General features: G+C 35.1%; 3 protein-coding genes across 4 annotated transcripts; 2 read left to right on the top strand and 1 right to left on the bottom strand.

The window, feature by feature from the left end:
- The first annotated feature begins 21,007 nt into the window (after positions 1-21,007).
- Positions 21,008-21,938, top strand: LOC18609085 (uncharacterized). The gene has a single exon (XM_007044060.3). It carries the CDS (start codon positions 21,095-21,097, stop codon positions 21,854-21,856), a length of 762 nt encoding a protein of 253 aa, XP_007044122.3. The 5' UTR covers positions 21,008-21,094; the 3' UTR covers positions 21,857-21,938.
- An 823-nt stretch (positions 21,939-22,761) lies between these two features.
- Positions 22,762-25,510, top strand: LOC18609086 (uncharacterized). 2 transcript variants are annotated; one of them, XM_018115891.2, is made up of 4 exons: positions 22,762-22,962; positions 23,049-23,142; positions 23,715-23,924; positions 24,677-25,510. In XM_018115891.2, the coding sequence occupies exons 1-4, from the start codon at positions 22,888-22,890 to the stop codon at positions 25,399-25,401; spliced, it is 1,104 nt and encodes a 367-aa protein (XP_017971380.2). In that variant the 5' UTR covers positions 22,762-22,887; the 3' UTR covers positions 25,402-25,510. The 2 variants fall into 2 exon arrangements, with proteins under 2 accessions (XP_017971380.2, XP_007044123.3); XM_007044061.3 differs by having other exon boundaries at positions 22,763-22,962; positions 24,680-25,510.
- A 13-nt stretch (positions 25,511-25,523) lies between these two features.
- On the bottom strand, positions 25,524-32,204 carry APG2 (Sec-independent periplasmic protein translocase). The gene is made up of 4 exons (XM_018115892.2): positions 31,766-32,204; positions 27,659-27,966; positions 26,219-26,509; positions 25,524-25,920 (listed from the first exon to the last, which is right to left on the bottom strand). The coding sequence occupies exons 1-4, from the start codon at positions 32,037-32,039 to the stop codon at positions 25,711-25,713; spliced, it is 1,083 nt and encodes a 360-aa protein (XP_017971381.2). The 5' UTR covers positions 32,040-32,204; the 3' UTR covers positions 25,524-25,710.
- Between the last annotated feature and the right edge of the window lie 39,885 nt (positions 32,205-72,089).

Below are 72,089 nucleotides of genomic sequence, written 5' to 3' on the forward strand. Positions count from 1 at the left end.
TTGACTTGTGAAGTCTCTTCATGAATAATTCTAAGTTTATCCCACACTTGTTTAGCTGTGATACAGCTTGACTCTTTATTACATTTAGTGTGAGTTAAAGCACAATGCAGTGTATTGATTGCCTTAAGTTTGTTTGGACTCTTTTAGTTTCAGCTTCGGTCCATTCAAACCTTGGCTTCGGAATCATCTCGTTGGTTACAACATTTAAGGTTGAAGGAATAAAGAGACCATTAGTTATGACATCCCATATCTCATAATCTATTGCTCTAATATATATTGACATTCTAGTACTGCAATATTGGTAGTTTGAGCCATCAAATAGAAGTGGTCTGTGTGCATCCCCCTCGAGGCCCACCCATGTGGACTCCCCATTCGGGGCCCACTCCAAGGTATTGTTCCGTCTCCCGTTCCCTGCAGTACATCCCAACTGCAGCTGCGTACCCAGGATTCGAACCCGAGACCTTTTGTTTCTCTAGAAAGGAACGCCTTTAACCATTTCAGTCTGTTTGTGGATTGTCCTTCAGCAACTATTGATTTTTGAAGAGCCATTTGGATCTTTCAAAAGGGTGTTAGACCTTAAGAACAGGGAACTTACTCTGATACCACTTGTTGGTCCCAAATAAATATGCTAAGGGGGGGTGAATAGCACTTTTTGACTCTTCCTAAAGTTAACTTCTAATTAGGGGCAAATGCAGGATAAAAGAAAGATTTAAAGATTAATGACAAACTAAAAGCAAAGCAAACAATCACACAAGAATTTATAGTGGTTCGGTCCAAGACCTACATCCACTACCTTGATTTTTCAACCAAGAATTTTCTAAACAAATCCACTATGAACGGTGAAATTCACAAGCTTTCATTAGGCTTTTATAATGGCTTTTACCAGGCTCAGCCAAAACCTTTTACAATGGTTTTTACCAGGATCAACCAAAACCCAACATCTAACTTTTATAGGCTAAGTTAGAACTTATACACTTAATCAAGCAATCCAAGCTTGAATAAATTCCCTTAGAGTGTCTCGTACACTCTAAGCATACAAGGAGAAGAGAAATAAATGTGTACCTATGATCACTGACTTGATTTAAATAGTACAAAGTGAAGTGCTTGAATCTTTTACAAGAATAAGCGTGAAGTGCAGAAAGTATGCTAAAGGTTTTTACAATTTTTGAGCCCTTTTTTTCTATTCTTGGAAGCCTTAATTGCTTTTCTAGCGGTTGAAAGCCTCTTAAATACTTGAAAAATCAACTCTGATAGGTGTTAGACGGTTTTTGACCGTTGAAAATAGTTTGGTGGCAGTTCTGGCTGTTAATCTGTCTTCTAGTGCTCAATTCAAATTTTCTGATAGAATGATCTTAGTTGACTAACTACGCTCTTAGTCCACTAAGTCATTTCTGTTTTCTGATCCCAGTTTCTGGCAGTGAGCACTTACTCGACTAGCTTCCTTTTTAGTCGATTAAGTTGTTTTTGTCTTGAAGTTCAGATTTCTAACAGTAGGCTCTTAGTCGACTAACTTACTTCTTGGTCGATTAAGTTGGTTCTGTCTTGAAGTCTAGATTTTTGGCAGTAGACTCTTAGTCGACTGACCCATTTCTTGGTCGACTAAGTCTTTTCTGTTTTTCAATACTCTTGAGCCCGTCAACTTCTTATTTGAATTTTAGCTTACTAATCCTTTATTATTCCACTAAGAAGCTTCAGTTTTGTTGATCAATTGTGGCTTCTTATGCATATAACTTTTGATATGTCCCTTGGAATAATTTATTTATCATTGGCATACAATTCTTGTCCTGCACACTCAAGTAGAAATATTAAACACAAATGAATGAGAATGTTTTATTATCATCAAAAACTAATGGAGCCAACAACTAGATTAAATATCAAATTTGTTAAGATTTCTTAATTTTTTGGTAGATTGTATATATTCATTGGTATTTATCAATCCATTGGTTTTAAATTTCATTTTTATTGTCCATATGATTTTAAATTATACAAAGCAAAGTAGATTTTCTTATATTGCAAAAACTTTTACTTATCTTATCATAAACTCAAAATTAAAATCTTAATTTCTAATCTGTAAAACCCGACCCTATAAATACATGTCATAACATACATGCAATGAGTAGCATGTTATTATGCTAGGAAAGTCCCTAAGAATAGACAAAACCTAGTGTTGTACCTAACGGTACACTTGAATTGATTTAACCTTGAACTAGTTCAAATAGGAATTGTAGGATGAAATTTAACATTTTATAGTCAAGGAATGACTAAAAATGATTGTTCGGAGTTCGAGGGTTCATTTGGGAAAAAAATGAAAATTTTGATGTTTAGGGGCAAAATCATAATTTTTCCACCCGTAGACAAAATTTGAGATTTTGAGAGAATTTAGATCACATTTGACAAATTGGAGAATGGTATGAGCATAAGGGATGAAAAATATGTCTATGGGCAATTTTTTAGTTTTTGGGGCAAAAAAGTAATTTTTGACTTTTACGAGGGCAAAAGTGTAAATTTCAAAAATTACTCCACCAAGACTTTGGATAAGTCTGAGAATTTTATCTAAGCTATGAATATGTGGGACAAGTATATGGTGAAAATTTGGAAACAAATGGATGGCTAGAATTTAAGCAATTAATAAAACAAAAAAAATGAATAAAATAATATTATAATATTTTAAAGGAAAAGTCAGCCATTTAAACCCCATTTTAAGTGATGGCCGGCCATAAGGAAGAACAAGAGAGGAAATAGAGAGGAAAGGAAGAAAAAAAGAAAAACCAAAGAGAAACAAGAAAATTTAAAGGGAAATTTGCGTTTTTCGCCCGTTTACGCGTGTAACAGTAAGATTTTTCGATTTTAGCTTGATTTCTACCTTTCCTATGCCTTTATCTCCATTAAGCATGCTTGAGGAGAGAGATCAAAAAGTGATATCAAGGGCTGGACGAAATTCTAGGGGAGAGATTTTGGAATTTTTAGATTTTGATTTTTAGTTAAATTGATAGTTTTAGTTAGTTAAATGTGTATAGAAATTAAATTGGGCAAGAAAGTATGAAATTTTCACAATACCCACCCTTGGCTGAATATGCATTGATGTACAATGATGATGAACTGATTTTTATTCTAAGAGAAATTAAGAGAAAATGGTGAAAAATGGTTAAATGTGATAGAAAAACAAAGTGGAAAATTAACCGAGTTAATGTCCCATTTTTGGCCAAATTTTCCAAGGAAGAGAGTGAGCTGGTTTTGGTGATTTTAGAGGAATATTGGCTGATAATTAATGGTTAGAAATGTTGGAGAGAGAATGGGACAATTTAGAGCTAAAATGGAGCGCGTTAGCAATTTATCGAGTAAAGTGCAAAAAATAGGTTAATACCACGTTTAAGCCGTTTTTGGCTATTGCATTTCATATCATGCATTAGTATAGGATTTAAGTCAAATATATAGTGATTTAGCATTAATGTGATGAATTGAATAAATTTTTGCAATGTGTCAAGGAGGAGAGCCTTCTGGTCAAGGCAAGGAAATCGTACCCGACGAGTAGTTATCGGGGCACCTAGAAAGCTTTTAGTTTGTACAAACGGTGAGTAAGCTTATTATTATTGTAAATTATCTAGAGTTGATTTTTAAATGCTCTTTATGTATTTTATGAAATGAAAAGGAGATTAAAACGGGATTTTTGATGTTTTACAAATAAATGTGACAAATAAAGATATATTGTGTTGATTATGAAATTGAGTAATTGGAGGCTGCCAATTATTTTGAAATATATATTTTCCTATGAATGGCTTATGAAATATGAGTATATGTGGCTATATTTGATAAATTGCATTGGGAATTTATGTAAGCTGTTTTTACTATGCAGGCTGGGTAAATAAATAAAAGCCACGTTATACTGTCGAAATTTTATTAAAAGTGGTGGGTTTAGTCATTGCAGTGACGGGTTTTCGTGGACTGCCTATTAGAGGGGCACGGTAAACCCGGTTATATAGTTACTCATGTAGTAGAGGCGAGGAGGATAACTCCCGGGGTAGTATTAGAGCTCACTTCACGTCGAACCCCCACGTGAATGTGTAACTCGGCCAACGCCAAGGAACGGCTTGTTTTAAAAATAAAAATGTGTTTCACATGTAATGTTATAACAACCTTGGCGGACTCGGTTAGATGCCTCGACCAAGGTATCTCCGAGGATTAGTTTTGGCTTGAGCCTTGTTTTTAATAAAAGACATAAGCCTTAACAACTGTTTTGGTAAATTACAAATATTTTATAGTTTAAGAAATAAATTGAAAACATTATGAAATGGTTCGTAATTTGTTGTTTAAACTTGCCTCCATTTTACTCGCCTTTAGATATTTATGATAATGTCTGTTTACTCATAGGGATTACAAAATCTCACCCACCTCCTTTCCAAACATTTCAGGTCTGTGGTAGCTTGTAGATATCCTATTTTGTCGAGGATTCCAGTTGACATCTCTACCACATAGACAGTAGGTTTCTAGCACCAACACTGGGTGTATTTTGGCCCACTTGTCATTGTAACCATTATTGTACATTATAACTTAGTAAATTTTTGTATGTATGAATTTATTTTACTTACACATTACAAAAGATTTCTTACACGTGTTTCTATAAATATTGTTTTATATAAAATGCTATATTTTAATCAATATTTTGAATAGTGATATTTGTCTACAAATCCTTTTTAAAAAAAATTTCTTTGGATTTATTTGAGCCAGAAACGACCGGTAATTGTTTTAAATGGAATGTTTAACAACGATTGCTCACAGAAAAGGAAAGAAATTGATATGTAAGCCTTGCGGGGTTCCTATTGGCATTCCGGGTAATGAGTGTCAATCGGGATGTCGCGGCGGTTGTCATGGGTCCGAGGGAGGTTTCGGGTCGTGACATAATCACTGCAATATCCCATTAATAACTCATTCATTCATAATTCATATAATTGTTTTTAATTAAAAACTTCTTGAATTTGATTTAAATAGATTAAATCTCAAATTTACATTTGTTAAGAATTACTTTCACATATCAATAATTAATTAGTCTTAGGGTTTATATTTGATGCATTGTATAGCTTTTATACACTATAAGCTCATTGTCACGACCCAATTTTTGAGCCATGAGCGACGCATGGGCCCAATGGGCATAGCCCACCAAGCCCAAGCAAGCCTATTATATAATCTTGCTTAACAATCCATCAACTATTCTCAAGTCACCTTTCATAAGTCCAACTTATAATCACTTTAATAATAGGCTATAGAAATCAAGAATTTCATTAATATAAACCCAAAATGATGTCAACATTTCAACTCATGGTGGCATTAACAGTTAAAATATAAATATTTTGTCTAAGACACGTATCTTAATACTTTACATCACATGAACGTATTCATAAAACAAAATGACTCTTGACTTCCAGCGGAGCGACGATAGTGAAGGTGCGGCTACTGAATGCCAAAATACCTACCAAGGAGACGAAACTACGTGGACACCTCGACCTGGGTTCCAACTGCCTCCTGATATGAAAACATAAAATTGAAACAGTGAGTACAAACTCAGTGAGTGAATATAAGAAGGGAACAAGCAATCGATAAGAAGAATTTGGAAATCATGATGCATTTGTTTCAAAAACAATACAATTGATTTAATTTCTTACTCAAAACCCCTCCTTTCAAACTTTGATTAATAACCTCATAGTGTTGAAAAAACCCATGATCAATCCATGCAGTTAAATGGGTGAAAAATATGTAAAAATCAAGAAATGTAGCAAGCATGGCAGGAAGTTTCTCGCTGCAGAGAGAAATAGTGTTAATTTGCATATGTTTTAGTTTTTCTAGAATATCTCCCACTACAGAAGTCCAATTGAACTGATTTTTTCATCATTAGAAATATAAGAGGTAGGGCTACAACTTTTATGTTTACTACATTTCCCAGTTCGAACGGGAAAGTGGTCAAAATCTTCATCGAAGTGAAATCATTGCACCAGAACCTGAGAGTTTCTCGTTGCAGCGAGATTTATTCTCGCTGCAGTGAGTTGCTGACGGCCAAAACAAAATGCTTTCTCGCTGCAGCAAGAATGCTTTCTTGCTGCAGCGAGAATCAAGGCATCTAAATGTAAAAAAGACCTCTTTTCCACTAAAAATCCATTTGGTGCTGCAATAAAATCAATTTGCAAGAAAATGGAAAATTCTCAAGGTTCATCATGCCAATTTCAACATGCCATACAATCACATTTTACAATCACACACATTCTATCACATATCTATAGATATAATCATATATAACACCTACACCACCCCGCCTTCCTCAGCTCTTGTGCACTCCGTACACACCCAAGGCAATACCACCATATGTGCACTCCCTACTCGCACATTTCATTGTCATCATGTGTGCACTCTCTACTCGCACATCTCATTATCATCATACAATATTATTTATCATTGTACAACATACATTCAAATATGTATACCAACACAATATAGGAGCACATGAATTCATCCTCTTTACACATTTCACACTTTTTACAACATCAAAGCATTTATCAAGGGCATTTTTAATGAAAAGTTGGATAAAATCATGCAAATAATTCATCTCAACACAATTCTATTTTCCAAAACAATTTTGAAATGCAAGTTCACTCACCGGTATTGTTGAACCTTTAATTAACTCTAACCTCCACTAATGGTTCAAATGGGGCTGTGGGGCCTTGTTGGAACCTATCACGCACAAAAACATCACAACCAATCCAATTTACATTAATATCACTCCAAAAGCTAGTTTCTAATTCAAGTTCTACAAGTCATTCCTAATTGGCTTCCAATTATATCAAATGGCTATTCCTTGCACTACTCTAATCACATTAAAAATGAATAAACAACCTCAACAATAAAACAGCTCATAATCCCAATTACTAGCCATTATCAACAACTTAAAACCAAGCCTAGTTCATCACTCACCTTAGGGTTTCTTTGGAGCTGAATTCTCTTCCAATAGCTTCCAAACAAATGTGGAAAGTCTCTCTCTCTCTCTCTCTCTCTCTCTAAAATGTCCAGTTAGTGAGAGAGTGTAATAAGGAAAGGTTTTTGAGGATTTTATGGTGAAAAAGTAAAAGAGCACAAAGAACTTTGTGAAAAGGTGCGTAAAAACATGAAAATCGAGGTTAACTCGAGGAAATATATGGAAGTTTCAAAGCAAGCTTCCATGGGGGGTGCAAAAAAGTGAGAAAGGAAGAAGAAGAAGAAGAAGAAGTGCTGGAAATTTAAAGAACCTCTTAGAAACTTAGATATTTATGCTTTATGTTTATCCATTTTTCTCATAAAATTACCAAAATGCCCTTAACAAGGTCATTTTGTCTTTCCATTGCCTTTATACAATCTTTTTACTTCTTTGACATTGAGACAAGATCCATAAGGGTCTAGAAATTCTCAAGTTCATGAAAAATTAAAAATTTCAACTCGAGATTCAAAATCACCGTTTTACCCTTATTGTGAAAATTATCATTATTTCTATCTTTTTCATTATCTTACCCTCATTCATTCATTCCTTAGGCCTACTTGGACCTTAATAACATTAGAAAACTACTTTCAGGGGCTCACCAGAAGAAATGACGAAAGTACCCCTGATCTGTGTTATCACATCTACTTCTAGTTATAGGTCTCTAGAGGTCGAGATCTCACATTCTCCCCCACTAAAAGAAATTTGGTCCCCGAATTTAAATCCAACTATAAGGTAGCTTACCTCTATACATTAAAGAGGTGTGGATACTTTGTCCGCATCTCGCCCTCGGTTTCCCACTTTACCTCCTCACTGGTGTGGTTTCGCCATAACACTTTCACTGAGGCTACATCCTTTGAACGGAGCTTTTTAACTTGCCGATCAAGGATAGCTACCGGTTGTTCCTCATAGGTCAAATCATCTTTCAGTTGGATGGTCTCATACTGTATTACATTAGATGGATCCGGGTTATACTTCCTAAGCATTGACACATGAAACACGGGGTGAATATTCGAAAGGTCTGGCGATAATGCCAATCGATATGCTACTGCTCCAACCCTTTCTAAGATCTCGAAGGGTCCTATAAATCGAGGGCTCAATTTTCCTTTCTTGCCAAACCTCATTACCCCTTTTGTTGGTGAGACCTTCAAAAATACATGATCCCCTACCTGAAACTCCAAGTCTCTCCGTCTGTTATCAGCATATGATTTCTGTCTACTTTGTGCTGACAACATCCTTTGTCGAATCATATGTATATTCTCGGTGGTGTCCTGCACCAACTCAGGCCTCAAGAGTTTCCTTTCTCCCACCTCTAGCCATCCAATGGGTGACCTACATCTCCGTCCATATAATTCTTCAAATGGTGCCATTTGGATACTATTTTGGAAACTGTTGTTGTAGGCAAACTCCATTAAGGGTAGATATCGATCTCACCTGACCCCAAGGTTGTCACGACCCAAATTCTGGGCCATGATCGGCGCATGGGCCTAATTGACGTAGTCCATTAAGCCCAAGCAAGCCTATTAATCTGACATGTTCATCATTCCATCATAAACTGCTAAGTCATATTTCATAACTTAGAATCAAAATAATATTAAATATTACCACCTCATATTGGCATACCAAACAAGTGTATATACATTATCTACAATATGTATCTTAATAATTTACATTAGGTTTGTCTATACACAACAAAAGAATACTCGACTTCCAGCGGAAGGACTCAGACGAATGTACAGTTACTGAATGTCGAGACACCCACCAAAAGTTAGATACAAGTCTATAAGGACACCTTATCCTAGTTACCGGCTACCTCGTGATCTGAAAACATGAAGTTGAAAAACGGTGAGTATAAACCCAGTGACTGAACAAGAAAGGGAACAAGTATACCATAAAGAATGTTTAACGAAATCATGATGCATTCTTTTTCAAAACAATGCAATTTGTTTTTGAACTTATTAAACCCCTCATGTAAACCCCAAATGAGAAAAATCACTTATTGAAAGAAGTCCATGCTTAACAAAGGATTTGGAGAGTGAAAACTTTAATAGCATTCATGCGAATTAAGTTAATAAACGATGGGTCCTCACTGTAGCATAAAGGCATTCTCGCTATAGCTACGCTGCAACGAGAATGAATTTTTGCTACAGTGACACTTGATTTAAATTATCAACTAACAGAGGGTTTTTTGACTGGTCGAGGGTTGCTCACCAAACCTCCTCATATTAAGCTTAATTCATTTATTCCTTAATGTTGGAAATCCATGCTCAAATATGGTAGCAAAAAAGTGGAAAATATGGCAACAATTGATCAAAATGAGGTGAAAAACAAAAGGCTTTTCGCTGCAGCGAGATTTTGATCATAAAACAGAAAGTTTTTCGCTGCAACGAGAAGCTACTGTACCTTCCTCGCTACAGCGAAAATGGATTCTAGCTGCAGGGAGTTTTCGGCCAGCCTACCCTTTCAAAACCCGAGAGTTTCTCGATGAATCTCGTTGCAGCGAGAATCAGAACATCAAGAAAAAGTTTCCCTTTTCCCTTAAAACAAAGCCATCCTGCTAAATAACAAAAACAACATGTAACACATGTAAACTCCCAAATTTCAACAAATCAAATGCTCACATTTTTGCATTTACAACCATATACCATATATGTATATATATATAGATATCAATCATCATATACACCCTCTCATCATCATCATCTCATATGCAACGGCTTATGCGCACTCCCACTCGCACATAGCCGAGTCGCAACGGCTTATGTGCACTCCCACTCGCACATAGCCGGGTCAGCAACGGCTTATGTGCACTCCTAATTGCACATAGCCGGGTCCACATCAACATACAAAGAAGCACCCAATGCATATCATGCATACTATCATATTTTGATAACACAAAGCACATTGTATAGCACATTTCCACAATATAAAATCACTTCACCAAAGGCTTATTCCCAAGGCACATTTTCAAAGTCAAGTTAGATAAAATCATTCACATTCCCCAAAACAAGTTTGAAATGCAAGTCCACTCATCGGTATATTATTGAGCCTTTCGCTAACTCTAACTCCCCTAATTGTCTAAATGGAATGATAAGGCTTCCTTGGAACCTACCATCGCATTAATATCACCATTATGTTAATTCACATATTATAAACCCTAAAAGCTATCTCTTGACTAGCTTTCAATTGTCACTTTAAATGGCTATCTATGTTCACTATCTTAATCACTATAAAAGGAATAAACATACTCAACAATAAAATAGCTCATATTCTAAATTACTAGCCATTATTCACAGCTAAAAATCAAGCTTAGTTCATCACTCTCCCTAGGGTTCCTTTGTAGTCAAATTCTCTTCCAATAGCTTCCACACAAATGGGGTAATTCTCTCTTTCTCTCTCTAGAATGCCCAACTAGTGAGAGAAAGTATGGAAATAAGATTTTATCAAGGGTTTTAAGGAGAGAGAGTGGAAGAATACAAGAGTTCTAGTCAAAAGGGCTCAAAGGTATGAAAATTAGAGCTAGAAAGAGAAAATCATGCAAGCTCCATATCAAGCTTCCATGGAGGTTTTAAAGAAACGGGAGAGGGAAGAAGGAAGAAGAAGACAAGCTACTGGAAAATGGGAGAAGAAGCTGTTGGAAGAAGGATATTTATAGGCTAAACTTATCCATTCCCTTAAAATTACGAAAATACCCTTGACTAGATAGCTTATTCTCATGCAACCCTTTGTGAAATCTTTTTACTCCTTTGACACCGGGACAAGGTCCATAATGGTCTAGACATACTCAGGTTCATGAAAACTTAAAATTTTAATCCGAGGTGAAAAATGACCATTTTGCCCATACCGTGAAAATCACCAAAATTTTTGTTCCCTTTTCATTTAACCCCTAATTTCATCATCCATTTATGCCTTAGGCCTACTTAGGCCATAATATTGTTTAAAATCTTACTTTTATGGGTTTGGTAAGGAAATGACGAAATTACCCTTGATTAAGGATATCGCGTATACTTCCCTTTACGAGTCTATAAAGGTCAAGGTCTCACAAAGGTCCATTACACAAACCCTCAACATATCTTCCAATATCTGTATTGTCTGTTCATACTGCCTATCTATTTAAGGGTGGAAAGCCGTGCTAAAATCCAACTTAGTGCCCAATGCTTCCTATAGCTTTTCCTTGAACCTACTGGTAAATTATGCCCCCCTATCGAATACTAAAGAAACAGGAATGCCATGTAGTCGTATTATCTCATATACATAAAGCTGGGCGTATTGGGCGACCCCATATGTAGTTTTAACTAGAAAGAAATGAGCTGATTTTGTTAACCGATCTACTATGACCCAGATCGAGTCGTAACCCCCACTAGTCCGAGGCAAACCCGTTACAAAGTCCATTGCAATATGTTCCCACTTCCATTCAGGCACTGGTAATGGTTGTAGTAGCCTTGCAAGCCTTTAATGCTCGACCTTAACCTGCTGACAAACCAGGCACTTGGAGATGAACTCAGCTACATCTTTCTTGAGTCCTTCCCACTAATATACCTCCTTCAAATCTTGATACATCTTTGTAGCCCTTGGATGTACCACATAGGCTGCCATGTGTGCTTCCTCCAATATTTCTTTCCTTAATCCATCACTAGTGGGCACATAAAGTCTAGTTCCATACCTCAACACTCTATCTGTGCCTTTAGTAAACATTTTCCCTTTCTTTCCTTGAGGGTCTTCCAAGTCCTTAGCTACGAACTCATCTTTACTTTGTGCTTCTTTAATCTGGTCCATTAAAATAGGCCTCACTCTAAAATATCCTAGCAATGCATCTGCCTCTGAAACTTCCAAATGCACCCTCATGTCTCCCAAACTATGGATCTCCCTAATCAAAGATCTCCTATCTGTAGAGATATGTGCCAGACTCCCCATAGATTTTCGACTCAAGGCATCCACCACTACATTTACCTTGTTGAGATGGTAAAGAATAGTACAATCATAATCCTTTAGCAACTCCATCCATCTACATTGCCACAAGTTAAGATCCCTCTACTAAAATATATACTTTAAACTTTTGTGGTACGTATATATCTCGCAAGTCTCACCATACAAGTAATGCCTCCAAATCTTTAAGGCAAACACAATTGCTGCCATCTCTAAATCATGTGCGGGGTAATTCTGCTCATGCCTTTTAAGTTGCCTTGATGCATACGCAATCACCTTCCCATGCTGCATTAATACACACCATAAACCAACCTGCGATGCATCACAAAATACCGTATAAGCCCTTGTGCCTTGCGATAGGCTTAATACTGAAGTTGTGGTGAGACATGCCTTAAGCTTCTCAAAGCTATCCTCACAAGCATCAGACCACTCAAATTTTGTATCTTTACGTGTCAGCTTAGTCAGAGGGGTGACAATTTTAGAGAAGTCCTTCACAAAACGACGATAATAACCAGCCAAACCCAAAAACCTTCTAATCTTCATAACTGATGTTGGCCTCGACCACTTTTCCACTGCTTCTACTTTCTTTGGATCGACTTGTACCTCATCTTTGGATACCACATGTCCCAAGAACACAACGCTTTCAAGCCAAAACTCACACTTGGAAAACTTGGCATACAATCGATGTTCTCTCAAAGTTTGGAGCACTATCTTAAGATGCTGCTCGTGTTCCTTTCTACTCCTCAAGTAGATCAAGATGTCATCAATAAACACCACCATGAACTTGTCTAAATAGGATTTGAACACTCGATTCATCAAATCCATAAAGGTCGCAGGTGCATTCGTAAGCCCAAATGACATCACCAAGAACTCATAGTGCCCATATCTTGTTTGAAATGCGGTCTTGGGTATATTGTCATTCTAGATCCTCAACTGATGGTACCTAGATCGCAGATCTATCTTAGAAAAACATTGTGCTCCTTGTAGTTGATCAAATAAATCATCTATTCTTGGAATGGGGCACTTATTCTTCACTGTTACCTTATTAAGTTGTTGGTAGTCAATACATAATCTAAGTGACCCATTTTTCTTCTTTACAAATAGCATCGGTGCTCCTCATGGTGAGACAATGGGGCAAATGAAGCCTTTATCTAACAAATCCTCCAACTGATCCTTAAGTTCCTTAAGCTCCACCGGTGCCATTTTATATGGGAATATGGATATAGGTCTAATGTCGAGAATCAAATCTATGCAAAATTCAATCTCTCATTCGGGAGGCAAACCTGGTAGTTCCTTAGGAAATACATCCATGAACTCATTCACCACTGACACTTGGCTTATATCTCTAACCTTCGCCTAAGTATCCCTTACCACAACCAAGTAACCTAAACAACCCTGTCTTAACAACCTTCTGGTAGACATGACCGATATCAAATTGGTTGGAGCATTACTCATATCCCCATGAAAACTAAATGATGGTTCACCGAAAAAATCAAATCTAACCAATTTATGATAACAATCCACACTGGCATGGCAGGGTGATAGCCAATCCATTCCCAAGATCACATCAAAGTCTAAGGTGTCTAACACCACTAGATTCACCAAAGTGTCCTTGTCTTTGACTCGAACTACACAAGACTCATATTCCCATTCGGTCATAAATACCTCCTTTAAAGGAGTAGACACCACTAATTGTTCTTCTCTCCTAACATAATCCTTACCCAAATGAGATGGAAAGCATGGAGAAATAAAAGAGTGGGTAGCACAAGGATCAAACAATACTCGAGCATTCATATTACAAATGGAAAGAGTACCTGAGACCACTGCATTGGATGTTTGGGCCTCTTGGGGTGTTAAAGCATATACCCTTGCTTAACCTCTACCGGCGAAATTTTGACGTCCAAACCCAAAAGGCTTGCCCTGAGAGGAAGTGACAACACCTCTACCTCTTGATCCACTAGCCTTCCGATTAGATGGGGCGACAACTGAATGAACAGATGAAGTTGGTTAGGTGGAACCGTGAGTAAAACCTTGTGATTGATGAGTCATTGGGCAATTTCTCCTAATATGTCCAGGTTGACCACACCCGAAACAAACTTTTGTAGTAAGAAAACATCGTCCCTTATGTCATACCCCACAAGTATTGCAAGGGTTGATAACTTGACTACTCTGCCTTGAATCTTGCTACCTTCCCCCACCAAAGGTTTTCTGCCCTGATCCTACGTTGGCACTAGCCATATCACTCCCCTGTTGGGATAACCGTGATTCCTTCTGTGGGTCTTGACGGCTAGAAGATGAAATACCACTGCTGAAATCCCTGCGACCTTGATAGCCCTCTGTCTTGGCCCTTTTTGCTCTATCCTTCATAGCCCTACTCTCACTGGTCCTCATCTCAATCCGTTGAGCGCAATCCACTACTGCAGAGTAAGTATTGAAATCTCGAGATGCCACAACCCTAAACAATGGCTCCACTAGCCCATCCACAAACCTTTGTATCTTCATCTCTTCTGTAGAAACTAAATAAGGCGCATACCGAGACAACTGTGTGAATTTTATGTCGTAATCAGACACTGTCATACTCGAGGTCTGTACCAAAGCCTTAAACTCCCTAGCTTTGGCATTAAGTGCACTGAGTGGTAAAAATTGATCCAAAAAGGTTGTACTGAACTCACTCCAAGTCAACGGTGCTGCATCCGTTGGTCTGCCTCTACATAAGGAACTATACCACTCTTGCACTACGTCCTCTAATCAAAAGGCGACTAGCTCGATTGATCGGACACTAGAACATCCCAAGGCTAGACAAATCTTCTCCATTTTATCTAAGAAAATCTGAGGTTTTTCCGATGCATCAGACCCTAAAAATGACGGAGGCTTAAGCTTGAGAAAATCAGGAAAAGAAATCTCTAAATGACCCCTCTTGACCTCAAGATGTTGGCATTCGGCTTGCCCTTGGGAACTAGGGGATTCTTGTACTGTAGGTCTCCCCTCCACTACTCTTTGTATATCGTCCATACGGGCTGCCATCATCTCTACAACTTGATTAACTCTCTGCAGGCCTGTCGCCAAGTCCACAATGGTAATGCCCCCAGTTGGTTGTTTATCCACATCACTCGATGACTGTCCCTCCTCTCGTCTACTCACATGCGTATCCGCCTTCACCGACCTAGTGGCCCTGCCAAGTCTACCTCACCCCTTTATGGTGGATGCCCATGGCCAATCTGTCATCTCATTAGGAGCATCTTGTTCCTCCATCCGTCTTGAGGCGACTCGTGTCTTAGGCGGCATTCTTACCCAGTTAAAAGCAAACACCTATTATTAAACACATTTTTCTATAATCATACATAAAGGAGAATGTGGCTTCTAAGATAGGGAATCTATGCGGTCCCTTGGTTGTAAAATGTGTCGTGGTTCACACTTCACAACCGAAGTTTCTACATAAAGACCTGACACTCCGCTGGACCAACAAAAGGAAAGTCCTAGGACCTAAACAAGCTAAGGCTTTGATACTAAGTCTGTCACGACCCAATTTTCGGGCCATGAACGGCGCATGTGCCCAATGGGCATAGCCTACCAAGCCCAAGCAAATCTATTATATAATCTTGCTCAACATTCCATCAACTATTCTCAAGTCACCTTTCATAAGTCCAACTTATAATCACTTTAATAATGGGCTATAGCAACCAAGAATTTCATTAATATAAACCCAAAATGATGTTAACATTTCAACTCATAATGGCATTAACAGTTAAAATATACATATTTTGTCTAAGACATGTATCTTAGTGCTTTACATCAAATGAACGTATTCATAAAACAAAATGACTCTTGACTTCCAGCGGAGCGACCACAGTGAAGGTGCGGCTACTGAATGCCAAAATACCTACCAAGAAGACAAAACTACGTGGACACCTTGACTTGGGTTCCAACTGCCTCCTGATTTGAAAACATGAAATTGAAAACAATGAGTACAAACTCAGTGAGTGAACATAAGAAGGGAATAAGCAATAGATAGGAAGAATTTGAAAATCATGATGCACTTGTTTCAATAACAATGCAATTGATTTAATTTCTTTCTAAAAACCCCTCCTTTCAAACTTTGATTAATAACCTCAAAATGTTGCAAAAACCCATGATCAATCCATGAAGTTAAATGGGTGAAAAATATATCAAAATCAAGCAAGGTAGCAAGCATGGCAGCAAGTTTCTCGCTGCAGCAAGAAATAGTGTCAATTTGCATGTGTTTTAGTTTTTCTAGCATATCTCCCACTATAGAAGTCCAATTGACCTGATTTTTTTACCATTAGAAATATAAGAGGTAGGGCTACAACTTTTATGTTTACCACTTTTCCCAGTTCAGACGGGAAGGTGGTCAAAATTTTCATCGAAGTGAAATCACTGCACTAGAACCCGAGAGTTTCTTGTTGCAGCGAGATTTATTCTCGCTGCAACGAGTTGCTAGCGGCCAAAACAGAATGTTTCTCACTACAGCAAGAATGCTTTCTTGCTGCAGCGAGAACTAGGGCACCTAAATGTAAAAGGACTCCTTTGCACTAAAAATCCGTTTAGTGCTGCAATAAACTCAATTTGCAAGAAAATGGGAAATTCTCAAGGTTCATCGTAAAATTTCAACATGCCATACAATCACATTTTACAATCACACACATTCTATCACATATCTATAGATATAATCATATATAACACCTACACCACCCCGCCTTCCTCAGCTCTTGTGCACTCCCTACACGCACAAGGCAATACCACCATATGTGCACTCCCTACTCGCACATTTCAATGTCATCATGTGTGCACTCCTTACTCGCACACCTCATTATCATCATACAACATTATTTATCATTGCACAACATACATTCAAATATGTATACCAACACAATATAGGAGCACACGAATTCATCCTCTTTACACATTTCACACCTTTTACAACATCAAAGCATTTATCAAGGGCTTGTTCCCAAGCACCCATTTTTAATGAAAAGTTGGATAAAATCATGCAAATAATTCATCTCAACACAATTCTATTTTCCAAAATAATTTTGAAATACAAGTTCACTCACCGGTATTGTTGAACCTCTAATCGACTCTAACCTCCACTAATGTTTCAAATGGGGCTGTGGGGCCTCGTTGGAACCTATCACACACAAAAACATCACAACAAATCCAATTTACATTAATATCACTCCAAAGGCTAGTTTCTAATTCAAGTTCTACTAGTCATTCCTAATTGGCTTCCAATTATATCAAATGGCTATTCCTTGCATTACTCTAATCACACTAAAAATGAATAAACAACCTCAACAATAAAACAGCTCATAATCCCAATTACTAGTCATTATTAACAACTTAAAACCAAGCCTAGTTCATCACTCACTCTAGGGTTTCTTTGTAGCTGAATTCTCTTCCAATAGCTTCCAAACAAGTAAAAAGTCTCTCTCTCTCTCTCTCTCTCTAGAACGTCCAGCTAGTGAAAGAGTGTAATAAGGAAAGGTTTTTGAGGGTTTTATGGTAAAAAAGTAAAAGAGCACAAAGAACTTTGTGAAAGGGTGCACAAAAACATGAAAATCGAGGTTAACTCGAGGAAATATATAGAAGTTTCAAAGCAAGCTTCCATGGGGGGTGCAAAAAAGTGGGAAAGGAAGAAGAAGAAGAAGAAGAAGAAAAAGTGCTAGAAATTTGAAGAACCTCCTAAAAACTTAGATATTTATGCTTTATGTTTATCCATTTTCTCATGAAATTACCAAAATGCCCTTAACAAGGTCATTTTGTCTTTCTATTGCTTTTATACAATATTTTTACTTTTTTGACACTGAGACAAGGTTCATAAAGGTCTAGAAATGCTCGGGTTCATGAAAAATTAAAAATTTCAACTCTAGATACAAAATGACCATTTTACCCATACCGTGAAAATTATCGTTATTTCTATCTTCTTCATTATCTTACCCTCATTCATTCATTCCTTAGGCCTACTTGGACCTTAATAACATTAGAAAACTACTTTCAAGGGCTCACCAGAAGAAATGATGAAATTACCCTTAGTCCATGTTTTCGCATCTACTTCTAGTTACGGGTCTCTAGAGGTCGAGATCTCACACTCATCACATGCTGTTAGCTTATTAATAAGGTTAATATTTGATGCACTGATAGTATATAGCTTTTATACACTATCAGCTCACCAAAATATGACACCTCATTAATGAGGTAAAATAAAAAATTTATAAGGATTAAAAATTAAATATTAAAAAATTTGTAATAATTAATTAAACAAAAACAATATTTTCATTTTGTTATTTCTCTCAGATATTCTTTTTCTTGTTCTCATCTTTTATCTCTCTCCAACACCATCATCTTCTTCTCCTTTTCTTCCATTAAAATTAAGTTTTGCAAAATTCTACAACTTCAAAGATTAATTTTTAGATTTTTTTCTTATATTTTTTAGATTCATTTCTTATTCTTTTTAAAAAGATTGAGAAAATATATCTTAAAAAAAATGAGAAAATAAGATTTAAATATATAAATCTTATAAGCAAAATTTTATTAAGTTAACAATTTTGCTACTAATTAACAGGATTAAGCAAAAAATTGTTCTTTTCTTAGAAGCCATATCACACCTTCCTTGTGGTACTGCAAAGGAAAATTCACTTTCACTTACGTAATTGATTTTGAAACCCTTGTAAAATGGTTAGAACATCCCAACAAATATGATTGATTTTCATTTAAAAGTTAAAAATTAAAATGTTTATATAACATATCATATGAACAATGATTTTGGTTTAAATACCAAAAAACATGTGACTTAGTTTAACATCTCAAGTTTAAATTTATTAGCATTTTGGGTTTTAGTAAAATGGTAAAGTAATACCTAAAAAGAATTTTGGTTTTGATAGTGATTTGGAGTTTTATGAGTGCATTCTAAGGAAAAAAAACCTAACGCCTGCGGAAAAAGAACAATTTTGGACTTAATGTGTTATTTATAAGTAAAATTGTTGACTAAATAAATTTATACTAATAGGATTTATTTATTTGAATCTTGTTATCTCAATCTCTAAAGAATAAAAAACAAATCTAAAAATTACTTTTGAAGTTACAAAATTTTGCAAAACATAATTTTAATAAAAGAATAAGAGAAAAAGAAAATGATGGAGTAAAAGAGAAATAGAAAAGAGGAGAACAAGAAAAAGAACGATTGAAAGAGATTGAAAGTAAAAATATTTTATTATTTAATTAATCATTATAAATTTTTAATATTTAATTTTAAGTTTTTAAAAGTTTTTTATTTTACCTCATTAATGAGGTGACACATTTTGGTGAGCTGATAGTGTACGAAAATTATACACTGTCAGTGTATTAAATATAAATCCTATTAATAAGGTAAAATTAAAAAATATTATATTTGATGCACTAACAATATATATAGGTTTAGGCTATCAAAATGTAACACCTCTTTAATGAGGTAAGATTAAATATTTCTAAAGATTTAATAATAAATATATTAAATTTTTAATGTTTAATATTATTGGGCATTATATTAAGTGAATTCTAGCCCTTCTTCTTCCTCTCCACTTTCTTTTCTTCACGCTGTGGGCTTGGCAATGGCTCCCTTATTATCATATTGATTTTGCAGCTTCCTTACTTCCTGTTCTTCTTTACTGCCAAACCATTTCCTACTTCAACTTTAAAGCCCTTTTTTCCTTTTTTTATCAATTAACCCATATGATATCTTTCAAAATTCTCATTTTCTATAGGTTTTAACTATCGAATCAATTTGGGTTGCGTATTAAAAAAAAATCAATTTGGGTCATCTTCAAAATGAATAACTTCTAATACCCAAAATTCCTTTTCATAGTCTCTTAGAAAATTTCAATTCAAAATGTTGAGATTTTATGGGTCTTTGAAATTTCAAAGTAACCAAACTCAAATTTTTTTTCATTTCCCTAAGAGAACAATGACAAGAACGGTTTCTTTATCAAGTTCATTGAGGTTATTTTCAGCAGTAACATCAAGTAAAAATTGTGATTTGAGTACAAAGAAAAAAGCAAATATATTGTTGGTTTAATAGGGAGAGGATGAAGAAAAACATAAAATAACCGATTGAAACAAAAAAGAAAGGAAATATTGAGCTAGCAATTAGAACTTAACGAACTCAATTAAATGGAAAAACTAAAAAAAATTCATCAAAACAAAACCCTACCTTTAATTAGGATTCTTTTTTTGAGTTCTCTCCTTTTGCCTCTAATTTCAGCATGGGATAAAATGCCATTCTCATATAACAAATTTCTCAGGCTATTCCTGGAAATTGTCGTAGTAAACTAGTAATGACCCGCAAATAAAAAGCAAAATAGAAAGATCCAATATTAGCAATGAAGTGGAATAGCTTGGTTCAACTGAGACTTTTCTGGGTATGTGTAGTCGAATCTTTGCATGATGACATTTGATGCATAGCAGCCAGTTTTTACGCAAACTTCAATGGGAAAGAAAGCCTCCGACAAATGCATCCCCTGCTGAGGAGAAGAGAGGGGAAGCGTGACCCAAAAGCAAGAATGCTAAGTCCCTTTTACATAATGATTAGAAAGAGCAATGTGAGAAGAAAATAAAAAGAATTTGATTTTTTATTTAAAAATTTTATATTTAACATTTTGATAATACGACAGTATATAGAAAAGTTTAAACTAAAAAGCTTTAAGAACTTGAAACTAAATATTACAAGCAATGCTTTGACGTATGAGGTAATTGTTTGTACTTTTCTCTTGCAATGAGTTTGTGTTACTAATTGAACTGCGATGTATAGTATCTTCTTAATATGTAGTCTGAATGCCAATGGGATTGGGGATCATTGTTTGGAGTACTTCATGCAAGCATGAATGTTATTCCTGTGCATCTCTTCCCTGTACATTTGTATGTAGCAATAAGTATCCTGTTAAAAACCACAATAACAGTCTCCTTTTATAGTTTTAATAGTTTATTAGGGAAAATGATTGACGTTGCACACAAGAAGGAAATTAAATCGAAAACTAATCAATGTATAATTTCTTCTGCAAGAGTGCATGCTAACAGGGGGACCTATTTTTAGATTTGACTATTCTTTATGGTCAAAACTGAATATGTCCATCCAAACAATTGGTTTTGTTCTTCCTTCAAGACACTCAACAACACTGATGTTCAATGCTAGCAGGATCTCACAATAGGGACAAGAAACTTTTAATGCCTCGGTTTGTTGGAGCAGTATGGGAGGCATGTGATGCTCTTAAGAAGGTCCCTGCCACAAATGTGATAGCAATTGGGCGGTCAATGACGCAGGTAGCAGTTTCTGTGAAGGATGTTCTTCGTGAGATGAAAGAGCTCAAGCCTGCTTCCTCTGACCTGAGAGATGAAGCTTCTGATGGCAGTTCTAGCAAAGTAGAAAGCAGGCCTCAAGATGATGATGGTGATGATTTAAGCGAGGATGATATAGGCAGTGACTTGTCACCTGAAGAAATGAAAGTTGCTCAACTAGCTCAAGGGGTTGTATCTGAGACACTTGTGACAATAAAGGAACTTATACGCACCATCACTGGTTTGCTTAAGCAAGAAACTCCAGACGACAATAGTAAATTTGCGGATTCTTTGGAGAAATTATTGAAGCTATGTCAAGGAGTAGGAGTACTGGCTGATGAAATTGGAGCCTGTCTTTACCCCCCTCAGGAGATTGCTGCAATAAAGGTGGCTTTGGGGAAAATATCAAGTAGCATTAATGAAGTGCAACAAGAGGTGGAAAGTTTTCAAACATCTTCCAAGTCCGTGGGTGAGGCCTGCAATGGGTTGAGGACTTTGTTAAAACAAATGGAGGCCGAACTGGATTGCTCCAGCACAACAGACTTGGCAAATAAATTGCAGAACGTTGCTGTGATCAATAAGGGAGAGAGATTTGAAACTTTTGCCAACTGAGCCAACTTGTCAAGAGAAAATTTGTTCTGAAAAGTTGTTGTTTCTTTAATATTTATACTTTCTCATTCGATGTTTAAAGTCTTACTCAGCATTCTAGTCGCATAATAAATCAATTGTGCTATCTATCAGTAGAAGATTTGGTGGCTGATTTTTTCTGCTTGTCACTATGACTCATTGTTTAATAATAATAATACATAACGAGCCCACTGAATTGTTGCATAGTTAAGTCAGCTTCCAGTAAGCTTAACAACCCATGCACCTCCTAAGCAAAGACCCAAAAGTGACGTTGCCAGAATTATCTGAGTCAGAGGAACCGTTAGTTAACAGTACCTTGGGTCACGGAATTGTTAACATCGACTTCTATTTTATTCTCTTTGTTTAAAAGTGTTCAAAATTTTCTTTTTATTAATCCAATAAGAGATTGCAAATATTAAAAAAAAAAAAGAAAATGGATAAATTAAAAAAATGAAATAAATATTATTTTCAAAAATCAAAATCTAAAATTTGTTTATAAATGTTTAAAATTCTCTTTTGTTAATCAAATAAAAGATTATAAATATTAAAGGAAAAAAAGAAAATGGGTTAAGTAAAAAAAGAGTAAAATAAATATTCTTTTCAAAAAATTAAGATTAAAAAGTTAATGTTTTGGATTTCTTGTTGATAAGGGAAAAAGAACTAGAGAAGAAGAATAAGAGATTGGATGAGATCGAGTTAAAGATAGAAAGAAAATTGGTTTTATTTTTTTTAAAAAAAAAATAGTAATATTTATTTTTAAGTTTCTTAAAAATTTAAATTTATTTCTTTGTGAAACGACATCATTAGATACCCGGTATATCCTATATAAATCCTAATAAGGAATAAATAAGAAATAAAATTATTAACAAAGCAAAGTAAAAATAAAATCATAGTGGCACCGTTTTTGACCTTTATCAGGCTACAGCGGCCACTTCAAGGCGTAGTCATGCTAAGAAACCCCAAAAGCAAAGACACCGAACAAAAGAAAAAAAAACATTGAGGAGAGCAGAGAGGAGATGGGAAAAGCAGAGAAAACAGAGCTGAATCGATCACTCACGGCCCACCTCAATACCATCCAGGAAACCTTGCAGGTTTTTTTTCAGTTTTTTTTCTTTTACATGTTTGCATGAGTTTAGCTTTTCGTGTTTATGGGATTGTTTTTGGTTATTGTAAGCAGGTGTTGGATCAAACTGCTTCTTCTTCTTTGGAGAAAGTAACCTGGACTCAAGTTATCCTGATTGCTGAACAACTCTCCAAGCAAGCTACTATTGGTATCTCTATTTTCATTTTCTTTCTTGGATAGTTAACTTCTTTTTCCTATTGAGATTTTTTTTTTCTTTTTCCTATTGAGATATGAAAATTATTTGGATTTATATGTGAGCTTTGGATAGCTTCCCTTCTTCTTCTTGTTAGGTGCAAAAACTTTACCTTCATATGTGAATTGAAATTGCATTACACCCAATTTGATGCCTGAACTAGGTGCTCTTTTAATGAAAGCATTTGGGTAATTCTTTTATGGAGTCATTACTAGTGATTGAATAGGCTTTAGGTTCAAACTCGATATTGATATTCTGTTGTTCTTACATCTTACTAGTCCCACATGCCAAAATTGGTAGCCGTAAAGTATATAAAATAAAGCTTAAGAAGAACTCTCATTTTATGACAAAATAGTAGTTTTTTTTCATCTGTTTATTATTTATTTCGAAGATTCTGTTTTGTTTCATACAAAAAAGAATGGGACACAAACAAATTTTTATTGGTTGCTTTCCTTTTCTCCCCATAATTCTGTGTGGCATTTTGGATTTGTTGAGTTTAATGATTGCTTCTTCTGTTTGTTTAACAGCTGGAATGCTTTGGAATGGGGAAGCACCTGAAGCTAAACAACTTGAGGAGAACATGACATCGTATTTCAATGTGCTACAGGGCTTCCTTTTGCTCTCCCATGGAAGCAATGTTGGTGCTGGCCCAACTCTCTCTTCAAGCATCCATGAATCGGTGAAGCAAGTTGTTGATTGCAGTTTTAGGTTAATGAAGGAATCTGTCTCATTATATGGTAAATAGCTTCCCTCTTTCTCTCGGAACTGCATGTTAATGCACCCATGCAACCATGAAAATGATTTGCCATTCAAGTGTGCTTTAAAATCTAGGGTGAAGAAGTAAAGGGTTAGTTTAGTTAAGATATGTAACCCTTAGTCTGATGGTTGATTCCTTATTTTTAAAAGAACTTTGAGAATGTAATGGAACAGTAGTGATAATTAGGTAGTGTTTTCTAAAGCAATGTTAACATGTGGGACAGAACACTTAAGAATCACGACTGGAATGATCCAATTAAATAGTTTCAAGCAATGCTTTGACGTATGAGGTAATTGTTTGTACTTTTCTCTTGTAATGAGTTTGTGTTATTAATTGAACTGCGATGTATAGTATCTTATCAATATGTAGTCTGAATGTCAATGGGATTGGTGATCATTGTTTGGGGTACTTCATGCAAGCATGAATGTTATTCCTGTGCATCTCTTCCCTGTACATTTGTATGAATCAATAAGTTTCCTGTTAAAAACCACAATAACAGTCTCCTTTTATAGTTTTAATAGTTTATTAGGGAAAAATGATTGAAGTTGCACACAAGAAGGAAATTAAATCGAGAACTAATTAATGTATAATTTCTTCTGCAATAATGCATGCGAACAGGTGGACCTATTTTAGATTTGACTATTCTTTATGGTCAAAACTGATTATGTCCATCCAAACAATTGGTTTTGTTCTTCCTTCAAGACACTCAACAACACTGATGTTCAATGCTAGCAGGATCTCACAATAGGGACAAGAAACTTTTAATGCCTCGGTTTGTTGGAGCAGTATGGGAGGCATGTGATGCTCTTAAGAAGGTCCCTGCCACAAATGTGATAGCAATTGGGCGGGCAATGACGCAGGTAGCAGTTTCTGTGAAGGATGTTCTTCGTGAGATGAAAGAGCTCAAGCCTGCTTCCCCTGACCTGAGAGATGAAGCTTCTGATGGCAGTTCTAGCAAAGTAGAAAGCAGGCCTCAAGATGATGATGGTGATGATTTAAGCGAGGATGATATAGGCAGTGACTTGTCACCTGAAGAAATGAAAGTTGCTCAACTAGCTCAAGGGGTTGTATCTGAGACACTTGTGACAATAAAGGAACTTATACGCACCATCACTGGTTTGCTTAAGCAAGAAACTCCAGACGACAATAGTAAATTTGTGGATTCTTTGGAGAAATTATTGAAGCTATGTCAAGGAGTAGGAGCACAGGTTGATGAAATTGGAGCCTGTCTTTACCCCCCTCAGGAGATTGCTGCAATAAAGGTGGCTTTGGAGAAAATGTCAAGTGGCATTAATGAAGTAGAACAAGAGGTGGAAAGTTTTCAAACATCTTCCGAGTGCTTGGGTGAGGCTTGCAATGGGTTGAGGACTTTGTTAAAACAAATGTTGTCCGAACTGGATTGCTCCAGCACAACAGACTTGGCAAATAAATTGCAGAACGTTGCTGTGATCAATTAGGGAGAGAGATTTGAAACTTTTGTTAACTGAAGCCAACTAGTCAAGAGAAAATTTGTTCTCAAGAGTGGTTGTTTCTCTAATATTAATACTTTCTCATTCCATGTTTAAAGTCTTATTCCGCATTCTAGTCGCATAATCAATCAATTGTGCTATCTAGCAAAAGTTTACAATACACGTAAAAACAAAAACAATTCTACAATGATGATTCGAAATCAGCAGAAGATTTGGTGGCTGATTTTTCTACTTGTCACTATGACTCATTGTTTAATAATATACAAAACGAGCCCACTGAATTGTTGCACTGTCAAGTCAGCGTCCCGTAAGCTTAACAATCCATGCACCTCCTAGGTAAAGACCCAAAAGTGGTGTCGCCAGAAGCATCTGAGTAAGAGGATCTGTTGAAGGCGTGAGCACAGCTGCAGCAATAACTGCACCCACCACAACATACCTCCATATTGAGAGCATCTGGTCCCCTGAGACGAGACCAAGTTGTCCGAGAAGAAATTGTATAACAGGAACCTGTCGAATAAATCAAATGGAAACCATCTAAGCTTTCAGTTAAGCGTCTGTGCAGAGCATGAGCATGAGACAGTCTCCGTTTAGTTTCCCCGAAAATGTCGTTGCAGAAATCTAAATATTTGACTTTAAAAGTTTATCAAAAACATTGCTAAGAGAATCATCTGGTTGCAGTCTTACAAAGTTAAAAAAGAAGATGCTCAATCTAGTTTTCAAATTTCATATAGATGTGAAATTCAGAACTTACAATTATGGTGGCTAATCTACGTTCAAGTCTTAACGCAATAGAATTAGGAAATACCTGGAAAGACAAGCCTGTGCTGAACATGAGCACTAGTACAAACTCAAAGTACTGATCAATGGACCACAAAGATTCCACAACCCCTTCAGCATAGGTAACAAAGAAATTCAAGGCCGCTGGAGCCAGAACTGAGTACGAGAAGGCAATACCAGCATAGAAAAGAACTGAGGAGCCCAAAACAATAGGCCCCAGAAACCTTCTTTCTGCTCTTGTTAATCCTGGAAGAACAAAGGCTATGATCTCATACAGAATTATAGGGCTTCCTAAAAGAAGGCCACAATATCCTGACACCTGCATGACACCACTCACAAATCAATTGTTATCAAGTGTATTTCATTTTTCTTTTTCTTTTTTTTGTTTCTTTCTTTGAACTTAGGCCTTCTTTTGTTTTTCATTTTTTATCAAAGTTGAATCCATTTATATTTAGTGTGCAGGCTGCAGTATGAAGCTAATCAAGTTTGATAGTATCAAAAAATTAATTACAATATGACATACTTCCAGATATTACAGTATGCAACAACAACAACTATGATGTAATTTAATCAAAAACTTTTAAAGCTTTCTTTAATATGGATAGCACATCATTCCAGAGGTATCATATGGTGCTGTACTTGTTGGTATAAAAAATAAATAAATAAACCAATAAAATAAACATGAAATAGAGCAAGAGAGAAAAGTTAGTACTCAGTCCACATAGTCACACAATTACATACACACGTGTTATGATTTCAATTTCAATTAGAATTATAGGAAATACAAATCATGACATTCCCAAGCTATCTAACACTTTCAAGAACTTCAGCAATATAGTGCACCCAATTCATGTGGCTGCATTAGTAGCCAAATAAGCTAGCATCTACATTTCCATATTAAGTCTATTACTATAAAGATAGATATCGGGCCTGTTTGGCCCATTGGAGCTTCTGTAGGAAGTATTATTTGAGTAGAACTGCTCTGAAAGTGCTGTAAAGAAAAGCTAAGAGTGTTTGGCAAACATAATAAAAAAGTGCTGTAGGAAGTAGAAAACTATTTATTATTTTTATGTATTTTTAATAAAAAAAAATTCAACATTATTAAAACAAATCAGAAGTTTTGAGTTAAGAGATATAAATAAAATAGAATAATTTGTTAATTAGAAAAAAATAAATGAAATCAAGAGAAAGAATTCGACAAAATGATTGTAGTGAAACAAATATACTTCTTATAATTTTATGAATTACTAAAGGGTAAAGTGAAAATGTAAACGATCTCATTAAATATTGTTACCAAATGAGCTTCCCGCATAAGTCAAGAATTTAAAAACTTTTAGAACAAGACACCTTACTTTTGCTTTTGCGGTAAAAAAGCTCTTCTATAAATTGGGCAAAATACCCACATTATGTTGCAGCCAACAACTGGTGTTTAAATTCCTAAAGACAAAACAATTTCATTCAATCTCACCTTTAAAGTTGTGAAGAAAAACTCGCCAGGAGCTAGTTGCAGAAATCGTACACCCTGTGTTTTAACTGGGGCCTCGAGAAACATTATCAGTTCTTTTGAAAATGCAAAGCATCCCAACATAGCACCTCCAATAGCCAACACTGACACAAATATTCTTTGGCGTAGCTCTTCAAGATGATCAAATATAGTCATTTCTTTATCATCTGGGAGGAGCTCTTTATCAGGATAAAGAAAATTATAAAGCCCACTTCCTTCTTTATTCTGCTCAAACCTTTGTGGTGTTTCTTCACTTAAGATATTAGCCACATCTATATCATACGTCATAGAAGATGTCAGCATTTTCCTGAAGCATGTAAATCTATTTAACTCCTAATATTACAATAATCAAGAACTTAATTAAGAAAAATATATAATTCTAGAATGTACAACAAACGCAAATCATTCCTTCCTTGAGATGCAAAATTAAACATATCAAGAATGATGGTATCCGATTAGAAGAAATGGCAAAGCCTAGAGCTTTGGAAGAATTTGCTAATATCTTTGATCCTAAAATAAAACTACTAAAGTTCTTCCTTCTTTTGTGTTCGCACAGCCATTACTTATTTTGACAAAACTCTTACTCAGATATAAACTGAAGCACAATGTGCACATCAATTTATCAGTCCAAGGAAAGTTAGTAAACAAGCCATTTTTGAGAATGGTAAATTTGGTTGGGTTTTCTGCAGGGCCATTACTCCAATAATACTGCCAAAAAGAAACATGAGCTCTCATGGCGCAAACATTTGATCTACATATTTCCCTTGGAAACAAAACACTATCTTGAAGAAACCATCAATCACTTTTATATCTCACATCATTTAAGTATGGAGTTTGTAGTACCATATATTCTGATCGGGCATCTCCAGCTATTACCAACTGGCTTTTCAGTAGCCTTGGTTGGTTGTTGTCCTGTCTGTGAAGCCCACACAGCAGGACCATTTTCTTTAGTTGTTCCACTTGACCTACATATATGTAAGAGCATTAAGTGGTTGTATATCCCATTATTGCCTTTGGAGCTTTCCCCTATCTAGCCACTTGGTTATAATTAGGATGCCTTAACAGAAAACTTTGATGTGAGTAAAGCATTGTGTCCAAGATGATGAAAAACTACAGTACCAGCAGTATTTTCTTTAAGTTTAAAGCATTTTTTAAGGAAGAAATGAAGCACGATATTAGAAAATCCCAAGTTATAATTATTCATTCATCCTCTCTTGCAATCTATTTAAAATATTCTCTGATCATTCATCATATGGGTGGCTTTTGATATTACTAAAGAGTCACCAAACCATGCTCCTCACTATCGCCACCTCCTATGCTTAAAACATCCAATATTATTTGATATCATAAGAAAAGCTCATGGAAAAGGACTGTGAAAATGATTCGAATTATTTTTGCCACAAAAATAATCCAAATTCTGACTCCTAATGCCCGGTATCAATTGTAAGTACCTTGGGACCTAAAGATATTCACAAGATTAAAGAAGTCATATGCAATCTTCAAATTGCTTTGCTGAAACTCATCATCATCCCAATAACACCAGAAACCTTCAGTTTGTGCTCCCTACTTTTCGATAGAATTGACCACTTAAGCAGCTAGAAGAAAAATAGCTCATTAGGTTTTTAGCAAAGAAATTTGCAGAAGAAAGTCTTTAAGGGTCAAAATATCCTTTTTCGAAAGGTAATGTTACCAAATAACTCAAGCAAAAGCAAGTTTGTTCTTGTTTACTCAGAATGGTTAATGATGCTATTTGGTCCCTCTAAGCCTTTAAACACATGCATGCAAGTTATGACTAAGGCACTAAAGCTTTTCTTGAACTTGTTGGTGGATGTTTATTTGATGTCATCTTGATTTATAGTAAATCTAAGGAAGAACGCTCAACTCAGTTTTTGCAAGCTTTAGAAGCTGCCCTTATAGAGAAACTCTTTATAAACTTGAAGGTGTGCTCTTTCTTGTGTTATGAAATTGTGTTTTAGGGATTTATTGTCTTGCTAAATGGACTATAACCAGATCCAGAAAAGGGGTGTTTCATTAGACAGTTGCCAGCACCTAAATCAACAAAATAAGTATGAAGTTTTAATGGGTGAGCTTTGTTCTATAGGAGATTAGTAAAGAACTTCAGTTCCATTATGAGCTCTATCACTAAATGCTTGAAAAGTGACAGGTATGAGAGACCAAATTTGCACATAGAGCTATTGAACAAATTAAGGTTTTGATGAAAGCTGTATTGGTTCTTGTACTTCCAGATTTTGAGAAGTTATTTATCATGGAGTGTGAGGCATTACATGTTGGTTGGAGCTGTAGGGAGACCAGTGGAAATAGTAAGGAGCAATCAAGTTTCTGGTTTTGAAGAACTAAAACATAATTAGTCAAGTGATCCTTCTTTTAACCTTATTATGGAGGAGTTGAGTAAACCAGCTATTAAGAGTACTTAGATTGCAGAAGATGAACTGAAAAGGGCTGACCCAGAAATCTATGCTAAAGCTACCAAAGTTTTCAGTAGGAAGGCCTTTTCTCTACCTGAGAAGATTGATGTGAGAGCATTCCAAGAGTTATCAAATTAGTTATTTTGGTATGCTCTTTTATTTTTGCTGTTTTACTTTAGTTACTGGTTAGTTATCACATTTTTATTTGATCAAGTGGCCATGTATCTAGCATGTGATACTTTAATGAGTTTGAATGGCTAGGATTAAATGAGATTTACGTATATCCAAGGGCCACAACCAAAAGCTGCTGTAACTCTAGCATAAATGGTCTTTTCAACCCATTAAGTGTATTATAGTTGAAAATTATCTGTTGAGAGGTTTTACAACCCTAAACCCTCAACTGTTGTATGTTCCTACTTGTGTTTACATCTTTAGCCTCTATTCTGTTTACTTTCACTGTTTTTGTTTTGCTCTTATCGTTTTTACTTCCACACTCCATCACATCCGCCAGAAACATTCAGTTTGTGCTTCCTTTTGCTTTTTGATAAAATTGACCACTTAAGCAGCTTGAAGAAAAATATCTCTTTAAGCTTTTAGCAAAGAACTCAAGCAAAAGCAAGTTTGTTCTGGTTTACTCGGTCAGGGACGAAAACATCCCGTTGCAATAAGGCAATGTACTTTTCAATCCAGCTTTCCTCACCACTTGCTATAAGGCAATGTACACTGTGATGTAAATGCTAATAACATCATATTATAAAGAATAATACTTGTGAACAGGAAAAGATCACTGACCAAATTAGTTAGGCCATTAAAAGTCAAAACCTTATATCAGTATCACAGGAATCTGCCTGAATTAAGAATGACATTCAATTTTTCTGGAGCATTCTCTTATGCATGGCCTAAGTTGGTCATTTCACCATACTAGAATGACGAAACTCTCAACCAAGCAGATAATTTTGAATGAAGTCTTTCTCTCCACCTTACAGCACCTATGCTCAAAAAGATTTGATCATCCAAATGTTATGGATCAATAATCTGATACATGGGGCAGTTAATGTTCATCCTGAAGCGGTTAATTAGACACAAAACTATTTCAATGAACAACAGAATACACTCCTCTGTTATGCTGACCACACTAAGATGAGGACACATGAGATCATGACTTCAGCGGATATTTTCCCATAACAACAACCTTCCCTGCCAACATATATTCGTTTAAAATTTCCCATTCATGAATAAGCACAGATTTAAGCTCCATTAGTGCGATTGTTTAAGCCAACAATCCATTACGTTAGGCCCTCGGAAATGATCCCTCAACAAGCAACCCAAACCTTCTAGCAATTCCAATCCAAAAACTTAATCATATCAACTTCATAGAAGGAGGCAATGAGCAAAGCAGGAAAGCTGCCCATGTGTGAGTAGGAAATCTAACTTGAGCCCAAATATTCAACCTCATTTAAACAATAATTAAGCTGATTCATAAAATCTCAATGAAAAAACATTTTCTAGCAACTTTATAAGAATTAAAAACAAAAAATCTAACAAAAGCAACAATGAAAGGAAGGCCTTAAATCACCGCAAGCAAGCAGTTAGGGAAAAATTAAAAAGATTTTGATTTTGGTTTTAGTTCGTTGTTAATTGTTACCAGGTCTGTCTTCGATGGCTGAGGCGCTGCTGGTTTTAGTAAGGTCTTGTTGTCGATTTTCTTTGACATCATCGTCAACGGCGGCGAAACAAACGGCTCTACCGAAACCTTTCTTGCTCCGCGAGGCACCGAATTCCAGCCTCCCCCTCCTTGAATCGCCCAGTTTAATAGAGTTGAGCTTCAGCTCAGTCCTGGTTGACTTGACGAGCTTGAAGGAGCTTTTGTTGAGCTGCAAATGGGAGATTAGAGCAGCGCTGGTGCTCGTACTTCCCATTTCTCTCTCTCTCTGTGTTAGATTTTGCTAATACTTATTTGATTTTGCTGTGTTTTTTTCTAAAGTTTCGAAAATGGAAAATGGGATTTGTTAATAAAGAATAAATAGAAAACAGTATTTGTGTTTTCTCCTTGTGCACGCTGAACGGTTGGCCCTTGTTTCGGACATCCCCGATATTTTTTTAACAGGAAGAAGGCCCGGCGCATTTTAGCGGATATGCATGCAGAGATTCTATTGAGCGCCGTGGCACTTATACCGGATAAGATGTGATTTCACGATTTTCGTTTCACACGTGTTTACGGCTATATCTATCTGCATAGGTCATAATTATTTCAATATAATAAAAAAAATAAATAGATCAAAAAATTAAATAAATATATTTTTATTTATTTTTGACGTCGAGGCGTTGTAAAGATATCTACGCGTTGTAAAAAACACCAATCGTGACGAAGTTAGAAACCTCACTAAGGTGATCTTGGCAAGGTTAGAAAACCTTACTAAGGTGAAAAATAGTTAAAATCCTACTTTGGTTGGCTAGACCAAAGATACTAAAACCTCTTACTCTTTAAAAAGAGCCTAGAGAAATAAGCACTCTTACTTAAAAAAATATTATTTATTAACTCTCAACTTGAATGTGGATAACAACTAAGCCTAAGGGTTCTATTTATAGTATCATAGGCTCACATCTTAATAAAACTCTACTTCTAGTTGTCTAATATAATTAGAATAATTAACAAGAAATTTAAATAGGTGTTCTATTACTAAATAGAACATGACTATCTTAATTAAATATTAATTCTTAACAATATTAAAATAAAATAAGAAAAGAATCTCAATCTAAATAGAATAAAGAAAATAAATACTAAATCAACTAAATTAGTAAAAACTGAATTTAATAAAATACAATCTTAAATGCTTCTGCATCATTCTCCTCGAGTTAGAAAAACTCGACTCCAACAAGTAGGCATTGACAAACTTCTCGTAGATGTCTAGATCCACATACTGTCATAGTCCATACCAACCATTTGAACAATTTATCCATTGTTTTGAAGGTTGTTTTCCATTTATCTCTAAGTCGCATTCGAATTTGATAATATCCTTTCTTTAAATCTATCTTCAAAAACATCTTAGAACCAATGAGTTGATCAAGCATGTTATCCAATCGACGAATAGGAAGATCATACTTAACTGTAGTCTTGTTAATGACATGGTTGTCCATAAAGCTTCTCAATAAGTTTCCCAAACTTTTGTTGACCAATTCTGTCTAATCATGCTTGGATAAGGGTGAAGATATTTCTTTCTCTTTAGAGACTAATAAAAGACATAAATGGTTTGACTCACAATAAGCTTTGTTTAAGCTAGACATAGTGATGAGTGTTTTATCTTCCTCTTGTCTCTTTGGTCGGTCTTCTGGTTTTAAAGGAGTCAACATAATTTTTACTCCATCCTTAATGAAGGAATAAGTATTCTTGTATCCATCATGGTGAGCTCGATGATCATATTGCTATGGGCGTCCTAACAACAAGTGGCATGTGTCCATTGGAATAACATCCACCAGACTTCATCTTCATACTTATTTCTAATAAAGAATTGGAACACAACAACGCTTTGTTACCTTAACTTCGTTTCCTTTTATCAGCCATTGTAACTTGTAAGGATGAAGATGTACTTCAGTTGGAAGTTTCAACTTTTCCACCATGTAGTTGGCAACAACATTCTCACAACTTCCACTATCAATAATGACATTACAAACCTTCCCTTGGAATGTGCACCTTGTATGGAATATGTTATGACGAAGCCAAATTTCATCTTCTGTCATCATAGTAGTGTTAAGGTTACGACGAACAACAAGAGCTTCTCCATGGTCAGTAGAAACTTCTTCTATCTTTTTGTTGTTGAATATTTCTAGCTTATCATCTACTTCTTCTAGGCTAGGTTCTTCCATGACTTCTTCTTCAACTAAAGAGATAATTCTTCGATTTGGACAATCAGAAGTAATATGCCCAAATCCTTGGCATTTGAAGCACTTTTTGTTGACATTAGAAGAACGAGTAAAAGTAGTCTCTTTATTGTTTGGAGTTTTAGAAGAGTTTACCCTTGGAGATGGAATGGTTGTTGAACTCTGTCTCCCACGGTTTGAGGTGGAATCTTTCTGTCTAGATGAACTCATTGAGATTTTTCGTAATTGTTGTTTCTCAACCTTTAATGCTAATCTGATGACATCATTTAGGTTCCAATATGGTTGTAGTTGAACAACATATGCAATTTCAACATTGAGACTCCCAAGATAACGAGCTACAGTTTGTTCTTCAGGTTCATGGACATCGCACTTCATGTGAAGTTGTTCGAACTCCATTGTATATTCTTCTACCGACATTGTTTTTTACCTCAAGTTATGAAATTTGATAAAAATTTCTTGTCGATAATACTCAGGAAGGAATTTACGCTTGAGTTCTTGACGCATCTTATCCCATGTTCTGATTTTGTTATGGCCTTCTCTTTCTCGTTGCGTTTTGAGATTTTTCCACCAAATAGAAGCGTGCTTCTTCAATTTAATTGCCACAAGTGTCACACATTTTTCATCGAGAATATCTTTGAGCTCGAAAACTCTTTCTGCTGTGTATAGTAAGTCAAGGAAGTCATCAAGATGAAGTCTTCCTTCAAACTCAGGAATGTCGACTTTGATTCCCAAATCTCTGGCAACAGTAATTCTCAAGCGACGAATAGGTACTTCTTCATCAGAGGATGAATTTTGATGACACGGGTTGGTGTCATTCTCTTCATCACTAGAGCTGCTATTGTTGATTTGAGCATCACGTCTTGCGAGTTGCTCTTATAGTTCTTGAATTTGTTGACGTAGTTTTGCAATCTCAATCTTGTGATCATCTCTTTGACGACTTTGATGTCTTGGCTGCATTTTATTGTATGGTGATGATGATGTGGTAATGTAGAAAAAAAAAGATGATGATATAACTATAAAGCAATAAATAAAATTATCCGAACAGGGAGTATCGAAACTTGACAACGAACTTGAACTTATGCAACAAATAATGATCCTCTTGCTTTGCTATCAAACTGACGCCGGGGCGTTGTAAAGACACCTAGGCATTGTGAAAAACACCAATTGTGGCGAGGTTAGAAACCCCACTAAGGTGAACCACCAATCTTGGCAAGGTTAGAAAACCCCACTAAGGTGAAAAATAGCCAAAATCCCACTTTGGTTGGTTAGGTCAAAGATATTAAAACCTCTTACTCTTTAGAAAGAGTCTAGACAAATAAGCATTCTTACTTAAGAAAATATTATTTATTAACTCTCAACTTGAATGTGAATAACAACTAAGCTTAAAGGTTCGATTTATAGTATTATAGGCCCATATCCTAATAAAACTCTACTTCTAGTTGTCTAATACAATTAGAATAATTAAAAAGAGATTTAAATAGGTGTTCTATTCCTAAATAGAACATGACTATCCTAATTAAATACTAATTCTTAAAAGTATTAAAATAAAATAAGAAAAGAATCCCAATCTAAATAGAATAAAGAAAATAAATACTAAATCAACTAAATTAGCAAAAACTAAATTTAATAAAATGCAATCCTAAATGCTTCTGTGTCAATTTTATTCATTTAATATATAAGATAAATACTTAACTTTACTTATTTTATATAAATAAATATATTATAATTAAAAATTCAACATAACTACGTCATAGCTTACTAATTATATAGTAAATATATTTTGTTAATTTCATATGATTTATTTTTTACATATCGAATTATATAGTACAACAATTATAGTAATTAAGATTATCATTAATTATTATATTTTATAGCACGATTTATTTTAAATAATAAAGATTGACTTGAACAAAATAATAATAAAAAATATAGGTGAATGTAAATTATAAATATTTTAACAAAAGTAAGTAAATGGTAATCATTTTGATGTAAGAAATTAATATTTGTGTGAGTTTTAGAAGTTGAATTATATTGGAATATTATTAAGTTGATTTGTTCATGTACAAAAAAGTTTTATCAATATATAATAATATCATATCTTTCCATCAAACAAAATTGACATGGACTTAAAATTTGTATGTAAGATGAAATGTCTTAATTTATGACACATATTATATATTTTTATAATCATGATAATTTATTTCAAATTTATTATAAATTTTTTTATCTGTTTTAAGTTATTTGTTATATATTTTTATTCCAATTCTCAGACATTTACATTAATTTTTGTAAATGTCATTTGTGACATTATATTTTTTATATCTAGTTTAAGGGATGCAAATTATTTTAAAATTGTTACAAAAACAACTAAAAATTGAAATTTTCTATTATACATACATGATATAATTTTTTATTTTTATTCTTACACATTTATGTTAAGATTTTAAAAAAAGTTTATTTCAACTTTATAATACATCTTATTTAATTACTTTAAACCATAACAAGGTCATACATATTGTTATCTTCCATTATGTATAAAATTATTAAAATATATTTTAATTTAATTATGATACTTTTTACCTATTTTACATTTGATGTTACATATTTTTATTCTTATTCTCACCAATTTGCTTAAAATTAAAAAATATTGTTTTTAACATTAACATTTTATTTGATTACGTGAAATTATAGTTTTTGTGTAAAAATTTTTAATAGCTAGTTTGAGGAATTGAAATTAAATTAAAATTGTTTCCAATAAAATTAAATAATGTAATTTTTTATTTTATGATAAATGATATGATGTTTTATCTTTATTCTTACGCATTTATGTTACAATTTAAGAAGAATAATTTCTAGTTTATAGTACATCTTACTTATTTACGTTAAAATATAATAAAGTTATTTTTGTTGTTACCTTTCATTACATTTAAAATAATAATTTATTTTAAATTAATTATGATATTTTTTTCACATTTTAGATAAGATGTTAAGTATTTTAATTCCTATTCTCATATGTTTACGTTACAATTATAAAAAATATATATTTTTTATTTTGCCTAAAATTATATTTGTTGTGTAAGAATTTTTTATATCTAGTTTTGAGGAATACAAACTAAAGATTGTTATACTCACGAGGTGTTTGGAAAAATGCCTTTGCCGTCATCCTTGCAATTTGTACGTGAATTTTGGATGAACATCAAGACAGAACCCATCTCAAAGCTTTGTTTGGCACTTATTAAGTATCTTTGAGCCAAAATTAGGTGGGGATCCACTTGTAAATTGACAACGGCAATATATTGAACCTTTAGCCATGTTTATGAATGCATCCTAATGTCAATGAGCTAACTTGCCTTCATTCAATAGAAAAAAAAAAAAAAAACAAAGAGAAAACAATTGTAGATACTCCATTTTTTTAGCTACAAGCATATTATGTTTCTCATATTATAAAAAGTTGTTTCAAGGCAACTACATTGCTATATGAAGAGCAATGATAATGCACATAATGAATATTAAATTTATATCATGACCAATGCAACACTTAAAAAGCCATTACCTCTATTGCAGTAATCTTGTAGGCCATTACTAAAGGTTTTGTGACAAGAAAATAGCTTTAGAGGTGTAGTACCCCGTATTTTGATATGGTGGCTAATAAAGTTTATGGATGCTAATTGAGGTTAATTATCGAGTTAAAAAGGGTAATTCAGAAGTGAACCTGTGAAATCTCGATCTCTATAGACACATAACTAAAAGTAGACGTGATAACGCGGACTAGGGGTAATTTCGTAATTTCTCTTGGTGAGCTCCTACGAGTGGGTTTTTTTTTATGCTATTAAGGTCTAAATAGGCCTAAGGAATGAATAAATGATGTTTATGATGGTAAATAAATGAAGAAGATAAAAATAATGATAATTTTCACGGTAGGGGCAAAATGGTCATTTTACATCTCGAGTCTAAAGTTTTATGTTTTCGTGAACTCGAGTATTTCTAAATTATTATGGACCTTGCCCTAGTGTCAAAAGAGTAAAAAGTTGCACAAAAGATGAGAGGAAGACAAAGTCACCATGTTAAGGGCATTTTGGTAATTTATGTGAGAAATGGATAAACTTTAGATATAAATATCTAAAGCTCCAGTAATTTCCAGCAGGTTCCAGCCATTTCTTCTTCCCTTCCCATCTCACGTTTCTCCATCTCCATGGGAGCCTCCCATAAAGCTTCCATAGCTCTATTAATTAACTTTAATTTTCATGCTTTTGAGCACTTTTTCATAGAACCTTTTGTGCTCTTTCACTCTCTCACCTTAAAACCCTTAAAAAGTCTTACTTCCATCTTCCTCTCACTAGCTAGACATGTGGAAAGAGAGAGAGAGCATTTCCTTTGTTAGCTTGAAGAATTTTGAAAAAGAATTCAACTACAAAAACCACCAAGGTGAGTAATGAATTAGGTTTAATTTTCAAGTTGTTGATAATGGTTGATGATTAGAGTGGTGAGTTAATCTATTGTTGAGATTGTTAATCATTTGTAGAGTGACTAGAGTAGAGTAAATAACTAGCCACTTAATGGCAATTGGAAACTAGTTAGGAATAACTAATAGAACTTGACTTAGGAAAGAGCTTTTGGAATTATATTAATGTCAATTTGGGTTGGTGGTGATATTGTGTGTATATAGGTTCCAACAAGGCCTTACATGTCCATTTAGAGCATTAGTTGAGGCTAGAATCAAGCAAAAGAATCAACAAGACTGGTGAGTGAACTTGCATCAAAGTGTTTTTGGGAAATACATATGTGGTGGGATGAAGCATTTAAATGATTTTAGTTGGTTTTCATTAAATTATGCATGGGAACAAGCTCTTGATAAAATGTTTTGATGTTGTGAAAATGTGAAATATGTAAAAAGATAAATTCATGTGGTCCTATGTTATGTTGGTATGTACATATATGAATATGTGTTGTGCATTGATGAATAATGTTGTGTGACAATGATGACCTCAGCTATGTGCGATGTGGGAGTGCACATGAGCTGATGATGACCCAGCTATGTGCGAGTAGGAGTGTGCATAAGCCGATGATGATGACCCGGCTGTGACAATGAATGAAGTGGGGTGGTGTACATGTTTATATTTGTTTATATATGTATATGTGATATAAAGTTTATGATTATAATATGTGATTGAAATGAATAATGAGAAACTTGATTATTGTCAATGTGTTCACTTTGATGTGCAATATGGTAGGAATGGATTATGTGGCATGTGAAAACCCCTTAATTATCATCTGCCCTGAATCTCACTGCAGCGAGAACTCTCGGGTGGTGGGGGCACAAACCAACCTTGTTTCTCACTGCAGCGAAATTGGATTCTCGCTGCAGCGAGAAACTCTCGGGTAGACCCAAAATTTTGGTGCTGTGTTTCCACTTTGACAACGATTTTGACCACCTTGTACTTAGAATTGGGCAAAGTGGCAAACATAAAAGTTGTAGCTCAGCCTCTTATCTTTTTAATGGTTAAAAAATCAGGTCAATTGGACTCTGTAGTATGAGATATTATGGAAAAATGGAAACATATGCAAACTAAGACTGTTTCTCACTGTAACGAGAAACTTGTTGTCTTGCTTGCTACCTTGCTTGATTTTGACATATTTTTCACCCATTTAACTTCATGGATTGATCACGGGTTTTTGAAACACTATGAGGTTATTAATCAAAGTTTGAAATGAGGGGTTTTTAGTAAGAAATTAAACCAATTGCATTGTTTTTGAAACAAGTACATCATGATTTTCAAGTTCTCCTTATCAACTGCTTGTTCCCTTCTTCTGTTCACTCACTGAGTTTTATACTCACGTTTTTAAACTTCATGTTTTCAGATTTGGAGGCAGTTGGGACCTAGATTAAGTTGTCCACGTATGCTCGCCTTTTTGGTAGGTACTATGGCATCTCAGTAGCTGTACCTTCACCCACGGTCACTCCGCTAATGGTCAAGGGTCTGTTACCTGTGAACATGTATATGTAATGAAATCTGCTAGTATCCATGTTATAAGTCAAACATATATATATTTGATTACTGATGCCACTAGGAGTTGGCAGACGGGTGACATTATTTTGACATAATAAAATTATAAATATTGGGTCACTATAAAATGTTACTAAAATATTTTAGTAGAGAATTACAATATGTGGTTTTAGAAATGATGGTTGGGAATGATGATCGGGATTGCATAAAAAGGCTTGCTTGAGCTTAGTGGGCTATGCCCATTAGGCCTATGAGCCAGTCATGGCCCCAGATTCGGGCTGTGATAAGAGGTTTCTTGATCAAAAGAATAAGAGCTTAGAAATTTTCAAGTTAAAAGGTCGCCATATTCAGCCATTGCTAAGCCATACCCTAAAGACAACACCAACCCAAAGTTCAAGCAATTCAATGAAAGATTGGAGATACTCAAGAGCATGTTATGAAGTTTGTGAGAATTCTTAGTTGGATTGGATGATAATTTAAAAAAGTTTTATATTGAAAAAGTTTAAACATGTGTTGGTCCCAAGTAAATGTGTTAGAGGGGGGTGAATAACGCTTTTTGGCTCTTTCAAAAATTGACCTCTAATTGGAGATAAATGCACAATAAAAGAAAGAACTGAAAATAGAATAGACAAACACACGGCTATTTATAGTGGTTTGCTCCAAGACCTACATCCACTACCTTGATTGTTCAACCAAGGATTTTTCAAACAATCCACTAAGAACCGGTGAAATTCACAAGCTTTCACCAAGCTTTACAATGGCTTTTATCAGGCTTAGCCAAAACCTTTCACAATGGTTTTTATCGAGATCAACCAAAACCTAAAGTGGTTTTTCAAAGGCTCAATCACAACCTTTCACAATGGTTTTTAACGGGCTCAACCAAAACCCAAAGTGGTTTTTCAAAGACTCAACCACAATCTACAATAATGGTTTTTTATGGGATCAACCAAAACCCAACAACTAACTTTTCAAGGCTAAGTTAGAACCTATACACTCAATCAAGCAATCCAAGCTTGAATAAATCCCTTAGAGTGCCTTGCACACTCTAAGTAATCAGGAAATGAAGAAAAAATGAAGTACAATTGATCACCTAGCTGATCTAAGATGTACAAAGCTAAGCTCAAACACTTTTTCAAAGGATGGGAGTGAAATACAAGTGTAAAGAGAAGGTTTTTGGTCTTTGCAAAATCAATTTTGGTCGTTGGAGATAGAAATTTGCCGTTTCTAGCCGTTATTTTGTCTTCTAGTATTCAATTCAAATTTTCTGACAGAATGATCTTAGTCGACTAACTGCGCTCTTAGTCGACTAAGTTGTCTTTGTCTTCTAAACCCAATTTTTGGCAGTGAGCTCTTAGTCGACTAACTTCCTTCTTAGTCGATTAAGTTGTTTTTGTCTTTAAGTCCAAATTTATGGCAATAGGCTTTTAGTCGACTAACTTACTTCTTGGTCGACTAAGTCTTCTCTGTCTCTCAATCCTCTTGAGCCTGCTAACTTCTAATTTGAATTATAGCTGACTAATACCCTTCATTATCCAACTAAGAGGCTTCTGTTTAGTTGATAAATTGTGGCTCCTTATTCATATGATTTTTGATATGTGTCTTTGAATGATCTTGGCATACAATTTTTGTCTTGCACACTTAAACAACATAATTAGACATCTATGAAAGGGAATATTTTGCTATCATAAAAAACATATAGAGTCAACATTCTCTATCTTTTATTTTTGATGATTACAAAACACTCATAGATTAAGAGTGCAATGTCTATGTTCAATATGAATGCTTCAAATCTGTGTGTGTAATGAGTTGCTCCCCCTTAGTCAATGCATCTAGTTTTCTTTACATAATATTTAACAAAATCAAAACTGAATATCACACACATAACTTAAACATGAAGACCTATTTAACTCTATTTAATTTAGTCTTCCTTATCTCCTTTTTCTTTTTCATCATTAAACAAGATATTTAAAACTCCCCCTTAATGAGTGCCTCAAGATTGTCCTTTAATCTTTAAATCAAACTTTAATGAATGAGAATCATAAGTACTCATACACCTAAGTCATACAAGCTTATTTATATAGTTTAATAACTTTAAGAGTCAAGCTTGTGTCTATGTAATAACAAATGTATGGGAGTTAAATCATTTCAAGAATTTGTCAAAGATTACTCAAATAATGTTCAAGCAAATTTGATCATTTTGTCATAATCAAAACTATAATAATTTTAAAGCTAACAACATGGTGCATCAATCTCACCCTTAGTTTTGTGGAATTTTAAAGTCAAATGTGCAAAATGTTAAGAGAGAAGTTCTTTTCTACCTAGGAGAAGCCTACTTTCATTGACTTTAGAAGAGACTATAAGAGGTCTTAGGATATTTGACGAGGATAAGCTGCACTTAGAGAACTTATCTTTTCCAACTTTTACTATTTGGTGGAAGCCGCACGAATAACCAACAGTACTATTTTTAGGCAAAGGGGTGATAGATTCTAGGTGTGCCATGCAAACCAATCAACATGTTTTGTAGAAAACATTGAATTCGATTTTATGCATTGTAAAAAATAAAAGGTTTTTTTTTTTTTATCTATGAGTTAACATATTTTTCATATGTTTATTACTTATAAGATAAAGTTTTAGTAGTGAATATAATTTGCATAGGGATTATAATGTGTCATAACTATGAAATCCTCACTACATTAAAGTATCATTCCTTGAACAGTTCCTAGTTGATACTTTATCAAGATAGGACATTTATACTATTGGGAAATAGTGGAGCAATAGACTTGCAATCAAATTGCATGTGCATAGCGAAATTTAAAATTTCTTTTCTCATGAACAAAATCTTTGCATATGTATCTTTAGATAAATCCCAACTAGAGGATAAAGATAATTATGCCTTAATTCCTTTGAGCCAAAATCTCAAGGTTATCAGCACAATGCAATCCTTTTCAATAAGTTGTGTTGCGAACTAGAAGTTGTTCAAGTATCCAGCTTCTAATGGTGATTCACGCAAATGACAATTGAAAGGAACTTTTATTGAGATTGGGGTTGCTTATGCTTGTAAAGCCTAGTTATATCTAAGAGAGATACAATTTTATCTTTCTTTTTCACCAAAAGAGATCAAAACACAACCAAGAACACCAAAGTATACTAATCGACTGCAAAGGACCAAGTTTCCTAGTAAGATGCTGTAGGACACATATGCCCTTAAAAACCAATTTTATTATTTATTTATTGGATAAATAAATTGCTACATCAATTATTGATTTCACATATATATTATTTTAATGGGTATTTTATTTATTTATGACATATATAATATGATTATAAATTATTTTTGTGCATTGTATAAAAACCATGCTAATAGTTGATGAACTATTAAGCAAAAGGTTATAGTTCTTTAGTTCCTTGTTTGCCAAACTTATTCTAGGCTAAATGTGACTAATTGTTTAAAGCCTACACTTGTTATGCCTTTATCAAAAAAGGGATTGAATGTTTTAACTTTAACATTGGGGTAGTGACCTTAAAGCCAACAAATGGGTGTAGCGTATGAGATACCTACACCGAACAGTATCTAATTAAGAGCTCCATGTAAGTTTGTCACTGTCAATAATTTAAAAGAGCTCTATTAAAATTTATTAATTGTACTTAGACTTGAGAGGCCAATATAATTTATTTAGTATCTATATGACTTTAATGTTACCAATAGGTGATGTTGAATTTAAAGGCTATATCTTGGTACGTTGGGTTATGTACATGCTAAATAAATTATATTGGATGCTTAATAAAGGATTCACCATTCTCTATTGAGAAAGATATTCAAGTGATTTTCATATAATTGTTGGACTCATGAAATCTGGTTGGTATGTTTTCTAAAAGATGTTTTAGAATTATATATTAATATTATATATATTAGTGCTTTATGATGAAAAATATTTTTAGAGTCCAACAAAAATGAAAATCATGAATTGGTAGTACATGGGTTTGTTGACTCAATGTGTTTTTGATGATAACAAAACATTCCTTATTCATTGATGTCTAACTTCACTACTTAAGCGTGCAAGATAAAGTTTAAATTCCTTTAATAAAGTTGATGATTAAAGGCAAGTCAAGAAGTTTGCTAACTTAGAAGAAAAGTTAATCAATTAAAGATGCAAAGAATAAAGGACTAAGTGAAAACAGAACATTGTTAACTAATTAACGAGAAACCTTAATCAGTAAAGGCAAATTTGAGCGCTATATGAAATGAGACAAAAAAGCCTTAATCAGTTAGCACCAAGTTTAAATGATTAAGAAGGTGCTAGAAGCTCAAAACAGAAGCTTGCTGACCGGTTAAGCAAAAGTGTTAATTAGTTAAAGCTTAAGACTTGAAGCACCTTGAAGCGCCAAAGTTTAAATTCAAAGTGAAGATGACCATTGAAGGGAGCCAAAATGAAGAAATTCAATTTAAAGAATTTTTAATTGGTTAAAGTATATTTTAATTGATTAAAGATGAAGGGAGATATGCTTTAATCAATTAAAGGGAAGATTAACTAATTAAAAGAAGACTGTTAGTTGGAGAAGTTCAAAAACAACATGTCTTTAATTGGTTAAAGTTTCCTTTAACCGGTTAACATAGTGGACAGAGCTGCTAGACAGTATAAGTAAGAAAAGCTTGAATCAATTAGAGCCTACCTTTAACCAGTTAACGGAAAACTATCTGCTTGTTTGAATTTGAATGCTAAAAGAGAAAATAATGGCTAGTGTGGCATCAGACATGTTCACAATGGCTAGAAACTATCTCTAATAGAAAAATCTGACATCTCAAGTATAAATTGCAGCTCCAACAGTCAAAGAAGCAAGAGAGAAGCTATCAAGAGTGATTTTGAACTTAGAAGACCAAAAACCTTCTCTCTACACTTGTATTCTACTCCTATCGTTTTGAAAGTGTTTATGCTGAAGTGTGTATAATTTAGATCAGTTAGGTGATCATTTGTACTTCCTTTTATCTTCTATTTCTTGTTTGTCTAGAGTGTGCGAGACACTCTAAGGGGTAATCTAAGCTAAGATAAGCTTAGGACTTGTTGTAAAATGGTTGGAGCTTGGGTTAGAAGCTCACCTTGTAAAAGCTTGGTAGAAGCTATTAATTCCGCTGATTTTAGTGACGTTGGGTTGAAAATCCTTGATTGGGAAGATCAAGGTAGTAGATGTAGGTCAAGTGGAATGAACCACTATAAATATTGTGTTTTGTCCATTTTTCTTAACCTTTCTTTACTTGGTGTTCACTAACCTTCACAAGTTCTCATCCATCCATCTTTATATCTTTCAAATGGATTTTAAATTTCAAGAGCTACCTTCAAAAATATTTTTAGAATGCTATTCACCCTTCTCTAGCACTACTTTTGAGACCAATAAGTGGTATTAGAGCCTAACCCTTGATATTAAAGGCTTAACATCTTTAGGGGAGATCTAATGGCTTTACAATAGTCTTATGTTGTTGAAGGACAATCTATAACTAGGCTTCATCTATTTGATGGATCAAACTATCCATATTGGAGCACTAAGATATCCATTTACATTAGAGTTGTTAATTATGAGATGTGGGATGTGATCACCCAAGGTCTTTACACTCCCACTAGCACAAATCTAATCACGGGTGAGAAAATGCCTAAATCTAAGGAAGAGTGGACTGAGGCTGAAATGAGAAAAGTTGAAATAAATTTCAAAACCATCAACACTCTTCATTGTGCCTTAATCCTTGCTAAATCCAACAAAATTTCTAGTTGTACCATAGCCAAGGAAATTTGGAAAAAGCTTAGGATCATCCATGATGGGACCTCTCAAGTTAAGGTGTCCAAAATCACCCTTCTCAGCCATAATTATGAAATGTTCAAAATGGAACTTGATGAAGACATAACTTCAATGTATGACCAATTCACCAACATAGTTAATAAGCTCTATAAAACCCGACCCTATAAACACATGTCATGACATACATGCACTGAGCAGCATGTTATTATGCTAGAAAAGCACCTAAGAATAGACGAAACCCGGTATCGTACCTAACGGTACACTTGAGTTGATTTAACCTCGAACTAGTTCAAATAGGAATTGTAGGATGAAATTTAATATTTTATAGTCCAGGAATGACTAAAAATGATTGTTTGGAGTTCGAGGGTTCATTAACTGTAAAATTGAAAATTTTGATGTTTAGGGGCAAAAATCGTCATTTTGCCACCTAAGATAATAATTTGATCATGGAGTGAAAATTTTGACCAAGATTAACTATTTGGAGTATAATTTAATGATAAGAAGTGAAAAAGTTTAATTCTGGTGATTTTTGGAGTGTAGGGGTAAAATCGTAATTTTGCCACCCACAGACAAAATTTGAGATTTTGAGAGAATTTAGATCAAATTTGACAAATTGGAGAATGGTATGAGTATAAGGGATGAAAAATATGTCTATGGGCAAATTTTCAGTTTTTGGGGTAAAAATGTAATTTTTTACTTTTACAGGGGTAAAAGTGTAAATTTCAAAAATTACTCTACCGAGACTTTGGATAAGTCTGAGAATTTTATCTAAGCTATGGATATGTGGGACAAGTGTATGGTGAAAATTTGGAAACAAATGGATGAAATTTTAAAAATAAGCCAATGGGAAAGTGACACGTGGCACTTTTTAATGATTTAATATTATTTTAATGAAAAGTCAGCCCATTTAAACCCCATTTTAAGTGATGGCTGGCCATAAGAAAAGAACAAGAGAGAAAATAGAGAGGAAAGGAAGAAAAGAGAAAAAACAAAGGAAAACTAGAAAATTCAAAGGGGAAATCCCATTTTTCGTCCGTTTACGCGTCTAATGGTAAGATTTTTCGATTTTAGCTTGATTTCTACCTTTCCTATGCCTTTGTTTCCATTTAGCATGCTTGAGGAGAGAGATCAAAAAGTGAATCCAAGGGCTGGCCAAAATTCATGGGGGAGGAATTTGAAATTTTTAGGTTTTGATTTTTAGTTAAATTGGTAGTTTTAGTTAGTTAAATGTGTGTAGAAATTAAATTGGGTAAGAAAGCATGAAATTTTCACAATACCCACCCTTGGCTGAATATGCATTGATGTACAATGATGGTGAACTGATTTTTATTCTAAGAGAAATGAAGAGAAAATGATGAAAAATGGTTAAATGTGATAGAAAAACAAAGTGAAAAATTTACCGAGTTAATGTCCCATTTTTGACCGAATTTTTCAAGAAGGAAAGTGAGCTGATTTTGGTATTTTAGAAGGTTATTGGCTGATATTTAATGGTTAGAAATGTTGGAGAGAAAATGGGACAATTTAGAGCTAAAATGGAACGCGTTAGCAATTTATCGGGTAAAGTGCCAAAAATAGGCTAATAACGCGTTTAAGCCGTTTTAGGCTATTGCATTTCATACCATGCATTAGTATAGGATTTAAGTCAATTATATAGTGATTTAGCATCAATGTGGTGAATTGTGTAAATTTTGTAATGTGTTGAGGAGGAGAGCCTTTTGGTAAAGGCAAGGAAGTAATACCCGACGAACAATGATCGGGGCACCTAAAAATCAGTTAATTTGTACAAATGGTGAGTAAACTTATTATTATTGTAAATTAACTAGAGTTTATTTTTAAATGCTCTTTATGTATTTTATGAAATGAAAATGAGATTAAAACGAGATTTTTGATGTTTTAGAAATAAATGTGACAAATAAAAATATATTGTGTTGATTATGAAATTGAGTAATTGGAGGCTGACAATTATTTTGAAATATATATTTTCCTATGAATGGCTTATGAAATATGAGTATAGGTGGCTATATTTGATAAATTGCATTGGGAATTTATGTAAGCTGTTTTTATTATGCAGGCTAGGTAAATAAATAAAAGCCACGTTATACTGTCGAAATTTTATTAAAATTGGTGGGTTTAGTCACTGCAGTGACGAGTTTCTGTGGACTGCCTATTAAAGGGGCACGGTAAACCCGGTTACATAGTTACTCCGGTTGTAGAGGCGAGGAAGGTAACTCCCGGGGTAGTATTAGAGGTCACTTCACGTCGAACCCCCACGTGAATATGTAACTCGGCCAATGCCAAGGAACGACTTGTTTTAAAAATAAAAATTTGTTTCACATGTAAATATCATAACAACCTTGGCGGACTCGGTTAGATGCCTCTGCCAAGGTATCCTCGAGGATTAGTTTTGGCTTGAGCTTTGTTTTTTTAATAAAAGACATAAGCCTTAACAATTGTTTTGATAAATTACAAATATTTTATGGTTTAAGGAATAAATTGAAAACCTTATGAAATGGTTTGTGATTTGTTGTTTAAACTTGCCTCCATGTTACTCGCCTTTAGATATTTATGATAATGTCTGTTTACTCATTAGGATTGCAAAATCTCACCCACCTCCTTTCCAAATATTTCAAGTCTGTGGTAGCTTGTAGATACCTTATTTTGTCGAGGATTCCAGTTGACATCTTTATCTCACAGACAATAGGTTACTATCACCAATACTTGGTGTATTTTGGGCCACTTGTCATTGTAATTATTATTGTACATTATAACTTTGTAAATTATTGTATGTATGAATTTATTTTACTTCCAAGTTATAAAAGATTTCTTACACGTATTTCTATAGATATTGTTTTATATAAAAATCTTATATTTTAATCAATATTTTGAATAGAATATTTGTCTATAAATCCGTTTAAAATATTTTTGTCTTTTAATTAACTTGAGTCGAAAACTACTGGAAATTGTTTAAAATGGAATGTTTAAAAAGGATTTCTCACAGAAAAGGCAAGAAACTGATATGTAAGCTTTGCGGGGTTCTGATTGACATTCCGGGTAATGAGTGTCAATCGAGACGTCGCGGCGGTTGTCATGGGTCCAAGGGAGGTTCCTGGTCGTGACAAGCTCCATCAACTAGGAAAAGTCATACTTAAACATGAGTTAGTAAAAAGACTCCTTAGAAGTCTACCAAGAAGTTGGAAGCCAAAGGTGATAGTAATTTGAGAAGCCAAAGATCTTAATGTCATCACCCTAGATGAGATATGTGGTTCACTCTTCACATATGAGCAATAGATGAAGGAAGAAGATGAAAAGGAAAAGAAGGAAACTAAGGAAGAAATAAAAGTAAGAGCTAACGATGGCCAAAAATGAAGAACTTGAGGTAATTTCTTATTTATCTCAAATTTCATAAGATGAATTTCAAAGTGAGTATGATTGTTTATATGTTGAATTTGAGAAATTAGCTATAAAGTATAAGGTTTTGAAAAAGAAAGCTTTGGCTTTAGATGATGAATTAGAAAAGGTTAAATGTGATTTCAAATCTGCCTTTGATCAAAGAAATATTTTTCAAATTAAGTTGGAGCATTCCAAAATAGATTTTAAATCTTTGAAGTTGGAATTAGGGAGTAAAATGAGGCCTTGCAAAATGCATTAGATGAGAATGTTGCTTTCAAAGCTTTAATGGAAGAGAATTCAAAACAAAAATTGAAAAAACAGAAGAGAAACAAAAAAGAAATGCTATTTTTAGAAAGAAAAATGATGTATTTTCAATCCATTGTTATGATTGTGGTAAGAGAGGTCATCTTTCTTATGATTGTTATCATAAGGGTAATAACCTCCCTAAAACCAAGATGGTTTGGGTGCCTAAAGGTTCTTATGTGCTTAGTGAACCCCAAGGAGCCATCAAAGTATAGGTAACTTTGAAAAAAAAATAAAAACTTGTTTTGTAGGTTAAGCAAAAGCAAAAGGAATAATGTTTGAAAGATTAACCGAAGGAGAAGTAGCCATGGTACTTGGATAGTGGCTAGTTAAAGTATATGACCAGAAATTAAAATTTGTTTGTCAAGCTTAATAGAAAGAAAAGAAGTAATGTCTTTTTTGGTTATAACTCCAAAGGTGTTACGACCCGGTACTCCCCTCGAGCTAGTGATAACCGTTGCGGTATTTCGATAGACACTCATTACCCAGAATGCCAATCGAAACCCCGTAAGGCTTTAATATCAGTTTCTCATTTCCCCTATGAGTAACCGTTGCCAAATATCACGTTCTAAAAGATTTTAAATTATTTTCAACTTAAAATAATAAAAAAATAATTTCGTCTCACAGGGGTATTTTAGTCATTTTTCCTTTAAAATTTCGAAACCAGCTAACAATGTAGTAAACAGGTGCAAAACACATATTTCATAATCAAAAATAAATTTGAATGTCTAAAACATTTGTTTAAAATGAAATTATGACTATTAGAATAAAATAAAAATATTGAATAAAATATTCAATTTTCTCATAAAACAATATTTTTAGAACATTGCATAAATAATTTTTATAGCGTAAAAGCAAAATAAATTCATATATATTGTAATACAGTAAGCCAGAGTATTTAATTTAATTTACAGTAACAAGTGGGCCCTCGAATAACCAAAAGTAAGAAAGATTGTGAACCTATAGTTTGGAGGATGCAAATCCAATGGTGGTCCTCGATGAAATCAGCTGTCTATAGACTATCTTGAGCCTGAAATGGGTGGAAAGGAGGGTGGTGAGATTATATAATCCCAGTGAGTAAACAAATACCATCTAAAATATCTAAAGCCTAGTAAATAGAGACAGATAAAATAGATTAGCATACTGTAATTCATCACCTTTTAACTTGTTTCAACCAAATAAAATCAATTCATATAAATCGAGTAATCAACATGGCTTATGAATTTCTTAAAACTTTGGCTCGCGCCAAAATCATTTTCATACCCAATTATCAGGGATACCTTGATCGAGGGCTATCCCAACCGAGTCCGCCAAGGCTAATAAAAAGTTATATACGCATAAATCTTGTTTTTATTTTGAAAACATAGCCATTCCTTGACGTTGGCTGAGTTCACCCTCACGTGGTGGTTTGGCGTGAAGTGAACTCTAAAGTGTTAACCTTAGGAGTTATCCATCCACGCCTCTCATACTGAGGTATAAATATAATAGGGTTACCGTGCCCTTCTAATAGGCTGGTCCACAGAACCCGTCCACTGCAGCGACTAATTTATAACCCACTATACAACAAAAATTCAATAGCATGACATGACAATTATTTTATTTTACAGCCTCTCAAGGCAAATTAACAGTTCATACATTCTCAACACAAATACCAATTCAGCCATTCATGCAAATATTATCATAAGCCATTCAATTGAAACCATGATTTATAACACAACAATTAGTCTCCAATTACTCCATTTTCAAAACCATCGTTCAATTTCAAGACAATTTTATAAAATCATTTCATTTAAACACATTTTGTTTATAAAACCTAAAAATTTACCATTTAAACTTATTTTCCATAAAATCACAAAATCAGATAAAATCACTTTAGATAATTAAGATGATAGTAAGGTTACTCACTATTTTGGGGAGTCGAATTTTGAGTACTCCGATTCTTGATCCTCGGGTACTATCTCTTTACTTTTGCCAGAATGCTCACCACCTAGACATAATGCACAATAAGCCATTTACTACATTTGTGCTAAATTGTTATAAAACCAATTCAGGCTCTATACTAATGCTTGAAATGGGATGTGAAATACTCGGGTAACTATCTAAATATGGTGTTCCATATAAATTCAATTATGTACCTAAATAAAACGGTATTGGCCTAATTCGATCTATCACTTGATTAATTGGCCAATACGTCCAATTCAACTCTAATTAACTCCATTTTTCTTCCAATTCTCCAAACCATCAAACACAAGTTAAATAACCTGAAATATGACAAAATCATTCTCACATTTTCTCTTGGAAAATTCGGCCATGGTGGGTGCATCAACACTATAATTTTTCCTACTTGATTCTCACACCATAAATCACTAATTCTTAACCAAATCACTTAAAATAAAATCAAAATCATCCTCAATATTCCACATGGAGAATTCGGCCAATGATGGGTGATGGAAGAACATGAATTTTTCTTGCTTGATTTTCATGCTACACATCACCAATCGACTAAAAGCACTAAAATACATTGAAATCTAACCAAATCAAGCATCAAAACCTTTCTCTAAGTGTTCAGCCAGCAAGATACCCATCATGAAATCATGTGATTCAACCATGGAAAATGCAAAAGAATGTATGGGAAAGGTAGATCACAAGCTAGAATTGAAAAATCTTACCTTTTGTCACTTGTTTTCTTGAATTTTCACACTTTTCCCTTGAATTTTTCCGCCTAGGGTTTTTGTTCTTCTTGTCTTCCTTTGTTCTTCCTTTGGCCGACCATATGAAGAGAAATAGGCTGATTTTGTGCTAATTTATAAGGAAAATAATAAATGATTAAGAATTTGACACATGTCACCATTCCATTGGTCCATGTGTCATACTTACCCATTAAGCAATCTCTCTCCACCACTTAAATTTTCTTAATTATCCATGATAATATTGGGTAAAATCCATGTGCTGAACAAGTGTTGGGTGGTGTAAAATTACAATTTTGCCCATAGGGTGGCAAAATGACTATTTTACCCCTATGCTCAAAAAAAGGTGGAAATTAAAATTTTTCACTTCTCAAACTCAAATTATGTTCTAGATAGTCAATCTTGATCAAAAACTTCTTCCAATATGCCAATTTTAACCTTCGAGTGGCAACATGACCATTTTGCCCCTTGATCATGAAAATTCTAATTTGACTCCAAATCGGTCTTCGAACTCTGAATCATCATTTTAAGTCATTCTGGGGTTTTTAAATTCTCAATTTCATCTTAAAATCTCTATTTGATCTAGTTCGAGGCTTAATTCAACTTAATTGTACCATTTGGTACATTGCCGTCCTTTAACGATTTCCAAGGTACCCAAGTAAGCAAACATGCATTCTTATGTAAGAATGGCATAATAAACATATTGTAGAGCTGGGCTTGAAAAAAGGTACCAATCAAAGAATTGAAACCATTAGTAACACTTCTCAAACTATAATCAAGCATGTTTTATTTGTTGAAAGTCTAAAGCATAACTTGTTAAGTATTAGTCAACTTTGTGATAGAGAATTTAGAATTTGCTTTAATTGTCATGTATGCCATGTGATTGACATTGACACTAACAAAGTTGTATTCATTGGCATAAGATTTGAAAATGTTTAAGTGATTTTTCTTGATGAAATTAATATTCAAAATGAGTTTTATCTCATGGCCAATGATGTGTGTGATAGTTGGTTGTGGCATAGAAAGCTAGGATATGCTAGCATGAACACCTTTTCAAAGATTTTAAGAAAAGATTTGGTTATTGAACTGTCAAAGATTTTGTCAAGACCCAAATTTGGAGAGCCGTGATTGGCATGCACGAGCCTTGCAACCAAGCCCATAGACTTGAGAAAGCCTTCATAATTAAGTCCTGTTAAACATATTTCATAATCAGAAGGCCCCATGGCCAACATCACTTCATAACCACTTAAGTCCCTAATATTTAACATTAGCCCTTCGGCTCGTAATAATATTCAAGTCTTAAACTTATCATACACATAGCCATACATTGAATAACTCATCATCATATATTTATCATTTCATTACATGACATCATACAGGGTGACATAGTACCCACATAATCCATTCTAAAACATAACCTTTTTTATACATTGCAGAAGCACAAGACTTGCCTATGACCTAGCAGAGTGACACTATCAGCAGATAGCATACTACTTGCCAAAATTGTGTGTTGGATGATGACAATGCTAAGCTACCCGATCTTTGGTCTCTATTTATTTTCACATGTACCATTAAAGTGGTGAGTCACACTAGTACTTAGTGAACAGGAACATAACAATTGTAAATGTGCAAGGATGGTTGCTACACATATCCTTTATTCATGCATGCATATCATACATCATAAAACATGTACATATAAGACAAGTCAATCATCACTCATTGATCATAGTCTAACATAGTCATGGCAGCTGTACCACGCTGCATATCTCTATTTATGATCAAACTAAGGCGGCGTAATAATCATCTTCACCTTATTCATCCAATAATGACCATCAATAAAACTGTTTGTCAAACTCATTCTATCGTATGAATAGGCCCACCATATGGCTTTCTATATACGTGGTTAAGTATACTTACCTCATGGCGCTCACCTCGACGCTAATCCATAATCTTCTCAAGCACACAACATATCATGGACACATGACAATTTACATATGGCTCTTTCCTCAAGCCTTAGCATATATCATCATTTTATAGCATAACACATCATGATATGCATTTCATTTCCTATGGCATGCCACTACATATTCGTATCATCAAAACATATCATGGAGTGGCCTTTTCTGGACATAACATAGTCACGTAAGGTGGCCAACCGACAGAAAACATACAATTTACTATCACACCCCATTGCCACAGCAAGTGACAGAGTCATGTCATGCCCCATTGTCGAAGCAAACGACGGAGTCAATAAACAGCACCCAAAATAGTCGCATCAGATGGCATCATATCACTATAGGGGAGAATTATAGGCGGGACAAAACCACAATTCCTATTTACCACCATCCTTGTAGGCAGCATACATCATCATTACACAGTAGGTGGGAATCATAGGTGGGACGAAACCACCATCCCTGTGTGAGACCTCAACCTCTATATGCTCATAACTAGGCATAGACATAATAACATGGGCCAAGGGTAGTTTCGTCATTTCCTTAGTAAGCCCTTAAAAGTAAGTTTTAAACAATATTAAGGCCTAAGTAGGCCTAAGGCATAAATGAATGATGAAAATATGGGTAAAACAACGAAAAAAATAAAAATGATGATGATTTCCACGATAGGGGTAAAATGGTCATTTTTCACCTCAAGTCAAAATTTTTAAGTTTTCGAGAACCCGAGCATTTCTAGACCATTATGGACCTTGTCCTAGTGTCAAAAGAGTAAAAAGATTGTATAAAGGATTGGAGGAGAACAAGTTAACTTGTGAGGGCATTTTGGTAATTTAATTGGAGTGGATAAGTTTGGGCTCTAAATATCTCTTTCTTTCAGCAACTTCTTCTCCTATTTTCTAGCAGCTTTTTCTTCTTCTTCCTTCTTCTTTTTCACGTTGCTTTCATCCTCCATGGAAGCTTGATATGAAACCTCCATAACCTCTCTCAAAATAGCTCCAATTTTCAAGCTTTTGTGCATTTTTGCATAGAACCCTTGTACTCTTTCACTCTATCACTTTAAAACCCTTGAAAAATAATACTTCCATACTTTTTCTCACTAGTTAGGTGCTTAGAGAGAGAGAGAGAGAGAGAGAGAACTCCCATAATAGCTTGGAAAATTTTTGGAAAGAATTTCAAAGTTACAAAGCTATTAAGGTGAGTAGTAAATTGGAGTTGAGTTTTAAGTGTTGAGAATGTCTAGTCATCAGATTTGTGAGAGTTTATTTGTTGGGATTGTTATTCATTTAAGTGTGATTAGAGTATTGCAAACAATAACCATTTAATGGTAATTGGAAACTAGTTAAGAATGACTAGTAGAACCCAATTTAGAAAATATCTTTGGAATAGTATTAATGCCAAGTTGGGTTAATGGTGATGTTATTGTGCATGATAGGTCCCAACGAAGTCCCACAGCCTCAATTGGACCATTAGGAAAGTTAGAGCCGGCTAAAGGCTCAACAAAATACCGATGAGTGAATTTGCATTTCAAAACTGTTTTGGGAATGTGAATCTATTTGCACAAAACATTGATTGATTTATCCAACTTTTCTTAAAAACGTGTGCCTTAGGAACAAGCCCTTGATAAAATATGTTGATGTTGTGAAAATGTGAAATGTGTAAAAAGGACTGACCTATGTGCTCCTATACTGTGTTGATATATATATATATATGTATATGAATAATGTTGTGTAATGATATTGACCCGGCTATGTGCGAGTAGGAGTGTGAATAAGCCGATGCTGACTCGGCTACGTGTGAGTGGGAGTGTGCATAACTGATGCTGACTTGGCTATGTGCGAGTAAGAGTGCGCATAAGCCGATGCTGACCCAGCCATGTGTTTGGGGGAGTGCATATGAGCTGATGATGATGGGAGGGTGTGCATGATGGTTGATATATATATATATATATATATATATATATATATATACATATATAGATATGTGTGTTATAGAAAGTTCATGAGTATGGTATGTGGTATTGTGCATGTGAATCTTGCATGTTGAACTTTGGGAATTTTTATGCGTTTCATGTTGATTTTTTGTCATTTCAACAAGATGGCTTTTTCTTGAAAGAAAGGAAACTTTTTCTTGGTGCTCTGTTTCTCGCTATAGTGAGATTTAATCTCGCTGCAGCGAGAAACTCTCAGGTTTGGAGGGGTAATGCTGGCTGAAATCTCACTATAGTGAGAAAGTTATTGTAGCTTCTTGCTGCAGCAAGAAACTTTCTGTTTTATGGCAGAAATTTCACTGCAGCGAGAATGCCTTCTCACTGCAGCGAAAAACTTTCTATTTTGCTCTTTATTTTGTTTGGTTGCTGCCTTATTTTCCACTCCTTTGGTACCATAGTTGAGCATGGACTTCTAACATTAAGGAATTAATTAGTTAAGTCTGAAATGAGGAGGTTTGGTGAGAAACCCTCGGCTAGCTGAGAAACCTTCGGTCAGTTGATAAATTGAGCCAAAATTTCGCTACAATAGGAAGGCATTCTCGCTGCAGCGACTTGACTTAATTTGCATAAAGGCTATTAAAGTTTTCACTCTTCAAATCATTTGTTGAGCGTGGACCCTTTTTATCAAGTGATTTACTCACGTGGGGTTTACATGAGGGGTTTTAATAAGAATGAAACTAAATAGAATTGTTTTGAAAATAAATGCATCATGAGTTCTTTAAACTTTCTTTCTCGTTTGCTTGTTCCCTTCTTATGTTCACTCACTGAGTTTGTACTCACCATTTTCAACTTTGTGTTTTCAGATCAGGAGGCAGTCGATAACTAGGTTGAGGTGTCCTCGTAGATTCGACTCTTGGTAGGTGTCTCGGCATTTAATAGCTATACTTTCATTCGAGTCTTTCCGTTGGAAATCGAGTTTCCTTTTTCATATGTATAGACAAACCTGATTTAAATTATTAAGATAAATGTTGTAGACAATATATGTATATTTGATGGGTAATGCCACAACTAGTTGGCAATGATTAGCTTTATTTTGATTTGAACTTATGAAATGTGATTTAGCAACTTTGACGGAATGATGAACAGGTCATATTAATAGGCTTGCTTGGGCTTAGTGGACTATGTCCATTGGGCCCATGCAAAGGTCATGGCTCAGAATTTGGGTCGTGACACCCTGCTTACCACCATCCTTACTGGAGGTATACATAGTCTCAAGAGATTTGGACATACTCAATCCTCCTAATATACATCGTCCGGAAGTCCTCCACAGATAAAACATACTTATTCTATATCATAACATTATCCAAAATCATCTGCGGACGGTACATACATCATGTCATATACCCACTTAATCATACTTATCGCCACACTGTCATGAGTCATACATAATCATGCTTATTTCATAATATTTTACTCATATCATCATCATATCACATTCTATATTTAGCCTAGGAATAGCCTTCTAGGTATATCATACATTTTTCATAACATCCACTAGTTTAGACATAACAATTATAGACGTATTTGTCATATACATATTCATTATAACATCATAATTTCCACGACATTGGCTCATAATCGCATTGACGTCGTTGGCCTAGGCTTAGCCCTTATAGGCATATCACATTATTCATGAATATTTTCTAGTTTAGGAATTCTACCTCTAGATGTACTTATAGCTCATACACAACATACATTATGCATTTTCATTATTGAAGCATATATGTACCCTAGTCATCATGCTCCTTATGCATAAAAGTTTTGCCACTCACCTTGACAATCTAGAGGTGTTCTTGAGTCAAGCTTCAATCCTTAGCCTCCAATCATGTTTCAGCTCACAAACAAGTCAAATAGCTCCAAATTTCCTTTAAGCACATCAAAACATTACAAACTCATTAAATCTTGGCTTTCGAAGAATGTCGACTTTTCTTAAAATAGCCAAGTCCTTAGCATATTAACAAATAAGCTCAAATCCTTCAACAACGAGGCAACCCATACCTTAGAAGTTGGGATGTCTAATTATTTACCCCAAATCTTCAGTCAACTCAAGATAGTTGTGCGCGATGTGGGGGTGCACACAATGACTCCAGCTATGTGCGGTGTGGGAGTGCACATGAGCTGGGTGAGGCAGTGGTCGCATACGTGTATATATATATATTTACTATATAGAGAGGTTTGGAATTAATATGTGATTGCATTAATTGTTGAAACTTGATTATTGTCAAATGTGTTTAAACTAATTTTCGTTGCAACAGGATGAATTTTTAATGCAACAAAACCCCCCCTTAATTTTATTAGCCCTAATTCTCACTGTAGCGAAAATGAATTTCGCTGCAGCGAGAAACTCTCTGTGAAACCTCGACCCTCATAGACGCATAACTCGAGGTGGAACTTATGTTTAAAGGTTTAATTTGAGCTAATGATGCTAGTTTTACATTACTTATAATTATTTTATGTCGTTATAGGAGTATGATTCAGAAATAATTTCAATTGGTGAAGAAAGGTGTATAATGGGCTGTTGTTCTATTTGCATATGTTTCGGTTTGTCAAGTATATCTCCCACTACAAAAGTTCAAATGACATTATTTTTGAACCATTAGAAAGCTCAAAGGTAGGGCTACAACTTTGATGTTTACCACTTTGCCTAATTTTGACAGAAAGGTGGTCAAAATCTTTGTTAAAGTGAAAATACTACGCTAGAAGAATAGATTTGGACAGAACATTTGAGTGCCGCGACGTTGGAAATTGAGAGCAGCGGCTCGCATCGTAATTTCCATAAATAACAAGTTTAGGGGATTTTTGAAGCTAGGACTTTTTGGGGCTACTTAAGGGACCTCTTTCAAAGGATTTTGGACCTTTTCTAGTGTCAAAAGAGTAAAAGATTGCACAAGAAAAGGGGGAAGACAAGCGGCCTTGTTAAGGGCATTATTGTAATTGCATGAAGATTTAGATAAGCTTTAACTATAAAAATCTCATTCTTCCAGCATCTTCTTCACTTCTCCAACAACTTATTCTTCTCTTTCCTCCCATCTCACGTTTCTTTCCTATTCCATGAAAGTTTCTCTCAAGCTTCCATCACTGTCCTAAACTAACCTCAATTTTTGTGCTCTACATACCCTATTGTAGGGTTTTTCATACTCTTTTACTCCCTCACCTTAAACAAACCCTTAAAAGTCTTTCTTTAATCCTTTCCCTCACTAGTTGAACTTTGTAGAGAGAAAAGGAGAGGCTTCATGATAGCTTGAGGACTCTTGGGAAGAAATTTCATTACAATCCACCAAGGTGAGTGATGGATTAGGACTGGTTTTAAGTTATTGATAAAGGCTAATAATTAAAATTAAGAGTTTTGTATCGCTGAAGTTGTTTATCTATTTTTGTTGTTACTAAAGTAGAGAACTGAATAGCCAATCAAATGGTAATGGAAGATAAATAGGAAGGGCTAGTGAAGCTTGATTTGCCAAAATAGCTTTGGAATGGTATTAATGCCAAGTTGGGTTGATTATGATGTTGTTGTGTATGATAGGTTCCATCGAAACCCCACACCACCATTTGGAACATTAGTTGAAGTTAGAGCCCACCGAAACATCAATAAAGACTAGTGAGTGAACTTGGATTCAAAATGTTTTGGGAAAATGTTTACGTGTTTCAATGAATCATTTGGGAATTTTATCGGTTTTTGCTTTAAAATTGCTTGGGAACAAGACATTGATAAAATGTTTGATGTTGTGAAATGTGAAATGTGTAAAAGGATGAATCCATATGTTTTTGTATGATGTTGATATATAGATGTATACTATGTCATAAATGGTACCATCGTGTGACAAATGCAACCGTGCATGTGCGGGGTGAGTGTGCACTTGCCGGTGATGACGGTGGTGAGGGAGATGGATGGTGATACTGTCCGACTATGTGCATGATGTGGTGGGATGTGCATGATGTGGTGGGATGCACATGAGCTGGGTGAGATGGAATGATTGCTAGAAATTTCCTCTCTTTCAAATTTCATGCTAAATATGGTTCCTTTATCATTAAATGATTTAATAACCAGGGGTTTAATGGAGGGATTATAATAAGAACTTGAACTAAGTTGCATTGTTTTCAAATAAGTGCATCATGGTTATCAACTTTCCTTATTATTGCTTGTTCCCTTCTTATGTCACTCACTGAGTTTGTACTTACTGTTTTCAACTTCATGCTTTTAGATCAAGAGGCAGTTGCAACCTAGGTTGAGGTGTTCACGTAGTTTCATCTTCTTGGTAGGTATGCTGGCATTCGGTAGCTGTCCCTTCACCTTGGTCACTCCGCTAAAAGCCCACAGTCATTTTTGTTTATAAATAAGTACATGTGAGGTAAAATACTAAGATACGTGCCTTAGACCATATATGTATATTTGATTTGGTAAGCCACCATGAGTGGCAATGGTTAATATTATTATGGGTTAATGTAAATGCAGTTTTGATTGCTATAGCTTATTAGTAAAGTACTTGAAGGGTGGCATTGTGAGATGTAGCTTTCAGAATAATTGATGGGATGATGAGTAGAATTACGTAAATAGGCTTGCTTAGGCTTAGTGGACTACGTCCATTGAGTCCATGCACCGGTCATGGCTCAAAAATCGAGTCGTGACACTCTCAGGAGGTTCAAAAATTTTCTTTGTTCGAATTTTACTGCAGTGAGAAACCCTCTGTTATGCTATTATGCTAGTCTTGCTTGGATTCTACTGTAGTTCTCACTTTTTCCAACTTCATGGTTGATCATGGATCCTTCAACATTAAAAGATTAAATAATCAAAGTTTGAAATGAAGGGTTTTAACGAGAATTTAAACTAAATTGCATTGTTTTTACTCTAAGTGCCTTATGTTTTCTAAACTTTCCTTATCTTATGCTTGTTCCCTTCTTATGTTCACTCATTGAGTTTATGCTCACCTTTTTTAACTTCATGTTTTTTAGATCTGGAGATAGTTGGAACCTAGAGTGAGGGGTCCACATATATTCACCCTTTTGGTAAGTACCACGACATTCAGTAGCTGTACCTTCACCTAAGGTCACTCCGCTGGAAGTCGAGAGTCTTTTGCCTGTGTATATGTATACGTGATGTAAATCACAAAGATGCATGTCACAAAACAGTATGTGTTCTTTTTTATTAATGTTGCCACTATGAGTTGGCAAATGGTTGACATCATTTCGGGTTAATATGAATATAAGTATTTGGTTGTCATAGCACATTACTAAAGTACTTATAGTTGAAAATTAAGAAATGTAACTTTAGAAATATCTGATGGAATAATGAACAGGTTGCATAAGAGGCTTGTTTGGGTTTCGTGGGCTGTGCCTATTGGGCCCTTGTGCCTGTCATGGCCCAAAAATTGGGCTGTGATATGAAATCTCCTTCCTTTAACACTTAAAATCTATGATTTATCATTGGGATTTAGTGGGTTTGAAGGGTGTGAAAGTTGAGAGAAAATGGATGGAGAATGAAAGTCTAGAAAGAAAATGAGGAAATTTCACGTTTTGGGGGTTTTTAAGCTATAAATTAGCTGATATGGTAGTCTAGGATTGACTATGGGAGTCTTGAAGTTGATGGACCAAATTTACCCCTGCTCCCATTGCATTGCCTAGGATTGACTATGGGAGGCTTGAAGTTGATCTTGGACCAAATTTACCCCTGCTCCCATTTCATTGCCTAGGATTGACTATAACGGCTCTAGAGTTTATCTTCGGCCACTACAGTTTCTTCTTCTTGCTCTCTACTTCACAAATTCCATCCTACATGTGCTAGGATCGACTCTTGAGGTGCAAATTCATAAAAATTGGTTCTTTTGAAGTTTAAATTCATTCTAAATCTTCTCCACAACCTTCAATCATTCATATTTCACTTAAGATCAACATATAAGTTCATCATGCACACCAATTTCTCATTCTTGCCTTATGTCACAAACTACTATTTTTCACTTAAGTATGTGATAGTCCATGCGTCACTTGAGTGGACGCTTCCATACAAGTCAGCTAATACTCAGTTATATCTGATCAAATATCAATAACAACAACAAATCAGACTAAGAGAATCCACATCAAAATCAGAGGGCATACCGAATGCCATATATGCAATCAATGAGCCATAAAAGGGAAAAATATTTTATTAATATGAAATTGATTACAAAGGGATCAATACATGCCATCGCCGGGCCATAGGGGCAGCCCTAGATGATTCACTACAAACATACCTTTACTAGTGAGGCAGTCAACAATTTGCTAACTACTTACTCCCTATAAAGAGTTTACGAGATTCTATACATATTTTACTAGTAACTATTACAATGCTTGAAATGAGGACATTCCTTTCCTAAAGTGTCTTTCCTACTAAAGACTTAACAAGTATTTTTAGAGGTGCCACCATGAGCCATTACAATGTTTGAAAGAGGGATATTTCCCTTACAAGTACAAAAGACTCAATCTCATCGACAACTCTACCCTATCATAGTTCAATACAAGGTTGGCTCATGACACTTTATGTCACATAACATATTAATTAAACATGGCATCATTTGCATACATATCATACTCATCTTAGTGCCAAACATATGCATTATGTCATTCATGTGCCAAGTGTGAGACCTTGTCAAGCTCGATTAAAAGACGGTATTGTACCGAGTGATACAACTAAGTTAAATCGAGCCTTGAACTAGTTCAAATAGAAATTCTAACAGGAAATTAAAAATTTTGAAACCCATGGAATGGCTTAGAATAGTGATTCGGAGTTCAAGGTCCAGTTTGGAGTCCATTAGGAAAATTGTCCGATTAGGGATAAAACGGTCATTTTACCATTTGATGATAAAATGGAGATTTCTAGCCAAGATTTGATCACATTTGACCAAGAATAATTATATGAAATATAATTATGATTATTGGAGCATAAAATGATGTTTAGTAGTGAAAAATTATGATTCCTGGTATTTTTGAAGCACAAGGGCAAAATGGTAATTTTGCCACTAGAGGACTAAACAAAAATTTTTATAAAACAAAATTTGCCCCATTTGGTTAATATTGATCAATATTAGTGTTATTTGAGGTTGAAAAGTAGAAAAATGTGACTTCGGTACATTTTGCAGTATAGGGGTAAAATCGTAATTTTTTTGTCCGAGGGCAAATCGGTAAATTATTTGCCCCAGCAATTGTCAAGACCAAGGGATTTTAATTGTGGTAGGATTGGATAAATACTAGAATATTTGTGGTGGAAAATTAAGAAGAAAAAAGTCAAAAAGTTAAAAATTGGGCCAATAAGCATGTGACACGTGGCATGCTTGATTATTTTATTATTTTCTATAGAAATCAGCCCATTAAATCCCCAATTCTCTCACCATATTCGGCCTAGACAAGCAGTAACAAGAAAAAAAGGAAGAACAAAGGGAAAAACAAGAAAACCTAGGTGGAAATTCAAAGAAAAAGTGAAGAAATCAAGGAAACAAGCTAGGTAAGTTAAAATTTCTTTAATTCTCCTTGATACCTAGCTTACCCATGCTTTTTTTCTTGATTTCCATGGTTGAATATTGATTTATCATGATGAATTCAATTCTGAAAAATGGGTATGGAAGAGGGATTATTGTTGGAATAATTTGATTTTAGACTATGTTAGTGTTTACGGATAGTTAAGCATGGTTATGAAAAAAAACACAAAAGAAATATTCAATTTCTCTAGGGTTCCTTGTTGGTCAAATTATGAGGGCTGAATATGAATGGGGGTTGTTTTTATTTCAAGGAAAATGGCTTGGAAAATGATGAATTAAGGTGAAACGGTTACGTAGAAAATATTTCTGTGCTAGTGCACCAAATGATCAAATTTTTCTATAAGGAACTGTGAGGGTTCTAATGCTGAATTTGGCTTTATTTAAATGGTATGTGGTAAATTAAGGTGTTAGAGGAGAAATGGATTAATTTGGAGGTGATTTGGACACAATCGCCAATTAATCGGGTGATCGATCGAATTTAATCGATATCGCGATTAAGCGGTAATCGAACGTATTTTTGCATTTACATATCAAGCATTAGTAATTTAAATTAGTTTATATCAATTTAGGGACAATATAGTAAATTCCTTGACTTTGTTATTTGACAAGGTAGTGAGACGTCCGGAAAAGGCAAAGGAATTGCGCTTGAGGACTATTAGTCCGAGTGCACCCGAAATCTGGATTTTCGACACTTGGGAGTGAATTTGCATTTCAAAATTTATTTGGGAATTCTAATTAAGTTGAAATGAAATGCGTGAATGATTATATCTAATTCCCATTTAAAAATGAATCTCGGGAACAAGCCTTTTGTGAAAATATTTCAGTGATGTTAAATATGATTGCGATGCATCTGTGTATATCTGTATGATGCCTACATGTATTATTGAGAAATTGTGTGAAATTAAGTGTACTAAATCTGTGTACCCTTGTATTATGCTGATATGCATTATTTATAGGTTATGGTGAAATTGATGCAACCGTGCATGTGCGGAGTGGGAAGTGCAATGCCAGTTGAATGACAAAGGATGTGATAATTACAACCGTGCATGTGCGGAGTGGGAAGTGCAATGCCGGTTTAATGATAAAGGTTTTGGGGACGGCGATACGTAACGCCCACAATTTCCTAAAAATTCAGAGGTGTGCAAAGAGGGATACTGAGTGATACCCCTTACCGAGTACTCCGATAGTTATTTCTTTGTACCACCAAGAATAGTGAAGACTTGGCGGTGTATATAATTGCTCATATCTTTGTGTATATATGTTTGATTGTGTGGTATGTGAAACCCTTGTTTGTGACGGTTTGTGATAAAAAGTTAATTTTGCTATCTTGCTTGATAGAACAATTGGTGAATGAAATTGTACATGATACATATGCATATATGAATCATACGAGTTGTGAAACCTTTATTGTGTGACGATTTGTAAATAACCGTCAGTTTTACTACTTTGCTAGAAAGATCGATTTAAATTCAAGGATGTTTAATCCTTGAATGACTAATAAATTTCTAGGTAAGGGAAAAAGGGTTTGGAATTGTAGTTAGATGAAAATGGCTTTATTTTCAACCGGTGCATCATGATTGTCAAATTTCCTGGTTGAGATTGCTTGTTCCCTTCTAATATTCACTCACTGAGTATTGTACTCACGTTTTATAAAAATTCATGTTTTCAGATCACGAAGCAGCCGATAATTAGGACGAGGTGTCCTTGTAGACTTGTGTCCATCTTTTGGTAGGTGTCTCAGCATTCAGTAGCTGTATATTCATCCGAGTCCCTTCACTAGAAGTCGAGTATTATTTTATTATGTATAGGTGAACTTAATGTAAATTTTAAATGAGTAATGCCAGTACGAGTTGGCAATGTATATCACGATTTTGATTCAAAGTTATGAAATATGACTTAGTGATAATAGATGGAATTATAAGTAAGATAAATAATAGGCTTGCTTGGGTTTAGTGGATTATGTCCATTGGACCCATGCGTCGATCATGACCCGAAAAATTGGGTCGTGACAATCTTGGTATCAGAGCCCTAGGTTTGTCTAGGTCCTAGGACTTCCATTTGTTGGTCCAGCGGAGTGTCGGGTTTTTATGTGGGAACTTCGGTTGTGAAGTGTGAACCGCGACATATTTTACAACTAAATGACCGCATAGATTCCCTATCTTAGAAACCACCTTTTGCCTTAAGTATGATTATAATATGTGTTTAATAATAGGTGTTTGCTCTTGTCTAGGTAAGAATGCTGCCTAAAATATGAGTCGCCTTAAGACGGGTAGGGGAGTAAGATGCTCCCATTGAGATGGTAGATAGACCACGGGCATCCACCCGGAGAGGCCGAGGTAGATGTGGCAGGGCCACTAGGCCAGTGAGGTCGGATACGCTTGTGAGTAGGCAAGATGAGGGACAGTCCTCAGGTGATGTAGATAGACACTCAGCTGGGGGTATTATTATTGAGGATTTGGTGGCAAGCCTATAGGGAGTTAATCGGGTTATAGAGATGATGGCGACCCGTATGGAGGATATATAGAGGGTAGTAGAGGGGAGACCTACAGTGCAAGAATCCCCTAGCTCTCAAAGACAGGCCGACCGCCAATATCATGAGGTTGAGAGGGGTCACTTAGAGATTTCTCTTCCTGATTTTCTTAAGCTTAAGCCTCCATCATTTTCAGGGTCCGATGCGTCGGAAAAGCCCCAGATCTTTTTAGATAAGATGGAGAAAATATGTAAAGCTTTGGGATGCTCTAGTGTCTGATTAGTCGAGTTAGCCGACTTTCGATTAGAGGATGTGGCGCAGGAATGGTATAGTTCTCTATGTAGAGGCAGATTGACGGATGCAGCACCATTGACTTGGGGTGAGTTTAGTGTAGCCTTTTTAGACCGATTCTTACCACTCAGTGTACGTAATGCACGAGCTAGGGAGTTTGAGACTCTGGTGCAGACCTCGAGTATGACGGTGTCGGAGTATGACATCAAGTTCACACAGTTGTCTCGGTATGCTCCCTACCTAGTTTCCACTGAGGAGATGAAGATTAAGAGGTTTGTGAATGGGCTAGTAGAGCCACTGTTTAGGGCTGTGGCATCTCGAGATTTTAAAACCTACTCCGTAACGGTAGATTGTGCTCAGCGGATTGAAATGAGGACTAGTGAGAGTAGGGCCGCAAAAGAGGTAGCAAAAAGAGCCAAGACAGAGGGTTATCAAGGTCGCAGAGACTTTAGCAGTGGGATTTCATTTTCTAGCCGTCAAGGCCCACATGGGGAATTAAGGATACCCCAACAAGGGAGTAACGTGATGAGTACCAGTGTTAAGTCAGGGCAGGAAGCTTTTAGTGGAAGGAGGCAATAACAAGACTCAAGGCAAATTAGTCAGGCTATTCCTCTTTGTGATAATTGTGGAAAACGACACAGAGGACGATGATATTTTCGCATGAAAACTTGTTTTGGTTGTGGCTAGCTTGGACATAGGGTGAGGAACTGTCCGATGGCCCAACAATCACAAGGTTCTGTTCGTAGTCCTAATCAGCCAGCTTTGTCTGCTCCTTCGGCAACTGTTTCAATTGGCCAAGAGGTTAACGAGATAAGAGATAGAGGCGCTGGTGCTTCCTCTCAGGGTAGACCATCTGGGTCTGGATGTCAGAGTTTATTGGAAGCGGGCCAAGCGAGGGTGTATTCTTTAACTCCCTAAGAGGCCCAGACCTCAAATGCAGTGGTCTCAAGTATTTTTTCTATCTGTGATATGAATGGTTGGGTGTTGTTTAAGCCTGGTTTAACCTATCTGCTTATTTCTACATGTTTTGCACATCGATTGAGTAAGAATCGTGTTAGGAGAGAAGAATACTTGGTGGTACCTACTCCTTTAAAGGAGGTATTTGTGACTGAATAAGAATATAAATTCTGCGTAGCTCGAATCAAGGATAAAAATACCTTAGTGAATTTAGTGGTGTTAGACACCTTAAGGAGCTTAAGGATCAATTGGAGGATCCTTATGGAAAGAAAGAAAAGATGTTTACCAAAGGCACAGATGAAAAGTTGAGGTATGGAAATAGACTTTATGTGCCGGATAATAATGAATTGAGGAGAGAGATATTGAAGGAGGCGCATATGGTAGCCTATGTGGTACATTCAGGAGCTTGGCAACGAGGCTGAGTGATACTGCTTGCCAAGTGCTCTGATAGGTACCCTTTGTTGCTCGTCGCGGAAGGGAGAAAGGGCTGCCTTGAAGGGTGGAGCCACCCCTAGTGACAATGTTGGTATCAGAATTTAAAGGAGGTGACGTGGGAAGCTAAGGATGAGATGCGGACAAAGCATCCACACCTCTTCGATATGTAAAGGTAAGTCACTCTACATTGAATTTAAATTTGGGGACCGAATTTTTATTAGTGGGGGAGAATGTGAGACCTTGTCAAGCTCGATTAAAAGAAGGTATTGTACCTAGTGGTACAACTAAGTTAAATCGAGCCTTGAACTAGTTCAAATAGAAATTTTAAGAGAAAATTGAAAATTTTGAAACCCACAGAATGGCTTAGAATAGTGATTCGGAGTTCAAGGTCCAATTTAGAGTCCATTAGGAAAATTGACCAATTAGGGACAAAACGGTCATTTTACCATTTGATGATAAAATGAAAATTCTAGCCAAGATTTGATCACATTTGACCAAGAATAATTATATGAAATATAATTATGATTATTGAAGTATAAAATGATGTTTAGCAGTGAAAAATTATGATTCCCGATATTTTTGGAGCATAAGGGTAAAATGGTAATTTTGCCACTAGAGGACTAAACGAAAATTTTTATAAAATGATTTTTGCCCCATTTGGTTAATATTGATCAATATTAGTGTTATTTGAGGTTGAAAAGTAGAAATAATGTGATTCCGGTACATTTCTGAGTATAGGGGCAAAATCATAATTTTTTCACCTCGGGGGCAAATCGGTAAATTTTTCATCCCAGCACTTGTCAAGACCAAAGGATTTTAATTGTGGTAGGATTGGATAAATACTAGAATATTTGTGGTGGAAAATTAAGAAGAAAAAAGTCAAAAAGTTAAAAATTGGGCCAATAAGCATGTGACACGTGGCATGCTTGATTATTTTATTATTTTCTATAGAAATCAGCCCATTAAATCCCCAATTCTCTCACCATATTCGGCCTAGACAAGCAGTAACAAGAAAAAAAGGAAGAACAAAGGGAAAAACAAGAAAACCTAGGTGGAAATTCAAAGAAAAAGTGAAGAAATCAAGGAAACAAGCTAGGTAAGTTAAAATTTCTTTAATTCTCCTTGATACCTAGCTTACCCATGCTTTTGTTCTTGATTTTCATGGTTGAATATTGACTTATCATGATGAATTCAATTCTGAAAAATGGGTATGGAAGAGGGATTGTTGTTGGAATAATTTGGTTTTAGACTATGTTAGTGTTTATGGATAGTTAAGCATGGTTATGAACAAAAACACAAAAGAAATATTCAATTTCTCTAGGGTTCCTTGTTGGTCGAACCATGAGGGCTGAATATGAATGGGGGATTGTTTTTATTTCAAGGAAAATGGCTTGGAAAATGATGAATTAAGGTGAAACGGTTATGTAGAAAAAATTTCGGTGCTAGTGCACCAAATGATCGAATTTTTCTATAAGGAACTGTGAGGGTTTTAATGCTGAATTTGGCTTTATTTAAATGGTATGTGGTAAATTAAGGTATTAGAGGAGAAATGGATTAATTTGGAGGTGATTTGGACACAATCGCCAATTAATCGGGTGATCGATCAAATTTAATCGATATTGCGATTAAGCGGTAATCGAACGTATTTTTGCATTTACATATCAAGCATTAGTAATTTAAATTAGTTTATATCAATTTAGGGACAATATAGTAAATTCCTTGACTTTGTTATTTGACAAGGTAGTGAGACGTCCGAAAAAGGCAAAGGAATTGTGCCTGAGGACTATTAGTCCGAGTGCACCCGAAATCCGGATTTTCGACACTTGTGAGTGAATTTGCATTTCAAAATTTATTTGGGAATTCTAATTAAGTTGAAATGAGATGCGTGAATGATTATATCTAATTCCCATTTAAAAATGAATCTCGGGAACAAGCCTTTTGTGAAAATATTTCAGTGATGTTAAATATGATTGTGATGCATCTGTGTATATCTGTATGATGCCTACATGTATTATTGAGAAATTGTGTGAAATGAAGTGTACTGAATCTGTGTACCCTTGTATTATGCTGATATGCATTATTAATAAATTATGGTGAAATTGATGCAACCATGCATGTGCGGATTGGGAAGTGCAATGCCAGTTGAATGACAAAGGATGTGATAATTACAACCGTGCATGTGCAGAGTGGGAAGTGCAATGCCGGTTTAATGATAAAGGTTGTGGGGACGGCGATACGTTACGCCCATAATTTCCTAAAAACTCAGAGGTGTGCAAAGAGGGATACTGAGTGATACCCCTTACTGAGTACTCCGATAGTTATTTCTTTGTACCGCCAAGAATAGTGAAGACTTGGCGGTGTATATAATTGCTCATATCTTTGTGTATATATGTTTGATTGTGTGTTATGTGAAACCCTTGTTTGTGACGGTTTATGATAAACCGTTAATTTTGCTATCTTGCTTGATAGAACAATTGGTGAATGAAATTGTACGTGATACATATGCATATATGAATTGTACGAGTTGTGAAACCTTTATTGTGTGACGATTTGTAAATAACCGTCAGTTTTACTACTTTGGTAGAAGGATCGGTGTAAATTCAAGGATATTTAATTCTTGAATGCATAATAGATTTCTAGGTAAGGGAAAAAGGGTTTTGAATAGTAGTTAGATGAAAATGGCTTTATTTTCAACCGGTGCATCATGATTGTCAAATTTCCTGATTAAGATTGCTTGTTCCCTTCTAATATTCCCTCACTGAGTATTGTACTCACGTTTTACAAAATTCATGTTTTCAGATCACGAGGTAGCTGATAATTAGGACGAGGTGTCCTTGTAGACTTGTGTCCATCTTTTGGTAGGTGTCTCGGCATTCGGTAGCTGTATATTCATCCGAGTCCCTCCGTTGGAAGTCGAGTATTATTTTGTTATGTATAGATGAACTTAATGTAAATTTTAAATGAGTAATGCCAGTACGAGTTGGCAATGTATATCACTATTTTGATTCAAAGTTATGAACTATGACTTAGTGATAATAGATGGAATTATAAGTAAGATAAATAATAGGCTTGCTTGGGTTTAGTGGATTACGTCCATTAGACCCATGCGCCCGTCATGGCTTGAAAAATTAGGTTGTGACACCAAGTTTATTTGTCACGGGGGTTTTTTCTTGACCCGTGTGGCCTAGCCTTTGCCTTACTCGAGGGCTTTTAGAAAGGCTAGTAGCCTACTCAATTAGAAAAAATTAGGATCGTTTAAAGCAATCACAAGTGAGAAAGAGAGCTTTTATTTCATAGAATTTCAATACATGAGTCATTACCCTCAAATGAGGGAGTTCCAAGGGTATTTATAAGCCATGGACCCCTTAGAGCCATTACATGGCCATTCCTAATGGCTAGAAGGGATGTTGAGCTCTACTGGACCTTCTTGACCTACCTCAGCCATTATTCCCAACGATAGACAATGTTTGCCCTACAGCCTCGGGTTGGCCAATAGTTCCTGCCCATCAAACAAACTGCATGGGCAATCCGTGCACCTCAATTTCATCCATTCTACCTGTTGTGTTATGCGCCCTTTTCCTGCTGGCCCGTGTGCCCAGTCTGCTCCTAAGTGCCACTTCTTTCGAGCCATAGTGCTATCCCGACATGGAATCAGAGTCTCAACCCTTGTTGCTCACCCATCCCCAAGCTGGCTCGCCTACTCTCGAGCTTTAGTCCCCTATCGTCGAGTTGGCCCACCCCTCACCACAAAATGGGTGTGACATATGCACATCATCATTTTAGCTTTTACATACTCATACATTGCTTGACCATTTCTCTATAGACTAAGCATTCCTTGAATTCACATTCATACACATCGAAGTTCACATCAATCTACCAGCTAGTCTAGCATCACACATAGTTAACATCAAAGATCGGGAGTGTTATAGATTTCTTTTTAAAATGATAATGTTTGTGATGCATGTCAATTTGAAAAACAAGTAAAAGGTTCTTTTAAATCAAAGAAAGTGATTTCAACTTTTAGACCATTTTAACTATTGCACATTGACTTGTTTGGACCTATTGATGTTATTAGCATGAGGACAAGTCATATGGTTTTGTTATTGTTGATGATTACTCTAGGTATACTTGGTTGTATTTCTTTGCTAGGTATACCATAGTCACTATGGTGGTGAATTTTAAAATTGTGAATTTGAAATATTTTGTAATAAAAATGGTTTTGATCACAATTTTTCAATCCCTAGAACTTGACAGCAAAACGGAGTTTTTAAAAAAATATAGGACATTGAAGGAAATGACAAGAACAATGCTTTGAGAAAAC

This window comes from Theobroma cacao, chromosome 2 (assembly GCF_053813885.1).
Source record: "Theobroma cacao isolate CCN51 chromosome 2, ASM5381388v1, whole genome shotgun sequence".
NCBI lineage: Eukaryota > Viridiplantae > Streptophyta > Magnoliopsida > Malvales > Malvaceae > Theobroma > Theobroma cacao.

What these genes read in the sequence shown, in the direction of transcription:
- APG2 (XM_018115892.2), bottom strand. Translation starts at nt 32,039, where the DNA reads ATGGGAAGTACGAGCACCAGCGCTGCTCTAATCTCCCATTTGCAGCTC. An exon ending in AGCCATCGAAGACAGACCTG is followed by an intron (nt 27,967 to 31,765) that starts GTAACAATTAAC and finishes CGTATGATATAG; the next exon opens with ATGTGGCTAATATCTTAAGT. An exon ending in TTTTCTTCACAACTTTAAAG is followed by an intron (nt 26,510 to 27,658) that starts GTGAGATTGAAT and finishes GGTGTCATGCAG; the next exon opens with GTGTCAGGATATTGTGGCCT.
- LOC18609086 (XM_018115891.2), top strand. Translation starts at nt 22,888, where the DNA reads ATGGGAAAAGCAGAGAAAACAGAGCTGAATCGATCACTCACGGCCCAC. An exon ending in CTCCAAGCAAGCTACTATTG is followed by an intron (nt 23,143 to 23,714) that starts GTATCTCTATTT and finishes TTTGTTTAACAG; the next exon opens with CTGGAATGCTTTGGAATGGG. An exon ending in GGAATCTGTCTCATTATATG is followed by an intron (nt 23,925 to 24,676) that starts GTAAATAGCTTC and finishes GTTCAATGCTAG; the next exon opens with CAGGATCTCACAATAGGGAC.
- LOC18609085 (XM_007044060.3), top strand. Translation starts at nt 21,095, where the DNA reads ATGCTAGCAGGATCTCACAATAGGGACAAGAAACTTTTAATGCCTCGG.